The sequence below is a fragment of the Ischnura elegans genome, chromosome 5, assembly GCF_921293095.1.
Source record: "Ischnura elegans chromosome 5, ioIscEleg1.1, whole genome shotgun sequence".
In the NCBI taxonomy this organism is placed as follows: domain Eukaryota; kingdom Metazoa; phylum Arthropoda; class Insecta; order Odonata; family Coenagrionidae; genus Ischnura; species Ischnura elegans.
Genome location: NC_060250.1, coordinates 47,508,697 through 47,580,785, shown reverse-complemented (window position 1 = coordinate 47,580,785; position 72,089 = coordinate 47,508,697). Strand labels below are relative to the sequence as shown.

Here is a 72,089-nt window from a genome sequence, read left to right as displayed (position 1 = left end):
GAACGCTGTGGCCAGCATCGCAAGGAGGGGATGACGGAGCGAGACGTCACGGTTGGAAATGCACACGATATACCGTATACGCATGGATGGTATACGCGCTTAAGATATTTTAACGCTCATCCGCTGCAAAGTCGCTGAAAATTGAAGATATTGGGCTCGCAAAATGATTTTAGACATAAAAAATATAGTTTTGCGATGAACTAAGGCATCTTATAGCCTTGAATTGGTGCAAAAAGTTACATTAATCAAGAAAAAGCGAGAAGCGATCGTATTGAATACATTTATTAAGAATGTCATATGTAAACGAGAACATTACGTTACGTTACGTAAACGTTACGAGATATTTACCTAAGGTGACCAAATTTTAACATTCGTAGAGCGGGACACCATTGACCGAGGGGGAGGGGATCCTTGATTAAAAATCTTATCTTTATTTTAATTTATTATAGTTTATATTTATTTATAATAAGAAAAAAATTGCAACGCAAAAATAGTATTTTAACACATATTTTTTTTAAACGTCAACACAATTACAATTTACAAAAATGATGTAAAAATCAAGTCTATTATTATGTTTTTTTGGCATATTTCTTATATTTGAGTGATTTTTTTTGTTAATTTCTTTTGCGGAAAAGATCTTGAAAATTTTCACATGAGTTTGTTTAGTTACATTTCACACATTGAATTGCTTTCATAGTCTCATCACTTGATAGTGCTTTTTCTGATGCACACACTTCATGTACAGTGGAATAAAAGCGTTCAGTCGCAGCATATATTAGCTTGCAAGGGCAGCGAATATTCCTTAATTCTAGTGCATTATTACATGGAATAAGCTCTGTTTCAAAATGATGAAATATTTATAGCCATTTGTACTCCATCAAGATTTGTGCTGAAGCCCAAGATTTTACCCTTTTCTAACCAATTTCAATTTTCTATTTTTAAATAATGATACCTCATTAAAAATATCATTTTCGGAAATATTATTATATGGGAACTTTTGTGTTGGTACAATGATCGAATGATTTTCGAGCATCATTCCAATAAGTTCATGTTTTAATGTAATCCAATGAAAATGTTCGATATAATTTTAATATAGCGTCCAATCTTCTAAATAACCTATGCAGTTACTGTAGAAATGTTTAACGTGATTCATGATATCTGCGCGATTTATTGCACCCACTTCGAGATCACTTATACTCCTACAGATGGTTAACGGAAGAAAATTACTCTCTAACCGCTTTTGATACAGCAATTCTAAATTTTAAACTTCATTCGCTTCTTCGATTACCAAAATGTTATCACCTTCAGTATAAATTAAATAGCATTTTGGAAAAGAGGTGATTGATTGTGTATAAATTCTAGCTAAATTTGAGGGTTCTTTTTCAAAACTCTATTCTAAAATTCTAGGACATTAAACCTGTGATAGAAAGTAGGATTTCATAGTGTGGTATAATTTCAAATCTCTATCTACAGCTGACGAAAGAGCTTACTTGCGCGTTTTACAGTAACCAAGTATTTTCTGATATTCGACTTCCGCAGTTTCATAAAATTCTTTCAGCATTTAACTCGCACAGTAATGTAGAAATAAAAATACATATTAATAACAATATGTTCCACATCTGCGGGCAACAAATCAGCAGCTGTTTGAAATGCGTTCTGTATCATGTGCGCTGCAAAACCATTTTGATAACTTGTGATGAACAGGCCTTAGATCTGAAGGAACGATTATGAAAAATAGCATGGAAAGACATATTTCCGCTAATGCTAGTTTCTTTTCTTCGTCTCGATAAGTTGTTTTTTCTAAAAATTTCTGTATTTTGAAGGGAGATGCAGCAGTACTTGAATATCTTTTACGTTCTTGTGTCTGCAAGTGCTTCGAAATACCAATACAACTACCGTGCAAAATAGAAAATTATCCGTTACATTTCCCACATTTGACAAAGTAATCACTTCTGGATTTTTTAAATAAAATGAGATTCACTTCTTAGATGATCTTCGAATTCGCATCCTCTTTTCTTACGCATTATGACAAAAATCTGAAAAATTAAATTATGTCATTAATTGTTTAAACAATTTAATTGAAAACTCTGTAAGTACATACTTCCATAATTACATGAAAATATATAATATGTTAGTTAATAAATAAAATAAAATTGATTGTTATAAAGAAAATTTATTTTAAAAATTATTTTAATCCAATCCTTTTTTTCTTTCTTAATTATAAATGGATTAAAATGTATAATTTATTCCCAGAATTTTCCGTAGCGTACGTAAGTCGTAGGCGTCACACAGTGGTCTGAGATGCCCTTTTCGGCGGACAGAAGTCGATTTTTCGATTGCGTTCAAACTATCCAAAAATGCTAAATATGTGAAGCTAAAACATCATTCCATTGTAAATAGATCTTTATATCTTCCTTTACTGCCTATTTTTCGAATTACAGGAGTGGTTTTTAGAGAAAGTTGTTTGAGTGTAATTTCTCAAATTTTTGACGGCTTTTTAACTTTATAAATGCCATAACCAATTGCCATTTTTTGTTTTCTTTTGAGTTTATTTCAGCAAACTCACCTTTTTTATGATCCATAAACCTAATTATTAATGTTATGAAAGCGTCCGGGGTGTCAGGATAGCGCGCTTTAATATCATATGCAAATATTTTTTTTAATTATGCACAGAGGTATAAAAAAACCACGCTCTACCACTGTGTTCTCATGTAATAGGATGCAAAGAAAATACTATCCTTGAAGCAATTTAGAAAGAATAATCTGCCTTTAGTTGCCTTTTTTTTTAATTTATAAGCCGAAATGTGTTACAGAGACGCCTGGCTATCCTAACGCCATGGCGCGCTATCTCTCGGCAAGTCGCTTTCGCTGATAAAATCCTCCGTTTTGAGTCTCTCTATCAGACGCAATTGGTTCATTTATTAGCATTATCAGCAACAATTTTATCCATACCTAAACACTACATGATTCAGTGACCATATCAGCAACAATATAGCCTATTTGACACGGCTTAAACTAACAATTCGGCTGCCACTAGGCTTCTCCCAGTGTGCGGCAACTCCAGCTATTGTTGAGATTCCTCTAATTGTTCAGTGAAAATTGAATACTTATTTTCTGTGAACCAGTCTTCGGATATGGCACTCGTGAAGGAATATTTTTTCAATTTACGAGAGGAGTGGGCCGAGAAGGACAGCGTTCGTTACAAGCATCTATATGAGTACATTTTAAGGTAGGTGGAAGTGATTTAATTCCGAGGAGCAACGTACTAAAGTGGATTCATTAACCCATAGCTTGCGTAGCATATCATTTTTGTGTCTTATTCTAAAGTCACAGGGAAGGTCGGACGTGAAAGATGACAGGAAGCCAAGAATTCAAAACTGGCTGTTTTCTTTCATTACTCGGGCGACACTGAGATGGGAAAAGAGCTGTAGAACAATAAACGTGTTTTTGCAGAACAAAAATCTGTGGCTTAATTCAGATATTGATTTTTTTGGCGGAAAAAAATCGAGCCCAAGATAACGAGCTCGGAAATTTCTTAACCCTCTACCTCGAGTAAGTTCAATGTTATCGATGGGATATATTATAGCATTTACGTAAATGAGAGTATTACCTATCAAAAGATTGATTTTATTTAGGTGTGTAGTCCATTCAGTCGTCCGTGTAAGAATTTTGGGTAATTATGCATTTTCCGGGCACCAGTCTTTTTGCGATTTTTTTTCGTCCAATACATTCATAACAGTGTCCTGATTACGAAAATGATAATTTTTTGTGGCGGAAAAGCCGGAAAATTACCTAAAAAGCGAAAAAATCGGAGAAAAAAAATTCCATATAAAGTGGTCATTTGAGTACTCAAAATGTGTGTAATATTATAGCAAACACAGTCGTGCAAATGTTTTTTATATCGAATGTAAAATAAGCTCATTATTACGACTTACAAGCTGGAACTACTTTCTGGTACTGCACTGCGCGCAGCGATTCCTCGCGTACACCGCGAAATGCGAATAAGCCGAGGTGGGTTTGGGTTGGATCAGGGGGTCTATTCTCTAACTCGAAGCGCGGTAGCTTTCTGGTGGAAAGATGCTTAATTAAGCTACTTGCTCCCACTTGTATTCTCTAACGCGGAAGCTCCGGCGAAGGGAGCTTGCAGAAGCTACCGGTAGCTTATTAGGCTCCAACCCTTATTCTCTATGGGATTTGAAGCTACTTCCGTAGCTTCAAACTAGCTGCCACGGTAGCTTCGCGAAGCGCGCCCTCGAACCCCGCGCTTCAGCTAGCTACCATCAAAACACATAGGGAATTCCCATAGGGCCATGGGAATTCCTATGAACCGCCGTGAACCAAGTGGCGCGTGTCGCTAATCTTTTGTTCTATCCCATCAGTCTTTCTTGACACGGCTAGCGATTGAGTGGTAAACAAGAAAAGTGTTGACTATTTTTGTTGTTTTGCGTAATTATTTTCTTTAATGAGGTCGGGAATGCTGCGTAAATTATTTGAAGCCTTCAATTATTGTATTCTTAACAAAGTAGTGGGCATGAGTGACAAATTTCGTGACTAAACATATATGTTTCGGAGTGAACTATCGATCGCGTTAACTAGTTGAATTCATTATTTGGAGAAGAAAAATGTTACTTTCAATCATTTTATATCACGTGAAATCTTATTTTGCATGAAGTCATTACTAGTGAGAAGAAAAACCCCGAAAACAGTGATTATTATTGATGTTGCGAGAGACTGTTGTAGTGACGGTACAAATTGATGCGTTGAAATCATTACCAATGCCAATGTATCCACTGCACAGAGATGGATGTCTTATTTTTGCAAGTGTTTATTCATTTATGATTAACTTTACCGTGCATTATTAGCAACGATCTTTGTTGTGAAGTGATTGTGTGAATAGAGTTTAGTGTTACATAAATGCAGACCGGAGAGAGGTGGATATATTATTGTGTTATAATGCAATGTAAGGTGTTTCATGATAGTTATTAATAAATTTTTTGCTCTTCCAATGAATAAATGTGTTCATGATATCATTCTGCTTTCATTTGTGTGTCTTTGGCCGTATATACGCATTTAATTTCAGTGCCGGTAGTTAAGTTGGTGTATTTGTTTTGAATTTTGAGAAAGTGTAGCCATGGATATTCCAGAAGCCCACGGAGGAAGTCATCACAAAAACAATAATATAATATGGCTTTAATATTGGGAGAAGGAACTACGTTTAATAGGTTGTTTTTTCACAATGATGGTCAAGTTCTAATGAATCGCCCTCGCTTGCAATAGTGCAAGCTTGGCGGTTGGCATATAATACTTATTCATAAAACCATTTAAATATTAATTTAGCCGTCGTGAGAACGGCACGACAGTAGAGTTTTGTGTAAATATCGATTGAAGCATATTGTGAGCCTAAAATGATTGCTTAGGCCAATCTGAGTGAAATGACGTAACTTTCAAACATAATTTTCTCCACCTTCCCATTAACTTTGTTGAAGATATTCCCGAAATAATATACACTTATCGTATGCACATGTTATTGCGATATTCTCTCGCAGTGCAAGAAGGAACAATCTCTGCACAGAAACAGTTGGTCATCAAAATTTTTGCATCAAACAGGCAAAAGCATAAGGAGCGCTGAGTGTAAAGTTCTCGGGAATTAGAACGACAATGTGATAGCATTGGTTTAATGTGTTGGTAGTTTATAAACATTTTCTCTTCATTATATTTACATGGCCTACATGATTATCAATCGTGACACAAACTGCTGCATCGATCGAAACTATTGAATTGATATAAAAGCCGCTTAGCCAAATATAATTATGTCTACGTATTTCTATTATTATGAAAGCTGAAGGCACTCAGCATTTCGTAATTTACAAAGCACATTAATTTCAACTAGAAGAAAAAGTCAGCCGAGAACGACTACATTATGATTTTCCCGCAGGTTACGAAATGAAACGAACGATTTCATTGGTTCTAAGAGTAAAAACTGAGTTCGCACGAAATATTTCTCATACCCCATATCCGGTCTGAGAAAGCTACCAGAAATTCTCGGTCTGAGAAAGCTACTCCCTGTTAGAGAATAAGGTTGGTAGCCAATTCTGGTAGCTAGTTCGAAGCTACCCCGACGGGAGCTTCGAGTTAGAGAATAGACCCCCAGGGCAAGGTTTTCACGTAGAAATCACCGTATTTCGGACTTGTATCACTTTCCGGGCACATGTACGGGCTGGTCAACTAGAAAAAAATATCCTTCGAGCTGGTCCAATACATAACAAAGTGGGAGGTAGAAGTGGGTAAATCACTTTTCCCGGAAAGTGCATAAATACCCAGATTTTATATAATTAAGGAGGAATTATTACCCACTGACCTTTTTTCAAAGTTTCGGAGGATATAAATCTGCGGCCGCAACAAAAAAATTGTGTAGGCGGTCATGCGGCTCTGGGTACTTCACTTTAAACATATACTCCGCCAGATATCCAATGAAATGATACTTCTTTACACCGAATCTCGGAATAGTACTCTTGACCTCACGCCACTGCCTTTCGATGGTATTGGTATGGACACCAGTTTCTGGGTCTACAAAATTGTATGTGTGGTTAACCTGAAGGTGATTAAATCCTTCTGTTGGGAGGCAATCATAGGCCTTCCAGCAGTCACTAATAATTGTTGTGCCCGGCAGAACCCACTCCTTCACGATGCGTAGCAATGTTTCCGAATCTCGGGTTTCCACTGGCACCAAGAAGGAGTGGCGAGTGTTACGGTCGATGCCACCGAAAACCCACTGTCCGTCCACTATGTGGCCACGATTGTGTTTCCTTTTTCCAAATTTAGCTTCATCAATTTCTACGACGATGTGATGTCCACCTAATTTGGTACTGTTCCTTAAGGAGTGGTCAATAAATACCTCTCGGCAGAATGAGTACCAATCTACAACGGTATGCGGTGTGATCCCCAATTCCCGCTGCAGAAACTCTTGTCGTGGTGGCTTAAGGTGTAGAAGAACAGAAATCAATTTCATATATGCGTCCAGCGGTAGATGCGCGTTTTCAAAAAAATGAGCCTTTAAGGGCAGATTGTTTAAATGCGCACTTTTTTGGTGCCTTCTTTGAATGGGACACTTTTCTATTGCACCTAAATTTGAGGTTTTCTAAATTTAGTTGGCACTCGTGTCCGCACCGATCACAAGATATTGATGACTTAAAGACACCGTGGTCGATGCTAAAGTTGATGATTTCTTCTCTCTTCCAAGACGTGCTCTCAAAAAATGGAACTTTACATCCAGTGCAGCGCTCGGTTAAATTGGTACCCGAAGTGGAGGCCATAATTGATACTGAATCCACTTTGGCATATTCGTATTTCGCGGTGTAAGCGAGGAATCGCTGCGCGCGGTGCGTTACCAGAAAATAGTTCCGGCTTGTAATACGTGGTAATGAGGTTGTTTTACATTCAATTTAACAAATATTTCCATGAATATGTTAGCTATAATATTACACACATTTTGAGTACTCAAATGACCACTTTATATGGAATTTTTTTTTCTCCGATTTTTTCGCTTTTTAGGTAATTTTCCGGCTTTTCCGCCGCAAAAAATTATCATTTTCGTAATCAGGACAATGTTATGAATGTATGCGACAGACGCAAGTCTTCGGCCAAACAAACAAAGCGATGTAGCGTTGAAACGTTGTGCGAGCGATCAAAGCGGAGGAGAACCACGGAATTGCTCGACACAAAAACAACTGAAGAGCTGGTTTATGCCAGAGTCCTCTGGATGGCAGTTCTCTACACTACTACAAACTTTGTAGTGTATTATCAACAATCCAGAGGACTCTGGTTTATGCGACAGACGCAAGTCTTCGGCCAAACAAACAAAGCGATGTAGCTCATATGGTAGATGAGGCAATTCATATAAGCCCCAGTAGAGCCAGAAATATAAGGCAAGCTTGTAATATCCATAGATCTGACACCAAGGTAGTTCTTCCCTACAATGCAGACGAGGCATTAGGCTTAATGATTGAGGCAAAGTTGACTAAACATCAGTATACTATGTCCATCAGGAAAGGGGCCAGATCTCTAATGGCAGCAAGACTTTATCCTCCCTAAGAAGAAATTCTTTCTGTAAAAAAACCTGTGCTATCCTTTTGGTGTTACGACTGCTTTCATCCCCAAACGTAGACTCGGCACCCGTGTTCAAAGACCGTGAAGAAATTACGGATGAGGAGTAATTGTTTTACTTCCTCATATCTATTTGCTTCCCTTAATTATTGATTCATTAATTAATTATTATACGAAATAATTTAATGAAAGATATCTCCCCCCAAAGCATAATGGTCATGTAATTATATCTAAGTGAGAAAACATCCATTCATTCGTGTAAAACTGGATTTGGCGACTTATAAATGCGTAAGTGTTTTTCAGACCACCATTGCATCACACGTCGTTGTAGTATAATTATTCAGAAAAAATAACAAATGCGTATTTATTTTTTGAGAAAGTCATTATGCATGCATTAGAAGATATATTTAAGTTGTGTAACACCTTCATATACCTCTACAAATGGGACTGTCGACTTTTGTTCGGAAAAAAGCGCTCCCCAGACCACTGTGCGTCACTTACAAGGCCGGCACTAGACCTTTTTCCACCTCCACAAAATATAAATAACACGAGTGCTGTCTGCTAAATAAAATAATATGCATTTATGAAAGAACTAAATTACTTACCTACTGTCGGCGTCAAAATAATGTGCTGCTGCACTTTGCAAATTTATATCTAAGTGCATGCCATAATAATTAATTAAACGTCATTTCAATAATTCTTCTTAATTTATTTGAAAATTTTATATGATCCGAAAATGCATGATTTTTATGTATTATAGATTATATATGGATATTGAAAAAATACCCCGGGGCGAACGAATGCTGCGTTGCCGCGTCTTGCGCGCGAAACTTAGCTTCCCGGTAACCAACACCAGAGTCCTCATTGCTATATGATGAGAGAGTAGTGTTGGGAGAGCAATCTAGAGGACTCTGACCAACACTGGCCCGGCGCGGCCCCGTTTGGCAGCATGACATTAATAGAAGTTATTTACATTCACAAATATCAATATTTTGACATATTATGGATCATAGAAAATTTTCAAAGAAATTAAGAAGTGTTTCTTGTTATTTTATTTTTATTTCGGGTTAAACTGTAAGACTAGATAATGGTTAAACATTTTCGTTATTTTACTACAAAATATGCGTTACAAAAATAATAAAAAGCTATTTTATTAATATGAATGAATTTTGCAACTTATCGTGGAAGATAAATGTTGTAGACGTTGTAGTTCTCCCTAGGTTAAGTTACAAAGTTCATGAAGTTGACAAAACGGCTAATTTTACGGTGCGCGGAGTCATGTATTGCACTTGCGTGTCGAAATTTTTTAAGTTTTCATAAAAAAATAAAATACAATTGAGAACAAAATTACCTTTAAAATGACACATTACTTAATAATATGGCATACACTAAAGTCTAGATATAAATTTGCAAAGTACAGCTACACATTGACGCGGCGTTAAAAAAATCGATGTTACCAACTTTTAGAGAACTGTTGAAATATTGTTAGATCCGAGAACGCAGGAAAGTAGCCTATGGTCTATGAAGAGGCCACTCGAGTGGCTATAAAGGTGTGCGAACTTTGGATATGCGCTTCTATTCCGGTATTGCCCAGCAGCTGTGATACAAAACATTTACCCCTTAGGATGAGCCCCGTTCCGGAGCTTGAAACTTTGGCCATTATGGAAAAAATAACATGGTGGGAATCCCGAGAAGAGTTTACCCACGCTGCAATGGATGTTGGAATTACGCTTATGGCAGAGAGATGATGCATCCTTTTTGGGCGGTATTCACTTGCTACCATCGCATCAAATCCTTTTTAATTTGATCTACTTTTCACTCGGAAACGATTCGAGAATCGCAGGTTTTATAACTTTTGCTAATCCTTCGACGGGGGAGGCAAACCCCCAAAAGTGGGACCCTGTTTCTTCAACTAACACCACTCACTTGGATTGATAAGTCGCCTTGCCTTTTTTATCAGACAAGAGTATAGTCTTTCATTCCATCAAAATGGAGGCCTTTGATGACATCCTTTGATACGTTTCTTTTCGTATTCTCAGTAATTAGCATCTTTTTCTGTCTACGTAAGTAATTCTGGTACTTACACTACCTTGGATGTATCTTACGAAGTTATAATTTTTGCGTCAGCTAAAGTTGCGGGGACGATCATTGCTGTTGCGTGGTTTTTCCATATACCTCTATGAAAGTTGGCAGACGCATTTTCCCCGCAGAAGTTCCAGTTTGAGTTTAGTCCTTAATGTTTATTTCATGAGGAACGTAGAGATACAAATCGGTTGATTTCTCGTCAGTTTAATTTTCTTCGGATGAATTGATGAAGAAAATTTTGATACTATTTTCCCATACAAGAATTGAGGATGTTAACTCAACGCTCTTTTTCGATTCATTTTTTTCCTCAATTGTCAAGTATCGTTAGGATTCAATCCAGCAGCCATCATCTTTCCTGTCGTCCGTTTGTCTCTCAAAATACTTCTTCATTTGGGGGAACCTTATGCTCCTTTTTGCACACTCACGCAAAAATATCACATAATTTAAAATTTTCTTTTAAAAATGCTTGAGTTTTGTACTTCAATGAAACCCTACTTTTGGCCTAATCGCATTTTCCGTAAGTTTAAGTACTTCCTGTGGTACCGCTTTATCCATTTAGTCACACACATAATGGAAGTGAAGTGCGTCAGCATTGTTCGTTCGCCTTTGTAGAGAGGCCTCGAGAGGCCTTTTCATAGACCGTAGGCTACTTTCCTGCGTTCTCGGATCTAAAAATATTTCATCACTTCTCTAAAAGTTGGTAACATCGATTTGTTTAACGCCGACGAGGCGCCAAATAAGGGACAAGTCGTCTCCCTGCGCATCCTTTTTTACCTTGTACCATCTTCCGATTTATATTATCAAAGATGAACGCCCTCCTAGCAGCACACGCGGGATGAATTTCGCCGTATTCGAGGCGTGGGAGGGGAAGAAGCGAGCGGGGAGGGGACGGGATCCGCCTGCCGTTCTTGTATCCGCGACGCTGCGTGGGCGTTGGAATATTTTCTTCGCGGACGCGGACTAAAATTAGGCATTTTGTGGCTAAACGGTGGCAGATACGTCAAATGCACGTAATTTTTTCTGTAAAAGTAGGGCCAATTACTCGGCCCAATCTATATTGAATGACCATAAAATATTATATTTTTCGAATTTTGACCCTCCCACCTAAATTGCATTTGAGCGAGGGTCAGGGGTTCACGTAGAGGTCTCAAATTTATTTGAACCTCTGTCCCCAAAGTCAACAGGGATGCGAACAGTCAACAGAGAAAGGGATGCGAACGACTCTAGAAACAAGAAGAAATGTAAAAGATAGAGACCTCGAATTTGGATTTCATAAATTGTAAGCACAACTCTGAAGGTTGCAAAATACCAATGCGTATACTAGAGGGTAAGTAAAAAAAAACAAAGTTAACTTACCAAATGCCGTGCAGGTGTTCTCGTTCAAGTTCCCTCCAGCAATTTGGACGATGGCAAGGGAAATATATCCCACTAGTAGGCTGACTATATGACACATCAAACGCTTCCCATGTAAATTTCTTAATTCAGAAGTCGTGGAATAGATAACTAGGGAAATAATGAGAAAGACGATTGATATGGTCATTCCAAGATTATAAATAGAATAGCGAAGGGTGTCACAAATATGTTCGTAATCTATGGGAAGAGGAAAGCAAACGTAGGGAAGGTAAAGGTTATCATTCTCAACATATTCCAGACAGTAGTTCGATGTGTTCCACCCAAACTTTTTTAACAGTGGCGCTTCCAATGTTCCGTCAGTGGCATTTATATAAAACTCATCTCCTGGATAAAACTGGGGTTCGAGAAGGAAGCCCCAGCAATAATTGCCGTATAAGATGCTGAATTGGCTTAATTCGATCACATCTGATTCTGTATCGGCACTTGTTCTTGGGCGGAACCAATCCCGACTTGATGGGGAATCTCGATGGGGAACACACTGTAAAGTGTCGTTATCCATTGCATGGTCCCAGGGACAGCACTTGCGAAGGCAAGGCTTGCTCAGTTTACATGGACATGCATATAGAGTGGTCGTTCCATTTGCTGTCTCTGCCCAATGTGTGCCAGGAGGGTACAATTGGTTTGCGTCAACATCCTTGATGGTCCCATTGCTGAAGAAGATTGCATGCCGGATTTCGGACCTTTGCCACGGAGGGCAGAGCTCATGGGTGGTGAGCTCATGGGTGGTGACGGTCAGGAAAGGTGCAATGGCTATGAGCGAAGCCAAGATACAGATGACTGAAGGGCAGTGGACCATGGCGTCTGCAACTGGACATGGATGAAAAAAATTACAGCTTTTTTATGTCATGCATTCTGAAGTGAAGCTGACTATTAACCCATCATAACCCAATGTTGCTTCTAAGCAACATGAAAAATGTATACATTTTCAGCTTTACTTGGGAAATATCTAAACTACTCATTAATTTGTGGTCAAGTTTCCAACACGAAAACTCTAAAAATTTGATTTCTCCCAGAAGTGGCTCTGATTTAGAAAGAGTTGAATACATAAATTGTGCATTGGATGTGGCTTCCATGCTCAGGAATATAAGAGTTTCGTTTATTGTGTTCACAACAGCTTGAAAGTATCAACTGCTGAAAAAGAAGGTTTTGGAACTAAGGAGGTCTTCTTCGAACCAACTTATACATACATGTCTCCACTCACCCCTCTTTAATGAGTATATTTTTAAGTATTTAATTTTTAAATATTTTTTTCTACCTGTGATGACATTTTTTTTAAAATGATGACAATCTTTTTGTTTTGGCGAGTGGTATTTACAGTACCGTTAGACTTCATTAATATTACATTTATAAATATTATTATAATGTTATTCTGACTGACCTACCTACAAGGTTATAAAATCTCCTCCCACTAAGCAAACCATGAACACAAAATTAGGTAACTCTTTGTGTATTATCGGGTTATAAATTTCTCTTATCTAACCTTTCGTTCATAATTGTTATTTTTATGCATTATGCTGTGTAAAATAGAGTTTCAGAAAAAATGTTCGTAATAGTGTAATTATTATTGTATGCTATTCATTTGAATTCAAGTTTAGTTCAACCGTGATAAAAAAGTAAATTTCTAGTAAAAGTACAAGAAAAAGTACTAGAAGAAAATCCTAAATCCCTTTGGTCGTACGTGAGATAGCTTCAGGAATAACATTCAACCGTTGATTCGTTATTTGACAAAGATGGCAAACTTGTCACCAAAAATTTTGACAAAGCTGACGCATTAAACTCCCACTTCGAAAGAGTATACACTACTGACGATACTCAATTTAATTTAGACATCCCATGTACAGAGGAATCGATGGAAGAAATATCTATACAACGTGATGGGATAACTAAACAACTAAAATCGATTAAGAATAGTAAATCTCCGGGTCCGGAGGGAATACCCGCGCGTGTCCTCAAGGAGTTAGCTCCACAAATCACACCTTACTTAAGAGATAATATTCAAGAAGTCACTATCAAAAGGAAATTTAACGCTAGACTGGAATATTGCAAGCGTTACACCCATGTTTAAAAAAGGAAACAGACGTGACCCAGGCAACTACCGTCCAATTTCATTAACATCGATCATAGGCAAGATACTTGAGCATATCGTCGTTAGCAATATCATGACTTTCTTGGACAGACGTAACTTCCTCCATGACTGTCAGCACGGATTCAGAAAAGGTAGATCATGCAAAACACAGCTCGCGCTCTTTCTTAACGATGTTCTAAAATCTGGTGAATCGAAAAGACAAGTTGACGAATTATTTCTAGATTTTAAGAAATCTTTCGACTCGGTACCTCACAACAAACTTTTATACAAATTGCTGTCATGCGGATTAAACGAAACAGCTGTAAACTGGATACGTAACGTACGTTTTTCAGTGATCGTATACAAAAAGCAATTCTTGACGGAATTAGCTCTGATGTGGTAAATGTTACATCAGGTGTTCCACAAGGAAGCGTAATCGGACCCCTATTGTTCATAATATACATTAATGATCTCTGCTCCCGCATTAGCAGTAAAATGCGTTTATTTGCTGACGACGCTGTCATCTATCGCGAAATTAGTGATCACTCTGACTATGAAATTCTATCATCGGACTTAAAGAACTTTCATTTGTGGAGCCAGGAGTGGGGACTCGAACTTAATCTGAACAAATGCATGTCGGTGCATTTCTTGCGGAGTTCGACCGACTATAACAATGTTTATTCTATGGATGGTATTAACATAAAGGCAACAGACGAAGTGAAGTACCTGGGAGTTACGATAACCTCGAACCTCTCGTGGGGAACACGTATAAGGAATATCTGTGGCATGGCCCTGAAGACATTAGGATTCGTCAAGCGTATTGTGGGAATATTTTCGGATGAGCAAGTGAAAGGAAGGTGCTATTTCGCAATCGTACGTCCGCACCTTGAATATGCAGCGAGCGTATGGGATCCGGTACAGAAAGGCTTAATGCGCGAACTGAATAAAACACAAAGGAAGGCTGCGCGTTTTTTCAAAAACTGCTACGGGCGCACAGACGGTGTTACCCAGATATTAAGCGAATTAGGCTGGGAGCAGTTGGAGACTCGGAGGCTGCGTGCTAGGCTTAGGTTGCTTGAACAATTGAGAATGGATATCTTTAAGAGCGATACAGAGAACATAATATTAGAGCCACACTATATTTCCAGGTCCGATAGAAGCGATAAATTAAGAGAGATGTTTTGCCGATCGGATAGATATGGGAATTCGTTTTTCCCCCGAACCATAAAGAACTTTAATAACGCTGGGTCCCAACCTCGTTAGAGCACTTCATTTTTTTTATTTTTGGAACACCGTGGAGCTTCGGTGGAGCCGGCGCCGGTGGATAAAGTCTCTTGGCAGCCTCAATAGGAAGCCCTGATTTCTTAATTAGTGCTATCGTTTTTCTGGTGATAGAATCAGTGGGATCCCGTGATAGCCTTCGGTAAGCTGGATCCATAAGGCCAACGTACCATTAAGGCCTATCGTTAGTTCCATTGGGGCGCCCACCTACCAACTAGCCAAATACCTCGCGAGTATCCTATCCGGGCACATTGGCCATGGCGACCATCACATCCAAAACTCATCTTAGTTTGTGAAAACAATTGCTGATATGCGATTGGAGAGCACGGACATAATGGAGCTTCAGCTTCGATGTCGTATCTCTTTTTACTCGTGTGCCAATCATGGATACGATGGAGCTATTGAAGGCCAAATTTGACCATGACACAGTGCTTCTCTTTCATCACACCCTGACGACGACTTACTTCAAGTACAACGACACCTTCTACGAACAAACAGATGGAGTTGCTATGGGTTCTCCTTTATCTCCCGTAATAGCCAACTTTTTCATGGAGGCTTTCGAAGAAGAAGCAATTTCATCTGCAACCCTCAAGCCCAGATGCTTCTATCGCTATGTCGACGACACCTTCATCATTTGGCCTCATGGGAGGGAGAGTTTACAACATTTCCTGAGCCATATGAACAGTCGACATGCAAACATACAATTCACGATGGAAATCGAGAAAGACAATCGGATCCCGTTTCTGGATATCCTTATCCATAGAAGGAATGGCGGCACCCTCGGTCACAGCGTCTACCGCAAGCCGACCAACACGGACCTCTATTTGAATGAACGAAGTCACCCAACGGAGAGCAGTTTTGTCCACCCTTTTCTATCGAGCCAAAGCCATAGCGGACCAAGAAAGCCCGCCAAAAGAGATAAGACATCTGAAGACCACCTTCAAGCAAAATGGCTACAGTAATGAGGAGATACACTCGGCCCTAAAAAGGAGCATTAAAAACCTAGGCTCTTTAAATGAGGAAGAAAGACCAAAGCCCATCGCTATAGCCAAAATTCCCTATGTGTCTACGGTGTCCGGGAAAATTTCAAGGTCCTCCAAAAACACAGTATTGACACCGTTTTCCAACCATGCTCCAAACTAAGAGATCTACTTGTTCAAGCAAGGGATCCTTGTGGTTTTGAAATACCAGAGGTCTACCAAATTCCTTGCGAGTGTGGGCAGGTGTACGTTGGGAAAACGGGAAGAACTATCAATACCAGGATCAATGAACATAAAGGATAAATTTGGATTTTTTTAAACACTGATCTGGCGGCAGACGCTGGAGATCTTTAAAAAAAAGTGAAGAACGCAATTCACGGGCGAGAAGAAGCAGAAGAAATTTGTACACGATTTGTACCGTACAGTATTAAAATATTCGTGAATTGTGCATGTAATGGATAGAGTTAGTACATGGCATCCTATTGTAAGTCTAATCCCCTTCCTCTCCTTCCAATGGTAAACTATTGTCTTATGGCTGCAATAATTTGCCCCCAAAAGCCTTCGAAATCCAGCTAATGCACGAAATCTAAAGATGAAATTGAAACTTTAAGTTTCATTAATTTTATTATCAGAGGCTTATGTTTAGGTAGCTGTATAAAATTAAAACATCATCATGAGACTATCATTCTTTCCTTGATTTGTGGACGACATTTGTCCTTCACGCATCGACTTACTGAAGATTGCCTTACTGCCATAAAAAAATGTCTTGCCCTATGTTTCTTGGATATCCTCCCTCATGAATCGTAATGCTACGAGAATCTTAAAATATAAAACATTTAATAGCGGGTATTTCAAGCTACCTACAGCTTTTCGAAACAAGTAAGAAATCTGCTAGCAATTGTAGCACAGAAAGCAAATAAAAGCCCGTTCCTCCGTTCACTTTAACAGAGCATCCATTAAAAATGTATTTCTAACTTTTTAACTACAAGCGAACTTTTAGTTCATCCACTATATCTACTTAAAAAGTAAGTAACAACTTTTGACACACGGAAATATTTAGTGAAAATATCATAATCGTATGCGAACCGATTACCTACACCTATCCCGTATCCTCCTTCTCAAGGAAAACTTTTTTCCCTTGAAACAGAGCTGATTCTGGGCTGAAACTCCACTGAATGTGTGAAAACTGCCTTGAAACTACCTTGTAACTGCACTGGACTGCGTTGTCCTCAACAAGAAAAAGAGCACTCAACTGAAACTCTGATGCCATTCTCCCTTGCAAGTCCATTGCATTTGAACTGCTTCTCCCTTGCTGCATGTGTGCCCCACTGATACTGAACTGGACATTAGGCTCAGGCCAGGCCGAATTTATGACAACACTGCATCTCCCTTGCCGCATGTCATTACTGCCTTGCCACAGAGCTGCTGCAGCATTTGGGTATCCCCTCTCCCTCATTAATTTGAACTGGTTCTCCCAGGTTCTCCCTTGCTGCGCGTGTGCTACCCATCGTAAGTTTTGCCAACATGCGGAACCCATCTACCGGACATATACGCAACCCCTGTTTGCAGCGGCAACGTATTTTTTAAATGTAGCTTTTGGCAACACGTATATATTTTCCCGCGCGGCCAGCTGTCGGTTGCCGTTATTTCTCTCAAGTTGCTAGGAGCGAAAGACGAGTGGGGAGCGTGGGTTTTGGCATGAAAAGATTGATGTAATAAATATTTTCCCGGTACTTCGACGGTTGTTAACGGCAAGAATTAATCGAAATTAAGGTGAAGGGGAGAACGAGGCCGGAGGTGGTGACTGCAGTCAAAATTGGAGGTAAGCGTTTTAACTTCTCTGATGGTATGTGCATTCCTTCCATGTTTAGCCATGAGAACGTTGACATTAAATTCGTGTTTTAATCCAGGCACGTTTAAGGGTTTCAAACTCCTTTTTCGGGGGTTATACAGCCAATAACGAATTCTTCTTTCAACGCGTTGGCGTGTTATTACACGAAATTATGATCAGGATATGGTCTGCGATGGCATAAAAGAGCGTGCTCCCATCTTAGTGACTACCCTTGACATTTTCATACATTATTTTCTCGTTTATGACTTATAAAATCTCTATTTCGCGTCATTTATCGCATGCATTGCGTAAAATGAGGCGACGTGTTGCGGGTTGCCTACCAACAAAACTGCTTTCGGTGGTACGATAAAAGGTCATTTTCTCGATAATTAAAAGCAATAGAGCTGACATATTTGGTCTAAAATATCAAAGAAAGACCAATGTTATACCCCAATGGAAAAATTTAGTGCTTGCTAAAACCAAATTTAAATGTTTTATATTTTTTACGTTTTATATCATATCTGTAATACCCACCCGGGTACGCAACTGTTGCCGGGTATTACGATACACTCCTAAAAAAAGAGGCAACACGAGGCACCCTAGTGCCTACCCCGTGCCATTGGGCGCGAGAATCGCCTGACATCAATTTACTTTACCACGAAAATATCGGAAAATTGCAAGTTTGCGCAGGATTTTATTGTTCCGTTACATAGAATAAATATCACTCGAATTGCTGATGAAAATCTCTCCGCGTAGATGAGTAAGTTTATCTCTGATTTAGTTAAAATTTAACAGGAAAACATTAAATTTTTAAATAATGCACAATGGTCACTCGGAAAGTGATATTTTCCAAGAATCATTGCTTAATAGTATCCAAAAGATGTATGACAGCATTAAATATTCACCAATAGAACAATATTTACATTTTGCCTGCACACTAGGGCAACAAACATTGAGATGTTTTGCAAAAAATGTAGATTTGGACTTCCGCGATTTTTTGTCACTTTTTCAAAGATAATGTACCTATATAGAACGTACATAAATAAATAAAAATAAGGTAACGTATTTGGGTGTCATAGGCATTCTTGAACAAGAATATGCAACTTTTGGATCAATACAAAATGGTAAAAAATTGTTTTTTTTACCAGCTTTTTTCGATTTCCGCCCACTGTGCGACGTCACTCATGATATCAGCCGGTCGGGTCGGCTGTCTTTCCCACCCTAAAAATATGCATCCGATTTATGGCAGTATCCTGAATGCAGCGATAAAAATTTAACATTTGAAAATAATATTTTAGAGTAGTTGTGAACACTTACCCTCCCACATTCTCACAAGGGACATTCTCATTCAGCTTTCGGGCCTTTATTTTCGGTTAAGATAGACAGTATAAAACACCAAACATAATTGTTTTCGGAGTTTTTCACGCATCAAAAGAAAAAATAGTTAAGTGACAAGTATGCACACTTCATTTATGTGGATAGTAGAAAATATTCCAATTTTACCTCAAAATATTCTGTAAACCATGCTATGAATTGGCTAAAGGGGTAAGTGTAAACAGTGTTGCATCATCTGAGTGGTCCGAGATGCTGTGATGCTGTTCCCTTCTACGTCCGCACGTATATTAGCCCTATCGAGATAAGTAGTTGGTTCCAACGTCAACTATCTGCGGAGCATATTGATTAAGAAATGGGTGTGAGCTGGTTCCTGAGGTGGCGCATGAGCTGCACAACACGTGGGGCATACAGCGGTAATTGTCCTCACGAGAAAAGTTTTGATGTTGGGAACAATATTTTACCCTATCAACGCTTCGCATGAGCAAAGGTTGCGACCAACTGCCTCAATGGTGGAGTTTTAGAAGGGACTATTGTTTGATTACGTGACCGGATTGGGGGGTCTTACTGGAGTCTTGCCCCAGGAAATTTTTATAAACAGTGATTTATAAAGTTTTTTTTTAGCATTTCAGAAGAGTCATATTATCAACATTAAGACCCGACTCTCGATAACTTGACTCTCCGGGAAAAATCGAAAAGCCTTACACATCTTTTCCTCCCCCATATCGAATTTTCGAGGGGGCTCGGCCCCCTCAGGCCCCATGGAGTCGGCGCCTCTGCGCGTGCGTGTAGTCATGATAGCAGCGTTAATCAACGGGCGTGAAGGATATGAACTATAGTAGGAATTATCACTTGAATAAGAAAACTAACTCACCTGTACTGGCTGACTGCGAGGCTAAAGGGCGAGTAGTATTTTCATTTCAAGATGAGACCTGTTGGTTGGCTATATTGCGATGATCCCAGCGACGCGGAGCAACTGTCCTTCACCTTTTGTGACCTACTCTCAACTGACTCCTCTTACATCCCGCGAGGGACGGGACAAGGAAACCCGTCTGGTATTTGCTTGGCGAAGAAAAATTTCCAATGATTCGGGATGAAAATTCATCATTGGTGGAGATTTCAGTATCCCCTGAGTAGATTAGGGAGAATACAGCTAATTTTCATGCATGATAGGAAAAAAATAGCTGCGAGGCTCTCGTAGCTATGTTTACGTGGAATGAATTAGAACAATTCGCAAATAAAGTCAACGGAGGGGGCAATATTCTTGATTTACTGGCGAAAAATTTACCATATAGCAGCACGTGTGATGTGTCACGGGTTAGGCTTCCTCCATCATTTCACGGGAAAATTCCTCGTTAAGTTCCGCAGCGCTGAGTGGAGGCAGAATAACGAGCCGCCCCAACACAATTGTTTTCAATCGGGAAATTTTGGGCGTATGCGTTTGTATATTTTTAGAAACATTGAGCAAATGATTTAGTTAACAGAATGTTGGGCTTGGCCTTAAATTTTTCGTAAAAATGAGCATAGCTTATAATAAAAAAAAATTATCGTTATTATCATGGAACTAATGTTATTTCGAAGTCTTAAAAATAATTGACTCTTGGCGTTTTTTGCTGTTTATGTACCACATACTTTCAGATTATATAGACTTTTAAAAGTCAAAATAGGTTTAGGGACAGAATAAAGCTCAATTATGCGTGGGTATTCCGCATCGGAAACCGGTTGTAGTACAAAATCCACTTATCTGATATAGGTTTTTGTCGCTATAAGTTCAAAAGACGTATTTACGAACAAAAATGTAGCGAATAAAAAAGTGAGTTACTCATTACCTTTACCTATCGATGAAGGGATATTATTCTTGCAATTACATGACCATATATTGCGGCGTTATCTTCATTTTCCGGCTTAATTTCCAATATTCTCTATTCAATGAAATGGTATGATAGATTTTTTGTGACCATCCCAAGAATTATAGTGTTTTGTCGAATCTTGCCATTGTATTGGAAAAAAATAATAGGGAAGTGCACTAATTTTTTTATATTGCTGAATTTGAAAGTTTAGCCTAAAAAAGAAACATTAGTATAGCCACTTTTATTTCCTGCATCTGGGTTATGCACTTTAAAACGTTTTGAAAGTCGGAAAATTTCATGTTGCGCTGAAACACAGTGCCTCCATCTTGATTGAGATGTGACGTCACAAGGCAGTAGTCACCAGTGGAGTATCGCTGTATTCCGTCGCCTTCTTTAGCGCGGCGAGAGTTTCCGGGAATCGGTGGAGTTTGCTTCCTAAAAATGTCGTCTAGTACCGAAAACATGAATTCAAAATAGAATTATAAATGATTTTTTGTTCCAAATTTCATCTCGACGTCGAAACAAAAGCCTGGAAAAGATTTTCATTCCCGTGCCTTAAGCACAAGCTATACGGAATAAATGGTTCAAGGCTGCTCCTGCCTCTTACCTATCGATATTCTGTTTTGAAGATCATTTGCAGGTATTGTATGATCAAATTTATATTAATATTATAATAATTTACTTAATACGTACCTCAGTCACATCAGAAAGTGTGTTGAGTCAAAATATAGCATCTTCCGCGTAGACCTACGTAATTTATAAGCTGAAAGTAGTTTGGTTAAAGAATTATGGCGCGACTGTTATTTTACACGACCGGGCAAAATGCGTACTTTGCCCATGATATGCGCATATATGATAACAAACCATTTTTGTTAAAGTTAATCTTTATTTGTTGAAATTAGTACATTTATCGGTGATACAGATATAAAGGTACACGGCAGGTCGCGCGGCGTAATTTGTACTCCACTGGTGACGGGTTCATCTTGCTGATCTAAAAAATTAGCTACAATACCTCGAACTTTGAAAACTCGCAATATAGGCAGTCAAAGTACATTGTAGGAATACACGAGACCATTCTAGCCCATAATGTACGTACAATGTTGAAATCCTTGGTTTTCAAAGATTGACGTATTTTATACGCCAGCGCGCCCGGTCCAGGGTTATCAACTTTTATTTCATCCTATTTGTTAATTGAAATTATATTTCGGAATGGTCCTTTTAGCACTACTACTGAGGTAAACTTGTAGGCACTGAGTACAAGGTACTGAGGTAGGTACTGAGTAATTCTTGTTGCCCAAAAACTTGTAATTCACATTACTCCCTTTGGAGTAATGTGAATTACAAGTTTTTGAGATATACGGCATTTTATATTCGCTTTGTGCTCTTATTAATTATGTCTGTACGCATATTGTTGCTTTCCGCGAGCCTTTAATGGTATGTGCTCTTGCAAGAGTGGTTTTCATTTTTAATGTGGAAGTTGGTCAGTATAAGCAAAGAAAAAAATTAACATTTTAGCGCACACCAACCCTTGTAGGTATCGTATCTCTGCGTTTGTAATGACACTGCTAAAATACCTAAACGCCATTATGATGATAAAAAATGGTCTCAGGTCAATGATTGCTGCAATTACAATTAATGATAAACTTGACGCCGTATGATCACAATGAAGACAACAAAAAATAATGCCTTTAAGTAATCTTGAATCCTGGTCCTGAGGGAGGGAATCTTTCTTAGATATCGTACACGCTACCCCTACCCCAACCGACCAATTAGACAACGGAGGATATTTTAAATTTATATATTTGACTTGTGAAATGTAACGCATGAAAATTAATTAATTACTGCCTAACTAAGGCCCTAATTGAAAAAGATGGTGCAAGGTACGTGGTCTCCCCTTGTTAGCTTTAACGTCTCGCATTTCTATGGAGCGTTCAACCTGTCCTCCTTTTTCAAAAATTCAGTGACCATAAATACATCAAAGTTTGGTATACCATATATAAATCGTTGGAATTTTCCTTCTCCCAACCAAGATTGTCTTTTCTTGAACCCATCCTGGACAACGAACCATTGCAACAACCAGCCAGCACGGAAATAAGGCTAACATCCCATGATTCTAGTTGCGAAGGGCGAACGTTCCGGCCGGCGTGAATATACACACGCAACGAATAAGTCTTGCAGCAAACGTCTGAACTAGGTTTATTAGTTTGACTCGGTTCTTACAAAAAAAAAGTTTTGGCATGACAAACGGCATTGTGCCAAAATATACACAGCGAAAAATAAATACCATCATCTATTTATTAAAGATTCAATGTGCTATTCGTACTACTCTTTCCAAACTTGAAGTTGACACGTAAATGAATATTAATATATTACGCGATGATGAAGTCATTTACTCAAAAAAGAAGCAGCCACATATATATTCTGAAGATATTTTATGACAGCAAAAAACGGATACCCTCAAATTCTGTAATTTTTCTGTGCAATAATTGTGGTAGAACTAAACGGCGTAGAAGCTGCCTTCTGCTACTGCCTTGTGACGTCACGGCCAATATTCAACATGGACACCCGTTTTAGCGGCCTTTGAATTTTTCCATATTTCGGACGGCCATCCCGAATCAAGTATTCACTATTAGGATTTAAACTGTGGTTTTACGACATTGTGTTATTCTGAACTCTAATTTAAAAAATGTGTTTGGTGCTTTTGAAACACTAGTGTACTTCCCTATTCCAGTAAGCCGACGAATGTTTACTGAAGAATTTTCTTCGTATTATCATTATGGTACTCTACCGATTAAAGCAGGTTGACATGGAGTAGTTAAGAAGAATCCTGGGAGCCACCCCTTCCATCAAGCAATTCCATCTTCACTTCACAATTAAGCCTACTCCCTTTCCTTCTATCTACATATCCTATTCTTCTCCTTCCTCTCCCTCGCCTACCCAACATTCTACCCTCCAACGCTGTTTTCAACATCCCTTCCCCGTTAAGTGCTCGCGCCATCCATATGTTCTATCTCCTTCAATCTCATTTAAAGGTGCCTATCCTAACCCACCATATCCAGAACTTTGTCGTTTCTCCTCCTCGCCACCCACTTCACCTTCTCCATTCTTCACCATGCCTGTATCTCGAGCGCCTCCCATATTCTGTCGTCCTCCTTCCTTTTTGTCTACGTTTCTGCACCGTAAAGCACTACACTCCAGATCAGACTCTTCACTAACCTTTTCTTTAAACTCATACATAATGATCCTCTCATAAGCTCCTTCCTGTTCATGAACACCTCTTTCGCCAGCGGAATTCTCTTCCTGATGTCCTTACTACTGTATCCGTTTTCCTCTAACGTACTGCCTAAATAGTTGAACTGCTCAACCTGCACAAGTTTTTCACCACCCACTTTTATCTTAAGTCTCACATTCCTCGCTCGTGATGCTTTACAAAACCGCATAACCTTAGTTTTCTTGTGATTAATCCTCATCCCATACTCCTTGCAACGCTCGTATAACGCATCCACTAGAGCCTGAAGCCCTCTCGCTGACTGGCTAATCAACGCCTGATCATCCGCGAATCTCACTGATTTGAACATCATTCCTCCCACTTTTACTCCAGCTTCCAACTCATTCCACACCTCCCACTTCCCTTACCATCCTCTCAGCATACACAAGGCCGTAGCCAGGGGGGGGGGGGATCAATCCCCCTTGATCTGAATGAAATAGATTTTACCTACTTTGTGCTTGCTTGGTGCTCACACGCCGATCTTATGTAGCGGCACAGTGACATTTAGTAGTCCAATGCGACTGTAAGTCAATAACTATCAAAACGAAGTTGTACGTGCAGTGCGGGTAGTTGTAGTGAAGTGTGTGAAATAATAGTGCTGTGAATTAGTAGAGAGGTTAATGACTTATGATTTTTCTAAGGGTCCGTAGCCCTTATCCGTGTTTTAATTTTGCATTGTATTTTTAAAGCACTGTATTAAATTAAAAAAAGCCGTTTCGGAGATAAAAAAAGCTTGAAAAAAGGGTCATGAATCTTTATTGGTACATTTGAAGGTATGTACTGTACATGCGACTCAGATATTATAAAAATCAATGATCAGAAACAAATTATGGAAACTTTCGTGCTGCCCTGCCCCGTTCACATTACCATCATTCTTAACCAGCGTAGGATGACGTCAGAACCAACGCGCGTTCACACGGTTCACACTTATCATGGTTAGACTCTGGCGACATCTGATGAGTGGTAAAGTAAGTGCAAGTGAAAAATGAATATACGAGAGCGTATAACCTGTTGGAAGGAAATAGAAAATGTGCAGGGAAAAGTTCTTGTGTTAATTGCAATGATTTTCAACGTATGTGCATATTATGAGCTGCTAATGAATTAAAAATTGCATTCCAGCGTCGACAATCATTGTTCCTTGCTTCGTAGAAGGTAATATAAATGTGTTCGTCCAACTAATCATTTCATCGATAGTGTGGCTTGCATTCTCCTACTGCTCTATTCAATACGAATAAAAGCGAATATTAGTGATAATTAGGTTGATATCAACAACATATACTACTACTTTCCCTTGATTCGGATGTTTTGACAAATCATTGATGTAGGTGAAGAAAATCGAGGACCTAATCTTGAGACTTGAGCCTCAATTGAGACACACTTGTGATTTGGGATGGAGATACACTTTTCGCTGCATTAAATTCTTCGCAATTATTGTTTTCTGATTTGACAAAGGACATGATCCAATCCGATGCTTACCGTAAATTAAAACTCTTATATCTCTTCTTCAAATGTGGACGAATAACTTGCAGAAATATGACGATTATTGAAATTTAACTTATGAAATAAGAGAAAGAACGTGGTACTTTTGCGATATGTAGTATCACCCGACGTTTCTAACTTTATTTTCTATAGTTATATCAGACAAGCCATTAGCCTGATATTTTATATTGATGGTGGAAGAACTTTTGTCCAAGGATGAACAAAGGTGATCTTTTTCAAACTGGGACTAAGCACTCTTACCGAAACATGGAAATCATAGTGACTTTCGGATTTCTATTATGGTAGTTTCGCACATTTTACTTAATTCTAGCGAAATATTAATATAGATTATTCAATCTGTCCGTAACAATACAATACGAGCTAATAGCTAATTCACTACGAACTATATAGTATATCGCATAACTTAAATCAGGTTTAAAATCTCATAATATACAAAACATTACGGAATGAATCAATAACACTTTCCTTAGAATTAATTCTGACGAATATAATTCAACAATAACGGCCGTCTCCTCAACGAATGCTTTATTTTCTGTTTTCTTTCCTCCTATCCCACTTCGTTGCTGCTTCGCCTTCTTCTTTTTCTAACCAGCTTTTAACCAACTTGCGTTCACACACGCATGAACTACCGCCAACCATGGTCGGAAAACGGTGGTCAGAATCCCAACCACGGTTAGCGGGAACTTGCGTTCACACCTCGTTTTGTAACCATGGTCGGGGCTAACCGGCGTGAAAAGAACGTAAAGCCGATGTCCCACGGTCAAATTTGCGTCAAAATATTTTGATCAAAATTTTTGTCCAAAAATTTTGATGCAAATATTTTGATACAACTGGACTGGGGGTGTCCCACGATGCATCTCATTTTGATCAAAAACAAACGAAAGACGATATTTATGTAAACAACTAGGAAACTTGTGGAGGTGGAGGATTCTTTCTTTTTAAGCAGGCGAAATTGTTTGAACAGGCCTCTTGAACATTAAAGATGCGAAAAAAAGAAAACAGAAGGAATGCTGAACTTGGCCTTGGCTGGAAAAGGGGTATGAAAGCGTTGGAATAAGCATGCTAAACATGTTGGAGAAGGAGTTGGTCGCCGATTGTTCCCGTTTATTATCGATATAAATTGACGACAAGTCAGGATATTTTCATGTCCCTTATCAGCAAGGTTGAGGGCAGAATAAAACGCCAGGATACAAACGTGAGGCAGTTTATTCCCGCGAGGAAAATGTTATCAATAAATGATGGACATTGTGGTTTAGGAGATGTTATGAATAGTGCTGTAAGCGTGCATTTAAATCACATTTTTCTCTCCTAATCTAGCAGTTTCTAAAATAAGGTCCTTATCCTATATTCATAGTAATAGAAACGGGCAGCTGTAGTGTTTCACAGTAATAATCGTCATTTCATATTTGTCATTTCTCCAGCTGCTCGCTCGCTCGGATTGCATGCCCGACACAAAGATAACCTGTAGAATTCGGTCTCGATAACTTAAGCAAATCTTTTATTACCTATTTCCAAAACTTCCCTCCTGGTATTGCGATTCTAAAGATCGCTTCCTTTCTATATAAGATCAACTGAATATTACGGATTTCCTAGATAGAGCTTCCATCGCCTATCACTAAGACAAATTTTTGCTCATATTTACCTTTAGGGCCACACCAGGCGATGAAATAGACGATCACGAACGTATATATATATTTGAAATAATGTTTTGTGAATTCACTTCGTGGTATGGTGATATTATAAATTTAAAACTAAACCTTTTAGTATTCCATACAATACTAATGAAAAAACTCAACCGGTTTCGATCTTTTCAGGTCCTTATCTAGAGGTTTACGATTAAGATAACGACCTGAAAAGGTGGAAACCGGTTGGGTTTTTAATGCATACTGTGTGGAATACAACAAAGTTTATTTTGGTGTCCATAATATACATAATTATTAATTAAAATACTCATGCAGACGATAAATAAGTTTAACGTATTTGGCCTGTGTGTCAGCGCTTGGCGATGCTTTTTTGTCAAAGGCCCTGTGATTGGTTGGTTTCATCCAATTGGATGAAAATTTAGAACCTGTCCTATCCATTTGTACAAATCGGTGATTTGTACAAACGATAGGACCAAAATCCAGTTGGACAAAATTTTGACCGTGGGACAGGGTGCGCGTCAGTTGCATCAAATTTTGATCAAAATATTTTGACGCAAATTTGACCGTGGGACATCGGCTTAATGTGAACGGGGCATTACGGATGAGGAGCAGATGGGGAGACTCAAATTTGATAAAGCACATGGAAAATATAACGTTAAACACTACCTACCTAAGCCCGACCAAACAAAATGAAATTATATCAATTTGTGGAGAAATAGTACAGGAAAAATTGTGCAAGCCTTAAATTCTGCTAAGTTTATTTTACAGTCCTTATTGATGAAACTACTACTATTTCCCAACAAGAATATACGTCAATTTGAGACATACCGAGTGGAAAGACGAGTAGATTTATCCTGCGTTAAGATATCTTAACTTTTGTCACAGTTGAAAATACAACAGGAAAATATTTAGCTAATGCAATATTATCTGAATTGAAATCTTTAGGAGTACATTGTATTTGATCGGGCAAGGATATGATTGAGCTTCATCGACGAAGGGAAGTTTTAAAGGGGTGCAGGCAGTAATTCGTGAGTAACATCCAGAAGCCCTGTACGTTCACGGTAGCTTGAATTTGGCTGAATTTGTCTTTGGGTCACTCTTGCTATGTTCAGCCTATTCGAAATTGAATCGAATTGCTATTGAAATCATAAAATCGATTAGAAGTTTTATCAAGTCCTCGGCAAAACGAACTAAGTGCCTAAAACAGAATATGGAAAAAACTTCCCCGAAACGCAATGGAAAAGCCTTAAGGCAATGTGCGAGACCCGATGGGTTGTTAAGATTTAAAGAAATCTATAAAGCAATTGTTGATACACTGGACGACTGATGCACTGACATGGATTTTGAAACATCTTCAAAGGCTGATTCTTTTCTAAGAACAGTCATTGCAAGTGATTTTGTTGTAAGATTATGTTGCTTGGGAATGTTGTTCCCTTACACACTGTCACTGTGTAGAATACTTCAATCTCCCTTATGCGATTTGGCAGTGGCTTTACAACATGTCGATGTAATTATTAAGACTATTGAAGATGTTCATCAAAATGTTGATAACAAATTTGCTGAACTTTTCAAGAACGCGGAGAACTTGCTCAGAACTGTTAACGAGGAAATGAAAATTCCGTGAACAACAGCCCACCAGGAGCATGGGGCGAACTACAACACAAAAGACCCTGATATTTATTTTATAATTACTATAATGATTCCACATTTGGATGATTTCATTGATCAGTTTACGTCAAGATTTCAAAATAACAAGTCACATTATCATCTCTCAATATTTTAATACCATCTCTGTGTTGCATAATACAGAATAACCGTCGTAACTTTGAGATCTATAAAAAAATACTTGGAATGGGGCTTTGTAAATGCTTAATTAGACATGTGGCGGATGAAATAGCAGAAGAGTCTGAAATAGGTCGCCCGACCTTGACAGGTACTTATCATTGAAGCTCTCAGAAAATGCAATGAGGGGTTATTCCCAAATATGCGCAAACTTCTAAAGATCCTGGCAACACTGCCTGTTTCCACATGTACTCCTGAGAGGACTTTCTCTTCTCTAAAGCGTCTCAAAACTTATTTAAGAAACTACAGGCCAAGATAGACTAAATGGTTTGGCTTTGATGTTAATCCACCGCAGAATTGACATCGACACCAAGGAAGTAATTAATTTATTCGCTACAAAGAAAGCTAGAAGGATAAATTTAATATTATAATAATATGTTTATATTTTACTTTAAGGGTTTATAATAAATATGTATATTTAAGTGTATACGCTATTTTATGTAACTTATTAAAATAATTTTATGTGTGTCTACCATTCCATAAAATCCTCCCAAAAAAATATTTTCTGGCTACGGCCTTGGGCATACATGTTAAAAAGCAGTGGCGATAGAGGAAAGCCTTGCCTCACACCTTGGCCAATACTTGCCCCTCCAGTTTCTCCATCCACTACCATCACTTGTGCAGTCTGGGCCATGTACTGATAACGAATCAGTTGCCTATCCCTCCAATCTTCACCTATTTTCTTGAGATGTCCATTAACTTACCCAGTTCACTCTATCAAGTGCTTTTTCAAAATCTACAAAGCAGGCATACACATCCTGGTCATATTCCAATTTCCTCTAAACCAGGGGCCTCATTATCGCTACTGCATCACGAGTTGACTTCCCCTTTCTAAAACCAAACTGATATTCGCCCAAATACTTGTTTTCCCTCGCCTCAATCTGTCTGTTCAATTTCCTCAGTACCACTTTTTCCATGTGCGATATTAGGCTAATAGTCCTATAATCTCCGAATTCTACAGCTTTCTTCTCTTTCGGTAGTGGAAATAGAACCGTCTTCATGTTATCCTCTGGCCAACATTCGTCATCATAGATCCTGTGCGCTAGTTCGAAAAACCTATTCTTACCATCCCTCCCTAGACTCTTCAGAAGCTCACGTGGGATATTGTCCACGCACACTGCTTTCCTAGTCTTCATCAAATCACATAGGGCTCTCTCGATCTCCGCATCTAATATCCCCGGCCCAAGATTATCCTTCTCCACTGCACTTTCATCCTCTAAAGTCAGTCTTCCCTTCCATCTACTCTGTACCTCTTCTCCCTTGGTCAGCATCCTTCCATCTTTAGCCTTAGTTTTAGGTATTGCTTGCCCTCTTTTGCCACTCAATAGCAACCTAACTTTCGTGTACAATGTGCCTACCTCTCCTTCTTTTTGAAACTTAACCATTTCATAAAACTGTATTTTCAACCAAGCCTACCTTGTCCCCTTAGTTACACGTCGTAATCAATTATTTAGTTCCCTATACATTCTTTTTCTCTGCTCTGTGTCCACGTTCTTCCAATTTCTCCTCTCCTCCATTTCTTTTATCACTTCCTACGTTATCTATGGCTATATCCTTTTAATGCCAACGTAGCCAATTGACTCCTCGGTCGCTTTGCCTATGACAGTTTTAATTTTATCCCATCTTTCCCCTACAGTCTGTGTACTTTCAATCTCCAGAATACTGTTTCCCACAAGTTCCTGATATTCTCTCCTCATACTCCCCTTCAGAGCTTCTACATGTCATTTCTTTGCCTTCCTAACTTTCATAAGTGTTTTAAATCTTACGTTGCATTTCATGAACATTAGGTTGTGGTCTCAATCCGCATCCGCTGCAGGAAAGCCGCACAAGTTTTTCACACTATTCCTAAACCTCCGTCTTACCATGATATAGTCTATCTGATATCTCCCCATCTCACCTGCACTTTTCCATGTGTGCCTCCGCCCTTCATGATTATTGAACCGAGTGTTTGTGACGAGTAACTTGTTTCTCCTGAAAAATTCTCCAGGCAAACAGCTGTTTTCTTTAACTTTCTGTCCCTTCTTATTTCCTCGAGCTGTTCATACACCTCATCTACTTCTTCTTCCCTATGATTACCAGTGAGCATGTAAACTTGAACCACCATGAGGGTGGTAGGACATGCTTCAATTTCTGCCACAATTTCTATGGCTTACCTGATCTATACCTACCATATGCCTATACCCATCTTCCCATTTCATACTACAGCTACTCCACGTTAACTTTCCTCACCACCACTATATATGACTCTGTACCCATCACTACAATATTCCCCCATCCTCACATAATCCTAAGATATCTATCCTTCCTTTCTCCACTTCTACACCATCATCATTGCCCTCACATTCCAAGTCCCTACATTAACTATATTAAAATATAAGAATAGATTCTTACACGACACTAATGGTACATACTTGTTATTTTCCTGATTAAAATTTAGGCAAGCATTTAAAAATATGCCTTCTCTTGCATGTAATATGACAAAATTAAGAAGTGTTTTCCAATTTGTCCATGAAAAATTTGAATTTTTTAGATTTTTTTAGGTTTCATTAGTTGATTGCATTAGTTGATGTAGACTAGAAAGCATAAGGTAGATGTCTGTACCTTTAATTGAGGGTGGGCTGTCGGTATTTTCAACTTTCCTGTTGCTGAGATGTTTTACTTGGGAGAAAACTTGGGTCTCAATGAAGTGCAGAAGGAGGATATACCATGGAATAGAAATTATACAAAAACAACACGCTCATTTTATTGTAGCTTTAATAATTGTGTCCATAAGAACATCTGTACAACCTGCACATAATCCTCATCCAGGCCCATAATATGCCCACATAATTATACAGCAGTGCAATGACTGCCGTTAGTCACCATTAATCTATCAATGAGCTTTCACATCCATTGTGCTGTGCTGAAAGTGGCATTTCTTGGACAAGCAGGAGACCTGTTATGCATAACATTTGCAGGCATTGAAGTGCCAATTATTGTGTACAGATGTTCTACACTACTGAAAGTTTCCATGCCTTTCTGGTATGAGAGTCCTCCTGGGTTTCCAGTTGCATGGGTTGATTTCCCGAATTGATCTAGAAGTTGAAATGAGAACCAAAGCCATAGACTAGTAGGAAACTAGGGCAGTAAGAAAAGTACACAGCTGCTCCATAATATACAGCCCAGAATTCAGCAGCCCTGAATGTCCTTTTGCCAGGAACTCATGATGTCTCTCTGAAGGTGCAGCCAAGGCAATAAAGAGATCTATTCAAATTCTAGGCTTTACATTAGGATTGCTGCCCACAACACATATCAAGCCTGAATGGAGAAGCAATGGAGGATGAAGGTGGAATGACGTGACTACTGACCATACATGAGTCACACAAGAGAGAGCAAAACTCAGAAAGTTGATGGGATGCCACAGCCTTAAGCCCGTATGACACTTTCCAATTTATTGGCCAATAAATCGGCGCGCAATATTGGTTAAAATATTGGGCTTTACGCATCGTACGACACGTACCAATATTTACACCAATATTGGCCGTTATAGTGTTCTAATATCCCGCTAGAGAACGCAACATAACACAAAATGACAAAAGAGCATCTCAAAACGCAGATTGATTGCCAATGAACTACAAAATGGGAGGTGGCATAATATGTGTAAATTTAATAACTATTTCGAGGGGCTGCAAAGATATTCTCGCATTGCTTGAAATTTCATTCGGGTGAGTTCCTTGAATGATGAGAGATAGGCAATATTGTGATCTCATAGGTGAGCCAAGATAACGTAGCGGCTCGCTTTGGCTGGAATATGTTCATCGAATAAACAGAGATTGTGTCATCAATAGGGACTTTCACCCGAAACTTTAGCGCTCAAATAATGAAAAATAGTTTAATATTGGTAAAATAAGCAAAATATAGACGCTATCAAGGAGAAACACGACGTTTTTATTCATTAAATATCCGAAATGTTATTTCCGAATTACCCACTTTAGACAGTTGATGTTTGTGAATTTATATTCTCTCAAAGTACATATTAATTATTTGAGCTATTTCATGGGTTGCTATGCTTCTAAAGTTTTTATATACGATATTAAAATTCCGAGGTGAAATGTTTTGCAAAGAGCTTCTAGTTTTGGCCACTAGGAGTCGACAAGACTGAGTTCTGATTGGAGATTGGCCTCGAGAAAATAGAACCCGTTCTAAAATCTAGATTGGCAAAGAAATTGTGCCCAATATTGTGAAACGGAGATTGGGCTAGAAATTGGTGTGTGTCAGTGGGTCCACAATCCAATATCCAATGGATTGGCCAATAAATTGGGAAGCCAGGGAAATCAACCTGTGATGTAACCAGCAACTCCCATCACTCCTCATGTTTTCTTCTCTGCAGTTTGGGTCCAACTTGGCACAAAACAATGAATGTCTCAAGGCATAATGCCTAGGAACTTAAGCCTTTTAATCTCGCCTAGACCACGGAGTGAAAAATCACTAGCTCAAAAATATTGCATTAGGAAGGATTTCGATATACTTGGGTTGTCAACTCCAATGACGGCAAACTGGATGATGCTGTCTCTACACTTCTGGAACTACCTGACTGTTCAACATCAGGCTCCAGATTGCCAGATCCATGATCACTGGGCATTCAGAAGACATTCCTGAGTTTATTTATTAGTTTCTTATATCTCTTTCTCATGATTTCTTTGACGTTTCTTTTGCAGACAAATATCAGGAAGATGAAGACACCTTGCAATGTATTCACTGTGTCTGTGAGGAGCCAAATGCATTTTGAGACTCCTGCAATGTATGAAGCGATTTCCAGAACCCAGCTAGCACCCATAACCACAGACAGTTTTATGTACAGCTTCATCCTGCAACAAACAACAATCAGTTCAGCAAGAGCAATGGAAATTATTACTTTAAAGTGAATGCTTGAAATTGGCTCAATAAAATACCTGATTTTATCTTCTCTATTTCTTGATGACGACCCTCTCTGTAAGATTGAAGTTTCTCGATTCACTTTGTAAATATTGAATGCTGTCAAAGCAAACAAAATAATGTTGCAGATGACGAGCACACCAACAGGAGCGTTGAAATATGCTATTCTGCTACTCCGAGCTGAAAGAAAAAGAGTAGGTTTAAAGTCCATTGGATCCTACAGTAAATGCGCTGTTAATTATTTTGTTCGTCAAAAGGCATAATTTGAAGGCATCCAATTGGAAATTGGGGTAATTTGAGACACTTGAGTTTGGAGTGTGTAGTGTAAGGGACTATTTTGGAAGTGGCGGTTAACGATTTGCCGCACTGGTGGAGCCACCTATCGGGAGCGTGCGGCGGGGGAGCTAAGCGTCATGGCGGGTTGTGAGGGTTGTGTCCCGAGGTGTGCGGGAATTGTACTTGTATCGAGCGTCATCTGAAAGAGCAAATAAACGTCCACTCCAACAGTACAACTGGTGTTGTCCTTTCGTCCCGAGATACTTCAGTGGCGACGAGGAAAATCGCGAAACGTGTGTACGAACAGAAAAATGATAGGTCACGTCGGTGAGTTTGTTGCCGGGAAGGAGGAATTTTCCTCGTACGTTGAACTTTTGGAACATTTTCTGATCATCAATGATGTGAAGGAGGAAAAGAACGTTCCTTTGTTTATTACGTTAATCCGGCCCGAGACGTATGGCGTGTTGAAGAATTTGTTGGATCCGGAGAAACCAGTGACTAAAACTTTCACGCAACTAGTGGCCACGCTATCGGCTCATTTTCAGCCGAAAAAACTGGTGATCGCAGAAAGGATGCGGTTCTATAAGAGGGACCAATTGCCGCATGAGAGCCTCTCGGCATACATCGTCGAGTTGCGTAAACGGGCCTCGACGTGTGATTTCAAAACCTTTTTGGGACGAGGCCCTCCGTGGCCGCCTTATATGCGGCATATCCTCTGAGTACGCCCAGCGGAGGATGATCCTGGAAACTGAGTTGTCCTTTGATACCGCTTGCATCCTGGTGCAGGAATTGGTGCTGGCTGAATCTCAGTCTATTGTGTTGCGCCCACCTAGTCATCCAAAGTCCATAGACGTTATCTCATCGCGCCAGGCTGCGGGTAGGAGTGTGGGGAGAAAGGGCTCTTCAGCTTTTTGGCGCTGCGGACGAGCCCACAGTCCTGACTCTTGCCCAGTTGGGACATGGGAGTGCTACCGATTATCGACACACACAAAGATAAAACAAGGGGTTGTGCCTATTTTGAGGAAGGCTTATCATGTCCCCTTAAAGATCAGAGACAGTAAAATCTGAGATAGACAAGCTAGTAGATATTGGGATTTTCGAGCCCTTAAGGCATTCGGAGTGAGCGAGCCCCTTAGTCGTGATGCCCAAGAAAAACGGCGATCTTCGTCTCTGTATTGACTACAAAAATACCGTCAACACAGTTATAGAGAGGGATCAATATCCACTTCCAAGGTTGGACGTAGTTCTCACAAGCTTATCGGGAGGGAAGGTGTTTGTAACCCTAGATTTGAGCCAAGCATTTATGCAACTAGAACTATCAGAGGAATCGAAGGCTCCTATGGTTGTCAACACAATTTTTGGTCTTTACAAAGTCCACAGGCTCCCATATGGGGTTGCTAGTGCACCCAGCATTTTCCAGTCCATAATGGACTCCGTCCTGCAGGGATTGGAAGGAGTGTATTGTTACATCGATGACGTGGTCATTGCAGGGAGGACACTGTCTGAGTGCCAAGAGAGAACCTTTGTAGTGCTGGAGCAGTTGAAAAACTATGGTATCCGAGTTAATGTGGGTAAATGTCAGTTTTTTAGGCCAAGCATAGATTATTTGGGCCACGTCATTGATGAGGAAGGTATCGTGAAGAACGTGCAGTTTAAATGGTCCAGGGAGCAAGAGTTAGCATTTCTTGAGAGCAAGCGCTTGTTGCAGTCAAACTGTCTTCTGACACTCTATCAACCCCATTTGCCATTAATTCTGGTAACAGATGCTTCCCCATACGGAGTGGGGGCGATATTATGTCATGAAATTGAGGGAATAGAGAAGCCTATAATGTGTGCATCAGCAATCTTAACCCCAGCAGAAAAGAATTACGCCCAAGTTGAACGAGAAGCTCTGGCAGTGATCTTCGGAGTTCGGAAGTTTCACAAATTTTTATACGGGCAAAAGTTCTCCATAGTCACAGATGCACAGGCGCTAAAGAGGATCTTGGGGCCTAAGGTGGGGATCCCTACCCTAGCAGCAGCTAGACTGCAGAGATGGGCACTCATTTTAGCAGGGAACGACTATCAGGTGCTTTATAGGAAAAGTGTGGAAAATGCAGACATGCTTTCACGGTTACCCCTGCCAAATGAAAAAACAGGGGACATGGTATGTGTTTTTCATGTGGGAGGGTCCTTGAGTAGTTAAGACGTACGGAATCACTCCGCTAAGGACTAGGTCCTACAGAAAGTTTTGCAAAACACCCAAGAAGGGTGGACAAACCACTGTGAGGAAGGGTTGCGCCCATATTTCATGCGGAAAAATGACTTATCAGTCACTGAGGGATGTCTGTGCTGGGGAAACAGAGTCATAGTACCGGCCACACTAAGGGGACAGGTCTTAGAAATGTTGCATGATCAGCATGTTGGGACAGTGCGAATGAAGCTGTTTGCCAGATCCTATGTATGGTGGCCTGAACTCGATAAGGACATAGAGCATTTAGTTTCCAGCTGTGAAACATGTCAAGCCACCCAAGCAAATGTCTCCAAAAGGAATTATCTAATACCCTGGAAAGAATCTACACAGCCCTAGGAGCGGGTACATTTGGATTTTTTTATCTTTCCAAGGGCATGACATTTTAATCCTCGTGGACAGCTTATCAAGGTGGATTGAAGCGTGGGTTATGGAGTGTACCAACGCGCAGAGTACTATCGACAAACTAAGGAGCGTCATGGCAATATTTGGGATTCCACAGGAAATAGTGACCGATAATGGGCCCCCATTACAGTCTGGAGAGTTTGTGGCATTTTGCTCAAAAAATGGAATCAAAGTTTCTAAAAGTCCCCCTTACCATCCTACCTCAAACGGGCTTGCGGAACGGGGTGAGCGTACTGTAAAGGAAAACCTAGGGAAGCAGTAATTAGATACATTGAAGGCTCACCTGAGGGGGGATATCTCAAACCAGTCTCGCTCCACGGTAGAACATCACCTGACAAACTTTTTAATGGAATACCGGGACACACCATGTTCAGTGACAGGTGTCACCCCGGCATCCCTAGTGTTGAAACGCCCCCCACGTACAATGTTGTCATTTCTCAATCCCACCTCTGTGCCCCAATCCCAGAACTATAGGGGAGAGAACAAAGCAGGCTTTCCTAGTTTTAAATTGTCCGAGGAGGTTTTAGTGCGATATCCTAAGGGGGGTGTCACCAAATTCCTAAGAGGGAAAGTCATAGCTGAGGTAAGCAAAGCTACCTTCAGGGTCCACCTACAAAATGGGGAGCGGCTAGTGCATGTGGACCAAATGCGAAAGTTTAGACCCCAGTAAAACTCCACCAAGCTCAAAGAAGGGACGAGTTGGGGAATTTCAGACAGTTATAAGCTACCAGCCTCATGGGGGAAGAAACGCCAACCATTATTTCCCAATGAATCATCAAATGGAACAAACCTTAATCAAAGTTTTGGCTCATCAGGGAGCGTACCCCTACAAGTCTCCCCTGATATACCTCAGGGACCAGTCACAATGCCCCGGAGAAGCAAAAGAGAAATTGTCCCCCCAAGGAGGCTTAACTTGTAAATAAATCTTACCTATTGCAAGCAATAGGCCATGCCAGTTAGTTTGTTATTATCGTTATAGTTATGAGTGAAATCCATGCTATTTTACTGGTAAATTGTTTATAACCTTTTATAATTACTGTGTGCGCTGTGGCTAATTAAGAAAAGAAAAATTAAATACTCAATACTATGTGGCAGGTACCAGTGGCTACTTTGAAGACATGTGAGCCACCAAATATCCTGATGCCAGCGACCCTCGAAGATGGTAGATGTGTGTGTTAACGGTGGATCAGGAAATGTTCTTTTTATGTGTTGTATTTGTGTACTGGGTGTGGGGACTTTTTTTTTCTTTCTCTCTTTTTTTTATCGGAGTTGGGAAGGAGTGTTGTGTAAGGGACTATTTTGGAAGTGGCGGTTAACGGTTTGCCGCACTGGTGGAGCCACCTATCGGGAGCGTGCGGCGGGGGAGCTAAGCGTCATGGCGGGTTGTGAGGGTTGTGTCCCGAGGTGTGCGGGAATTGTACTTGTATCGAGTGTCATCTGAAAGAGCAAATAAACGTCCACTCCAACAGTACAACTGGTGTTGTCCTTTCGTCCCGAGATACTTCAGAGTGTTGTGTCTTGGGAACTTAATCATTGATCACCATGGAATAACAAAGAAATCAAAGAGAGTGCCATGTTATATCTCTTTAATATAATGAACAAAATATCATAGAAAGAACACATATTTCACTAGCTTTATGTGAAAACAAGGCAAATTTTTATTATTGAAATTACCAATAATATTTGTCAAAGAAAGGTGCCATTTATGGTATTGGAAAAACTAATCATGAGTCAAATAAATTTGCAGTTCATGATGGAGGAGCTATTAGGAAATACATATTTAAATTTGAAAATTCCCATTTATTACAAATTATTTAAGAAAATAAATTAAAAAAAAATATTTTTATTAACCATGACATTGTAGACATAAATATTGTTTTAATATTCTGGGACAATATGGTAGGCATGAATCCCATTTTTAACGTTGAGCACTACTCATTTATTCAAAATGTTTATTGATAAGTTACATGAATGTTCACTAGGCCGGCCCTTATTTTTCAGAATTGAGAAAAGTTATGTTTTCCTAGTCTCAAAATGATCCAAATGAAGTTTATATTCACATGTTAAAATTTGGTTACTTTAAAATAACGGCAATCCGTGCCCCATGGGCCCTAAGTACTGAGGACCCTCAATTGAGTTTTTTGGAGCAGAAAAAGTGCTATCCCTATGTAAAACGTGAAAGTAAGGTCCTTCAGGACCGATTTTCTGTTTGTTTTGACCTATCTCTAAGCGTTTACGAGATATCGTCCGTCGTAATGCAATCCACCCCCCAGGGCGCTACCCCGCACCGCGGCACCGCTGAGGTACGGGCCGCACCACTTACTAGACACTTCCCCTCCACCCCCTCCCCTCCCTCGACAAAGTATTTGCTTCCACTGGCAAGATCTAGCCTCTGAGTAAATGTGCTTACGTTAGAAATAATAAAATTGCAATGAAAATATTTCCAATTCAATTGATCAATTTATTTTCGCGCTGGTCATGAATTTCAGTAGATATAAACCAAAATAAAAGAAATTTTCAGAGTACTTCTAATCTTTCACTGACACGCCATATTTGGCAATTAAAGTGTCTTTGCGCACGCTAGGGGTTGTGCTACGATGAAAATTCGCACTCAGTAATAAATTTTGAAAGTTTTCTTCCTTAACTGACTTATAACCTTGAATTTGTTTCACCCCTCCCTCTGCACAATCAATTACCACTTGTGGACCGCGAATAATTTGCAAATCGTTCTTGGTTGTTCATCCCATCCTCACATGTGCGCATCAAAGAATGGAGTGCATATTTACAATGTATTAAATAGCTTTCTTGAATTAGTAGTGACAAAATTTGATTAGATACCTTAGTCATGTCTTTATGTTTATAGAAAGCCTTCTTCGGTGGATCATATTTTCCCTCACATGTCCTCATACGGAGTATCACGTTTTCCTTTTCATACCTAGAAAAGAATCCGTAAAAGAATTCAAGACCTACAACTCCTAACTCAGGTACCACAAGTGGTTTCAAAACCTCTTTTGTACTGCTTTCGCTATGTCCAGGTTAACACTTTCGCAATCAACAAATATTTTTAGGAACTGCGGGTCACTGTTGGGAGCAGATGCACCACAAAAAGCGGAGAACCACATCTTTTTCTTTCTTCTTGAGTATATTGAAATATATTCCACTAATAACTGCATTTCGTGCTCCTCTTTGATTGCGTAAGAATTTTACTTCTTCAGCCCAAGCACATTTATCCGAGAGATTAATTGCACTTTCCTCTTCGTGCGTCAAAAACTCAATGGTACCGCTCCTTGCAATGTCAAACAAATCATCAAGTTTTGTAACGAAAGATTCTCTTCATTTTTTTATTTTTTTATTTTTTTTATTTATTTTTTTTTCCACTGCATTTCGCGCTTTCTTTTTATTTCATCGCACGTTCATCCATTCTTTGCGTAATTGTTCTAGCTTTTCAATCGCTTTATTTTCTGTAATAATAGAAATTCTCGTTTTGTACCATGGATGAAACGCATTTCTTACGGTTTTTCTCGCACTCGCACAAGTCTCATGAATTACGAACCCATTAGGTGATAGAGAAAACACACAGTGCTTTACTCACTGTAGGTAACTTTCAGCCAAGTTTTTCTTCACTTTCTTTTCCAACCAGTTCAATGCCTGGATTTAGTCTTGATTTCGTGCCTTTCCTTATTGGCTTATTCTTAAAATTAACGTCACGTGTATTCATGATAAACTACTTATTTCTCCATTATTCTCCTTGCATTCTAAAAAACTTAGCACTTCCTATCCTTTGCACACTGTACGCTAGAACTATCTCTCCACTGTCCGTGAACTGACTGCCTCGTTTCTTCTTCCTTGAATAAATCTATCTACTGTTGGAGCCTTGGAAGCCCTGCTCATCTCCTTCATTCCTTTATAATTCACAGACACAATGCTTATAATATTTTGTACATAAAGAGCATTTTGGAACTTGCTGGAATGGTTCGCAGCCGTATGGCGGCAACAAATTAAGGTTTAAGGGTTCGGTACCCTGTGCATAGTATGGCACTGAAGGGTTAAAATTGACATTGTATGCTAAAATAACATAAATAATGACACAAGAGGAACAACCTGTTCAATTCTGTACCACTAGCATGTAAATATTGTCATCAGCTGGAAAGTATTTGTCGAGGGAGGGGAGGGGGTGGAGGGGAAGTGTCTAGTAAGTGGTGCGGCCCGTACCTCAGCGGCGCCTCGGTGCGGGGTAGCGCCCTGGGGGGTGGATTGCATTACGACGGACGATATATCGTAAACGCTTAGAGATAGGTCAAAACAAACAGAAAATCGGTCCTGAAGGAATTTACTTTCACGTTTTACATAGGGACAGCACTTTTTCTGCTCCAAAAAACTCAATTGAGGGTCCTCAGTACTTAGGGCCCTAGGGGGACGGATTGCCGTTATTTTAAAGTAACCAAATTTTAACATGTGAATATAAACTTCATTTGGATCATTTTGAGATTAGGAAAACATAACTTTTCTCAATTCTGAAAAATAACGGCCGGCCTAATGTTCACCTGACTCTTAATTTGTCAATCTAATGTGCAATTATTGAATGATTTATGGCGTTCATGGTGAATGACTAGGAATGAATTCTCTCGGGTATTTCACCGGGTCAGATGATCCAAGTTGGCCAACCATTTGCTGGAATTGTTTTCTGAGAATCTAAGGGCTGAGATAAGATCCCGCAGTTAAGTTTTTCCGAGTGTATGATCTCACTTGCTCGGTGCTGAGCTGGTCCCAATATCCTTTAAACACCAAACACATCGATGTCAACTCAGTAGATGCAGTTATTCCTCTAAATGCTGTGTCCTGTCATTGCCCACTTTTCCAGATCACAAAGACAAAAGTGGCATATCTAGCATCTCCCAGGAGGATATCATAGATATTGGCCAAGCACAACATCCAGGCATTCTACCTACCTTCCAGTAGAATATACCATTGTCTTGAGAGAGTGATAGACTGTAGGACTAAAGGCAGTGCTGTAATTGGGAATAAAATTTAGCACTCACCAAAAACTGCCAACATCTCAACATGTATTATAGATCCGGCCGCGATTGAAATGTCAAACTCAGAGTATTATATTAGTTCCAAGTAGTACCATGAGATAAATCTGAACAAGTGAATAATCATTTCCGATTTTTCTTTTTGAAATCCATTGGAAAATTTACAGTAGTTCTATTTTTTACATATGTAAAAATATAGTTTAACCGGTATGCTTATAGTGAGTTTGGATTTTATGGGGTATGCCGTACCGGCCCAACTACAGCACCGACTAAAGGTATTGAGAATGTAGTGCTTTCCTCGTGAATGTAGTTAGGTATGCATCAGTGAAGTTTGTCAAACGGTAGAGACATGCCAAGAGAATCATTGCATCCACTGGTGGGAGGAGATCGCTGTGATAGGTGGATATTGGGATCAGCTCAGGAGGGAGGCAATTGAGATCTATCTCCACAACAACGAACAAAGCCTTGCCTTTATTGTGATTCAGAACCCAAAGATAAAAATGGCAGCACTGATTGGATGAGACTCACCATTCAACGATGAACTAGTTAATGCAGAACTGTATTACCTCTTAGAAAGAGAGAACTGCATCTTCTCATCTCAGCACTGAGGATTTTAGGAAAGAATTCTAACAAAATGTTTGCCCAGAGTGACAATCTAATAGGGTGAAATAGCCCAGAAAAATTCATCCAATATGGAATTCTCTATATGATGATTCTGGTTTTTGGGTGTTTTTTTTTAGCTTAATGAAAAGGAATGAATTCTTTGCATACTCAGAGTGCAAGGTGTCCAAGGGAAAGAAACTGCTCATCCTACCCTGAAAGTGGACCTTTGCCTTCATCTGGGGCAAGCTCTACCCTTACACATCCAACTAAACCTCCTGGTTGATACACAAGAGTGAGTGAAGTTGTGGTCAAATCACTTTAATTTTTTTATTCATGTAATGGTTAATAACTGCTGTCCTAACCACGGGCGTACCTAGCGAGGGGCAGCTTCACCCTCTTAGAAGCAAAAATCACAAAAGTCTCTAAGTATCAGTACTGAATTGTAACGAAAGCATTCAACAAATTTTCTTTAAACTCACGAAAAATGATATGTATTAGTATAAGATATGTAACTAAAATAAAACTATTTTTTCAAGGAAATAATCTCATAAACTAATGTCACAACTTGGTTTGCCCCCCCTAGACCATGGCTGCCCCCCCTCCCTAGTTATGATCCTGGTTACGCCCTTGGTCCTAAGACATCCCGCTACACCCCTTTTATGCGACTAGCGGGGATGTGGTTGTTATTTTTAGGATGAAGTATGAATTATCTTAGAGTTGGATCCTTACTAAAAAACCAGCAGGTGGTCTTGAACTCTGGCTTGAGGAATTTTCCTGATTCCACAGCAGGATGAAACTCCATGATAGCTGTCACTATGATGATTAAAAATGGGATTCCCCAGGCATACAGGATGTATGTAAAGAATTTCTTAATTTCACTGCTATGCATTCTGGGTGGTGCGAATGAGCTGCAAATGAGGAAAATGGTTGAAATTAGTACCTTCTACATTGTGATTTAATTATTATTACTTCTTATATTATAAGTGAACTTATAATCTGATGTGGAAGGAGACACCAGAGACACCTTCAAAAATGCTGTCAGCTCTTTGAGATTCTCTCCATGCCTAATTTTGGTTCAAGGATGATAATTGCTTTTACATTAAAAAGAAGCCTCAGAACAACAGACCCTATGCTTTTTCCACCATGCTGTCAATTGTGATTATGAATGTCATAGCAAAATTATCAGTCCCGGATGGCAGTTTCCTTCAATTTTTTATAAGTGAAAAACTTTACTCTGTGTGATTATTACAGCAAGTTATTATTTTAACTTTATTACAATTTTTTTGTTTTAGTGTCGAATGTATATATTAGAGAGTTTGTGACACCAAAATATATTAAAAGTGTTATTTCCCAGTCAGCACAAAAGAGAATTTAGACGGAAAATTTTCTGGTAATTTGGGGCAAATTTACCCCAGTAAGCTTTACCCCTTCTTTACCACGTTATTACTCGCGTGCAGAATTGCCAACAGCGAAGTGTAAAAAATATAAAGTGAGTAATTTGTTTCATTGTATGAGGTTGAGAAAAGTTTAAAGAAGAAAAGTAAAGTTCAATATAACCACAGCGACGCTGTAGTGATACTTTTCAAACTATTTTTGATTTATTTTCGCAAATAGTTTCACTTTATGGCTGCTATTCTGGATAAGCGTTGCAAAAAATAGCATATGCTATTCTGCGGGTCATTATTGCAACGACCCCGTATTCTGAATGAAGCGTAGTAATAATATTGTTCGGAATATCAGCATGCTATTTCTTGCGCGAGCTATTTGGAAGCTCCGCCTCTTCCCGTATGAAAAACTTTCTGAACAGTTTTCGCAACCAATGAGGGAGAAAATATTTTATAAAATTTTCTGTATTTTACGGAATATTGACTTGCAATTATAAACAATTGCTTTATTTACATTTAAAAATTATATTAAAATCTTGGATTTATATAATACGCTTTCAAAATCTCATTTAGGAAATCAGCTGTTTGTTGTGGCTGTGATAGATTTCACAATGGCTTCAGACAGGTGGGTTGGATTATAATTTGATTATGATAATGATGATTTATCGGGCATAAATATTGAATCAATTACGTGTATCCGATCGGTTGTTTAACGTGAGATATTTTCTATGCGAGGTAATCATTGAAAGCTAAATATATTTGATTTTCTTCGCAATTGTGTTAGGCTTCGAAGTCTGTTCGTTGCATGTCAAAATAAATATGTATCAACTTTTATTGCTTTGCTCGTGACGATATAGCTTTACTGTATGAACTAGAAGCTTTCGTTTCTAATACTAGCTTTATATTATATGACTCCCTAATTTCAGTATTCATTCTCTGTTTAGGAAATGGTGGCAACGTCACCGCTGTGCTTTCATGTAATATGATGGAATGGTATCGTTATTTCAGCTGCAGATTTGGAAAAAGCAGAGGGAGGTGATGGTGAACTTGAGGATGGATGGAACAGCTGTGAAAAGGTGAATCTAGCAATAGTGAATCGTGTGGAAAGTGCTGTTGTGTCAGTTATTATTGTTTTCGTATCAGCTGCTTTTAATGTGCTCACTGAAATTTTTGATAGACCCTGAACTGTGCCGATATACTGAAACTTAATTGAGTGAATAACTTACTTGTCTCTAGAGGAAACAATTTGTATTGAATTCCACATAATATATATTGCATTAATGATGTACATGGATATTCCATTAAACGTTTGTGGCGAATCATATTTATTCGGAAACTTTATTGGTGTTCGGAGAAATCCTTTCTTTTAAGCAAGTAATTCAAGTCGACTGCCCGTGTTATAAGTTTGTAAATTTTAAGTTTTAATTGTAGAAGGGAAATTTAATAAGAAGAATTTAATTATTTAATAGTGGGGAAAATAATTTCGACTCGTTGCATGTATTTGTATATACTGTCCAATTGAGGAAATGAACGGCTGATCAAAGAATATGGTATTATTATGGTAATATATGGTTTTCATTGAAAGCTATAACTATTATTATATTTGGCGAGTTAGTGTGTTAACACAAGCTTGAAAATTTTCAAGAACCGACCTGATAGCCTACATTGAGGATATTTTTAGTAGCTAGTCAAGTGATGAAATAAAATTATGAATAAAACACGTCAAATTTGGGCTAATCGTAGTAATTCTTTGCATTAATTGTTATTGTTTTCGTACTGTCGATGAAGCAAGCTTGTGCTTCATATATTAAGCGCGAATGTTAATTTCTACCCAATTCACTTGACTAGTTAAATATTCATCACTTATGCTACTATTATTTAATTAAAATAAAGCAGATATCATTTTATTTTTGGCTATTATTCCATTTTTCAATGCTTGATTAGGTTACTTTAACCTCAGAAAAACAATTCGACATCGCAATGCGCACGTTTTCTGGGTTGCAATACCGAATAGCTCGGCCTCGAAGACCCTACCGGTTGCAATTCGCCGTTCAGAATAGTGAATAGCTACGGGCCTATGCTATTCTGAGAATTACGTCTTCCGGTGTAGTAAAAACACGAATTGCAACCGTTCTGAATACCAAATAGCATAGGCGTTGCAATACGCTATATTATAGCAACATCGGTTGCAATATCGGAGAATAGCATAATGCTATTCCATCCAGAATAGCAGCCTATATACCTACACGCTATCAATGAAAGGCTATGGTCATTAACAAAAATTCAATTACTTAAAAATTACCTGATTAATTTCGTAAATAGATAGAGGAGAGTACCTATTAATTTTCATCGGATAATTATTTTCGTTTAAATTTTATGAAAGGTCGAGTTCAAATCTTGACAGTTGGCTATTTTGGATCCTCAACTGCGATTTGCGACCAGTGGAGATTAGCCTGAGTGTTGTGTTCCTGCGCGCTTCGTATCCTTTCGTACGCGCTTCGTAGCGGACATTGACATGCTTCGTACGCGCTTCGTCCACAGGCCGTGAATGGATATTATCCATTGACAAAAAGCGACGGAGCGGCATGGTATCCCCGTAGTCAATGGATACTATCTACATACGAATTAGATACGGGGGGTTCTGTGCCGTCTGGGCGAGGAATTCAGATATCTAAGAATTATGGTTCATTATGGGTGAAAATAAATGTTTAGAGATAAATTAATTACCTGAAGGCGACGTAAATGTCAATACACATGATGTTCAGCCAGAAGAAGGAGCACAACAATGCAAAGTATATCACAAAACCTAAAAAGACAATTAAAGATTATGAAAATGTGCTATATAAAGATGTCATCAGATAACTATTGGCAGCATGGAATGAAAATTCTGTGTGAATACTTCAAAATGTAGGCACTGTGATATAGAAGCATTGATTTTTTTGACTGAGGAACAATACTATTGGCAGAATCAAATGAGTGTTTGTAAAAAATATTCTACCCTGCCAGCATGCTTTATCATAGCGCCACTTCCGATTCTCTGGAAAGCATAATTTAAGAATGCTGATAAAGAATAATCATAAACTAAGTGATAAGAACTTAATTTTCTGTTGGGTGAGCTCCAAGGTTATCCTGGGCTCATTCACCATCTTCAATGACTGCAGAGTGTTTATCCCTCAACTAGGTCTACGTAACAATGTCAAATGCATTGACTGATCAAAACTGTTGACAGAATTTCTTTGTTGTAGCTTTCGATACCATACGTTTTAAATGTATTTGCAATACAAATATCGATAAGGTATCAAGCAACTTTTAAACTCTATCTTAATGCATATTTGGAAAGGAAAATCTTACAAAATTAATCGTTTTAAATATATTATACATTTAAGTAAAAGATACAGTGTCCGGCGTGATGTGGTGAAAATCTTTGATATTCAGCTTATTAAATCAACTTGTCTGTTTCCACACTTATGAAGGTATACAATTGTGTGACGAATGATATTATATGAGTTTTGATTCAGATTCGCGAGTAATGGTGCAATTATTCTAAGCTTTTTGTGTGCGCTACGGCGATATAAGAATGATATAAGTTAGCGATAGCCTCTAAATAGGGTTGTTCACCATATTTTTTTTATTTAAGAAATCGAAAGATCGTGCTTCAGAAGGAGCAATGACAATAATATTATGCTATTTTCTTCATTGTACATGTTTAGAGAAGGCTTTAAACAGTGACAAATTTTACGTTACGCCAAAAAGCCCTACTTCCATCTTGAATTGATGTGTGACGTCACAAACCTGTAGATGCCCTACTGCCGCCTACTGCAGTGTTGTTTAAGTGGCTCAGCAGGGTTATTCCACTTTTTTTTAAAGATCTCCAGCGTCTGCCGCCAGATCAGTGTTTAAAGAAAATCCAAATTTATCCTTTAATAAGAGTAATAATAAGCAAAATTACCCTTGTACATATTTATTGCTCATCATATCATAAATAGCACTACAACGTACACATTTCACGAGCTGTCTTTTTGATACTTATAATCAGTATATTCCGAATCAACTGATTCAATGAAAAAATTGACTCACAATAAATATAAAACACTAATAAAACATGATAATCGGTTTTCCAATCACTCTGCACACACTAAAAGAATTTGCACTCCTTGAAGTTCGAAAGGATTCTCCACACCTCACTTCCCACTCATCACTAACGACTTAGAATCAGTTTACGTTATTTCACATTGACATTTCGAGGACAATGAAATGAATAGGCTGAAACAAATTGCTAAACCGGTTATTGTAACATCAAAAAACTTCGAATTTCACTATTACTCTTACCCGTGCTCTTACCGTAACCAAAATATGACCAAAACAAAAACAAACAAGAGCGCAACGAAATTCGTGAAATGTAAACACTGGTGAATGCTCAAAATGAATAGGTAATAAAATCAAACGGAACTTTGAAGCGAACAAACGATTGAAAATTAATATGCGTTCGATGTATCCCTAAAGTACAACTAGCTCAAATATGAAACATATCCCCTTGGCAATAGTTAGATACCTTAGATCGAAAGGTATAGGGTTGATTGAACTAGCATGGAAGAAATAAATAATTTCGTCGAAGGTGTTACATTCACAACTCACTTCACTCTTTACTTCATCGTCTATATGCAATCATTCACTTAGGGGTACATTACGGGCACAAATTGTGTTCACTTGCACTAGAGGCACAATGAAAGTTCACTGCACGTAGTTTCCTAGCAAATGCGACAATGCAAAACTTTCAATTACTGTCAACGCTACATACGTTGCCTGCCTAACTTGAAGAATGGATTTCATGTCGCCTTGATCCATCCGGAAGTTTCATGCACAACATAGGCCATTTCAAAATAAGGAATAACCTTGGCAAATGTCCAGTCGGCATGCAGAGTGCTCAGCGTGGCATCGAGGGTACAGGCCAGCCGTACAGGCTTGTTTCGTCATCACCTCTATTTTAAGATGGCCGACCGTTTTTGGCGGCGTTGAAATTTTTCGAATTTTGATTGCTAATAATTCCATCATTACTTTTTCAGCGCATCTGTCATTCATCCCAATCAAAATCAAATTACATCAGAAGTGATATACATTGTTTTTTTTTAGACCGTTCTGATAGGCTTGAACAACCCTATTGCTAATTAAATGAAGCTTAAGGTTGGAGGCTGGTGAATTGTTGGCGTTCCGGTATATATTCGCGTTTCTCTATTATGCCCAAGGGATGCAACGTCAACTTTTCTTTTGTTTAATTTCATTGAGAAAATATTTTTCCCTTTAGGGTCATTATTATTGATTTACTTTCGACTGATAACATATTCTACTAGCGAATGAAAATTTCCTTCCTTGTCTAATTTGAGAGTCAAATACTTATTTCTAACGATCCCTAATTCGGACACATGTCGATTGCACGTATTTTGTGATGTATTCATTATCAAATATCATTTTTAATTTCGTCATCTGAGTGGTGATTGTGCAATGTTATAGCCGTCTTTTTAGCCTTCATAACCTTCACATACTTCTCGAATTTGTTTTTATTTACTATTCGTGTGTCATATGTTTCTGGTTTCCAAGTAAATTGTTGCGAACACTTGCGAAGGTCCAAGTAATCTATCAGCGCTGATTCTTCCAGTTTGTCTGTGGGCCAAAAAAAAACAACCTGTTGATGCTGTGAGCTGTCGTTAAACCTTTTTCGTTAATTAGGCGACGAATTATTTTTTTTACATTTGAATTGTTTTCGAAAACTTCTATTTTTTTCTAATTTATATGTGACACATATTGAACTGCTTTTGATTTCCATTGGAAACTGCTATGGGAAAAAATTCAACCTTTGGAACTCATTTGGAATGATTCAACATTTATTTGCGAAATATACTTTGAAAGCATAGAAATCGATGTTTTTACTGTAATAATCTACTGGAAAACGCCAAAAATCGCGTTGTCACATTTCAAATCGGCCCCAAAAATACGATTTTAGCTACAAGGAAAATAGAATAATTATTATTTAAACTCATTCGAGGAACATTTTCGAGTTCCGTTTCCATTTACTGACTTACGATTATTTTTAAACTGCTTATACATTGTTATCGCATACGAGGATCGTTTGATGTGTCCATGACTTTTTGAATTTCCCACTTAATTAATATTAAAACAACAATATTTCACTTAGTTGTATATCTATTAATAAACAACTGTAAAATTTTGAGCAAGTTCCCTCGTTTAGCTTGCGTTTGACAGACATTGAAAGTAGACAACCTTGCGAATTTTAACAATAACAGAAAAAGGGAATTTCTCTTGCTAACTAAATATTATTTTTGCGCAAAAAAAATGTCACTGAAGCCTTGGAAATACTTTGTAAATACTAGGGAAACTCTGCGGTATTAATTTCAATGGTGAAGAAGTAGTTCACTGAATTCCGTTGTGGTCGTACCACCTCAAGTGACGTCGAACGTTCAAGACACCCGAAAGAGGTCGCTACGCTAGAAATCGTGAATAAAATCCATGGAATTATACTGGGCGATTAAATAATCAGTTTGTGAGATGACTGATAATGTAGGTATCTCAAATGTGCGGATACATCACATTTTACATGAATACTTGGACAGGAAAAAGCTATTCGCGCGATGTGATCCGCGATTTTGGGCAGAGAGTGATTAACTTAACTAGTAAACTCTTAATTCTTGATAACTAGAAGCGGAAATATACTACTGTACAGAATTTTACGGGTTCAGTTATTTTCAATGAATTTAAATTTTTTAGTTGAATCGATCGCGTTTAGTATTTTGCATCATCATCCGTAGTAACTTTCCTTGGAAATGGTGATAATTCCTAGAAAGTCGTAATTAAATGAATTTTTTGCTTGCATTTCCACTAATTAAAATGCTCGTTGACCTCTCTATTGTTTCATGTTCCGTTGCATTACAACCTGTTCTTGCTGTGCCGTTTTCTTTTTTCTTACGCCTTAACATTGTTTATCGTTTGATATCTATTCACGGCGGTACATATCTTGCGGAAGTCGTCCCCATGTATATATACTGTAGATAGTGTAAATATAAAGGCGACTGACGAAGTATATAAGAGTTGTGATAATTTAAAACTTATCGGGGGGGTCACATATGAGAAATATTAGTGGCAGGGCCCTGAAGAAGCTGGGATTCGTCCAGCATATTGTGGGAAGATTTTCGGATTATATAGTAAAAGACAGGTGCTTTTTGCACTCGTCCGGCCACGCCTTGAATATGCATCGAATATATGGGATTCGTTGCAGGAAGACTTAATCCGTGAAATCAACAAAATACAAAGAAACTTTTCCTCTGTACGATGCATGACTTTAATGTATGCCTCGCAAATTTCGTTAGAGCATTTCCTTTCTATGAGTAAACGGCTGGTGTCCTAACACCGTCCCACACACGACTTATGTTGATGCATTAAAATTATGATAAAGCACAAAGCACAAATTATTATACTCTTACGAGCAAAATAGATATCACCCATACCCTTAAACGTATTATTTACGTTCACCGGTGATTTTTCAGAGACGTTTAAGTGGGGTGAAATAGCCGTCCATCGTGCTTTCTATAGTTAAGGTAAAATCAGAAAGCGAGGCCAATAGAATTACAAATAGATTTATTTCGGCATGATTATTCAAAAGTTATTTAAAACTTGAAGAAATGGATGATACCCACTCGCTCAAATGAATTATCAGTGGCGGCGCGTGCTTATACGCATGTTAGCAACTGCACTCCCAAAGATGAATGAATTATATACTGTATGAATATAAAACTGTGTGTTCCTTTGCAAAGGAAAAGATAAAAATCCTGTCCACACAGACATGGGATATGAAGCTCCAAACGCTACAGCAATCTCCTTGGAGAATTCACCGCTCTACGAGTGTGCGATTCTATGGCATTGCACCGGCCCAGAGTGGTCCCAATCGCCAATCTAGCGGGACAAAAGTCAGTTTTGCAACTTTTAAAAATAAAGCCGCCGTAGGTGTAGAGCTATCAGCAAGTAAATTCTTCATCATGATTGTTAACTTTTACAACATTTATATAAGTTATAACAATGTTATGAATAAATTTACCACCTGTTTTTAAGGCAAAGTATAAAAAATTTGAACACTATGATTATTATCGATCCAATTACCGTAATTTTTCTTAACCTAGGGTAATGAAAATGATTTCAAATACAAATGTATCTGGTTATTCAATGAGAATTGTAGTTATTACGAATAGGAGTTTTGCTCATCGGATATTTGACAGTAATTAGCCAAAGGAGCACGAGGATACAACTACTGCCACCTTCCCTGCTTATTTTTTCTCCGTGAATGGATCTGTTCAGAAATAAATGTGTAGATAGAGACATTTTAATGACTTTAGTCTTTTAAAAATTCAATATGAACTTTTTCTTGATTCATACGCAAAGATAATATTGAGAGCAAGAATGTCTCATTTAAAAATGAGAGGGAGAGGAAGATTACTTCGGACTCGAAGCCTCCCAGATGTTCACCGCAAATACCGCGCATAGACATGCTCGGCTAAGGAGCCACGTATTTTCTTAAATATAAAGGGTGGGTCTAAATACGAATCTTCAGACGGGAAAAACATCGTCATGGAGCCCGAAAGAAAACACTCCGAATGCCCAACGTGTGCGTGGACGTGAGTTTCCTCAGTTCATTCTATTCGTAAATCTTAATTCCGATTGGGCTTATGTTCCAAAAGTTTGACTACAACTGCGGTTGCTCAATGGCGTCCGCGATAGTCTTCGTCGGCTCTTGGTGCCGTGAGGGCAAAGGATGCAGGTGGCTTCATGTGCCAACCTTCCAAGTTTTCGCATACTACTAAAACGAAAGTACCGACATAACTGCGGCGAAGAGGGATCGTGTTCATGTGGAGGCTAGGGTGTAGGCTTCCCAACATGTGGGCTCGGGTTCAAATGCTGGTTGTGTTAAAGAATTTTCAGATTCCTACACGAGTATTGCGCGGAGGACATTTCAAGCGCAACACTACGTCCGTCGGATGGGACGTTAAGCCGTGGTCCTCTTGACACATTTCGTTAAGAGCACTCTAACGCCGACGCCGGGTTTTTCGCCAACCTTCCTTCCATACTCTTCCTTCATAATTCACGTTTGAAAAACAACGTTATCAGTGCGTATGGATCGAGGAATGATACATCTACATCTACATCTACTTAATACCCTGCGAGCCACCTCTAGGGTGTTTGGCAGGGGGTGATCAATCACCAGCATGCAGCATGCATTTGGACTCCCACATGCACACCACACCGTCCAAAAAACGTCCCGTATAATAACAAACTATACTACTATATGCTGTTAGAAATAGAATATAGAATAGAAATTCAGAAACATGCATTAAGTTTTACATAGGTTAGTAGCCTACACTACAAGTCATGCAATTTATTTACGAGTTCTATTGCTGCCGTTATAATCTCTTATTGATCGTGGAAAAAATGACATTCGGAATCTGTCTGTTCTGCAATCTATCTCTCTTATTTTATTTATATAATCTGCTCTTCCGTAGTACGTTGGCGTCCGCAAGATATGGTTAACTTCGTCAGAAAAGACACTGCTCTTGAATTTATCTAAAAGGTTTAGTCTATTTTTCAATCTACGGTCCGACAGAGATTCCCATCCGAGTTTATCTAAGAGGTCAGTTACACTAACAAGACTATCGTATCGACCTTTCACATACCTGGCAGCTCTTCTTTGCACGCGTTCTAACTCTGTTATTAAGCCTTTTTCCTGAGGGTCCCAAACACTGGCAGCGTATTCCAAATGTGGTCTAACGAGGGAAAAGTAGCTAATTTCTCTCACTTTGTCGTCGCACTTTCCTAATATTCTTTTAACAAAACCCATTTTACGATTAGCTTGACCGGTTATTTCTCGAATGTGTTTATTCCACGATAGATCATTATTGAGTCTAACCCCTAGATATTTCACGGATTCAACTGCCTTTAATTGGGTGCCCCGAATGATATAGTTACGCTGTAGGGAGTTATTCTTCTTCCAGAAATTCATTACGACGCATTTTTCCAAATTTAATTCTAACTGCCAAGCATTGCACCAAGCTTGGATAGCAGCAAGGTCATTCGTTAGTTCATTTATATCTTTGCTGGAACGGATTTCTCTGTAAACTACAGCGTCGTCTGCAAATAATCGTAACTTACTCTGCACTACTTCGCCAATGTCGTTTACATAAATACTCTACACTAGTTATGTAAACTCTATGGTCGTTTATATAAAGAAGGAATAGGAGTGGGCCAATGACACTACCCTGAGGAACGCCAGAAGTGACTTTAACCCCATTGGAGACTGCACCGTCTAATACTACTCTTTGGACGCGGTCACTCAAAATTTCTCTAATCCAGGAAATGACATCTTCGTCTAGACCATAAGATTTCAGTTTTACTATTAACTTTCCGTGGGGTACTTTATCAAATGCCTTTTTGAAATCAAGAAAAATCGCGTCTACTGGAATGTTGTCTTCCCCGGAGACTAAAATATCGTGGGCGAAAAGCGCTAACTGAGTTTCGCACGATCTGCTTTTCCTGAATCCATGTTGAGTTCCCATTAATAAGTTTTGCGCGTCTAGGTGTTTCATTACCGAGCTGACTACGATGTGTTCAAGGACTTTACAAGAGATGGACGTTAAAGATATCGGCCTGTAATTAGATGGCTGTTCCTTGTCTCCACTTTTAAATATTGGCGTTGCATTAGCGATTTTCCAGTCATTAGGTACTTCGTGTTGCTTGATGGATTTACTGAATATTAACTGCAAGTAAGGGGCAATTTCTGAGGCTAGTTCTTTACATACGCGAGCAGGGATTTCGTCTGGACCAGGTGATTTATTTGGACTAAGCGATTTCAATATATTTTCTATTCCGAGCGTACTAATGTCAATAGCTGGCATCTTATGTATACAGGGATTGTCATCGGTCTCGGGTGAGTTTTCGGAAGGCTCCGTGAACTCGCTCTTGAAGTAGGAATTTAATAAATTGGCTTTATCGTGACTGCTTGTCAACACATCTCCATTGTCGTTTCTCAGGGAACATACGGTAGATCGTTTACCTTGAACTTCCCTAACATATGACCAAAATGCTTTTGGGTTATCCTGTAACTGCTCTATTAGTGTTTTTCTTTTAAAATTCGTGAACGCATTCCTGAACGCTTCCTTCGTGGCGGCTTTAGTCACCCTATATTTTTTAATTATTAGCTCGCGTTCATTAGCGGATAAATCCGTGCTGACTTTTTTCATTTTAGCATGACACGCTCTCTGTCGCCTCAATGACCTTCTCACTTCCGCGTCGTACCATCTCGGTTCGCTGCCTTCTTTTACTGTTTTACTAGGGATGTAGCTATTTATTCCCGAAGTTACGAGCGAAAGAAAAGCTTTCCAAGTTTTCTCTACATTTAACTTTAATACTGATTCTTGAAACTCAGGGAAAGCATTTTTCAGATGACTCTTAAACCCATTAAAAAATCAGCTCTTTTAAAAATGAAAACTTTACGCTCTTTTTTTAAGTTTACAGCGGTATTTAGAGAAAATTTGCAGTCACTACCCTATGGTCACTTATTCCTTCGACAGTGCCAACGTTTATTACCTGATGTGGTATATTTGTCGCTAATAAATCAAGAATATTTTCTCCTCTGTTTGGTGCGGATGCTATTTGAAACAATGAATTAGATGTAAAAGTGTCTAATAAAGCCTCGCAGATCACTTTATCCCTCCCACCAGGAATGAAGCTATAAGTCTCCCAATCTATAGAAGGTACGTTGAAATCTCCACCCACAATCAAGTTTCTTTCAGGATACTTGGATGCTACGCTGTTTATTTGATTTTGAAAATCCAACATTGACGTTATATCTGAGTTAGGTGGTCTGTAATACGAACATAATAAAATAGTTTTGAACTTTGGACATTTAATTAAACACCACACAGATTCAACGCTGGTCTCAGTTACGGTTATCGCTTGGCTGACGATTGAATTCTTTACAGCTATAAAAACTCCGCCCCCAACTCGATTAATTCTATCTTTCCAATAAACAGTGAACGATTTTGGGAAGATCTCATTGTCTGAATCATCATCTGCTAGCCAACTTTCTGTTCCAAAAATGACGTTACACTTCGTACTATGAATTAAATGGTGGAATTCGGGAATCTTATTTCTTAAACTACGGCAATTAACCACAGCCACGATTAAAAGTTCGGAAGTAGTATTATTGCGATTCGGGAATGATTCTGATTTGCTTTTGTCGAATAGACTATTCACAGGCTCTATACCGCTGATAAATGGAAATGCATGTCTTATTGTCTCACTATCAAAATGACTTGAGCCTGGACTGCCTTTGAACGTATTGCTCGACTGACGCTTCTCGTGCTTAAATGTAATACCTGAAACGCTGATTTTTCTTTCTACTTCTCTATTCTCATTTCTGGAAGAATTTTTGTTTGTGAAAAGTTTTGAACTTACCCCTTTATTTTTTAACCCACTAATATATCTACACTCTGCCCTACTCTCTACTCTAAAAAAGACCTACAGTGCTCAAATATGCACTCGCTACACGACTAGCCGACTCGGCCGTGTAATGGACTCCCGAACGGTTCAGAGGGATCCGACACGATCGGATTGCCGGCCTAAGGTCCACGCACAGTACCTCATAAGATAGCAGTAGGTGAGAAAAGGTCTTGTTGGGTGAATCCAGTATATCTGAAGAGGCGGACGATGGGCGAGTACAATCATTTCCATATAGATTTGGAAAATGAACCGCCAAAGTTTTTTGAAAATAGTGGAACACAGGGTTGAACGGGGGCCGGGGCATAAGGGGGTTTTGGTTTTTCTTGCGACTAGTAGGTGCTGTCAACTATCATAGAGTATTCAAAATAGATAAACTTGTTATTGCTCATCCTCTGCAGCCATGTCAGTTTAGTTAACTGAGCGTTAACATGTGAACTAGAGTTGTGTGAATTTCTGCCGTTTTTTTCTCCGTTGTTTTGGAGTGTATGAACTGACTTGTGACGGTTGTGAAACCAAATATATTGGCCAGAATAGGAGGAGTTTTAGAGAACATAGACAATGTTTCGTAAATAATGACGACTCATCAGGAATTGCAAGACATTTGAATGACGAACACGATTGGTGCAATTTTGATGCAAAAATTTTACATGTACATGACAAGGGGCGGAAACTGGATTTCTTAGAACAGTTTGAAATTGTGAGTTGCCCCGCTGATTTTAAATTATGTAACGACCATATGTTCCCATTCCAATCACCCCTGCTGAACATTACCCTACCTTCAACCCATCGCCCATTAACGTCATCAGTAACCTCGGAATGAACACACCCCATCCCCCCTGTTCCTCCGCCCTCCTACAAAACCTATAAAAAGGCTGTCACCCAAGGCTATAGCCATATAGACCATAGGCATATATGTATGTACCTTGACAATGGCACAAGTTGCCGAAACTATGGCCGGTGAAAATAAAAAAGTGTGGAAACAGACAAGTTGTTTTAATAAGCTGAATACATTTAAGTATATCCTAAGGATAAAATACAATAATTAGTAGAGTTTTCTGTTACTTAGGAACCACCGGTACCAGAAGAGTAGCATTTAATATTCCATTGATTTCCCACTTTCATTAATGTGTAATATTTCCACATTTTTATTTTATGAACTAATATGGAGGCCATGTGTTGAAGTCAATATTATGAAGCAAGAAATAATAGAATAGAAATGAAACAGTTTTACAACGCCATATTTAAAGTATACTTAGATATGGGAGTGAAAAATGGAGAAAAATGTCAGTGATGAAAACATAGCCTGTGAAATGGACTTTCTCAGAGTGTATGAGGAAAACATCTAGGCTCTATATAGTGAGAGGTGAGAGAATTTAAGAAATAATGAAAATGACAACAAACACCCAGGAAAAAATCAAGTCAAAACGACTGCAATGGTGAGGAATTGCTCAGAGAATGACTTAAGAAAGAAAGTCTTCTGCACCATCATAAAATTGAAATGTTATGAAAGGAGAAGAGAGCCTGACTTACAGAGATGCAGAATAGTCAAAGCCATGGCGGAGAGAAACCTGAAAATAGAAGATATGGAAAAGCGATGGGCCTCAAAATTGGATGCAATAAATTGTAAGCAAGCAAACTAAAGATGGAAATATATACCAATGTACATACTGCTTGCAGGGTAAGTAAAAAAAACAAAGGAATCTTACCAAATGCAGTGCAGGCATTGTCGTTCAAACTCCCCCCAGACCTTTGGACAATGGCGAGGAAAAGATATCCCACTAGAAGGCTGATTATATGGCACATCAAACACTTCCCATGTAAATTTCTTAATTCAGATGTGGTGGCATAGATAGCCAGGGAAATAATGAGGAAGACGATTGAGACGATTATTCCAAGAGGATAAATAGAATAGCGAATGGTGTCACAAATTTCTTCAGACTCATCTAATCCCAAAGGATCAAAGCACACGTAGGGAAGGTAAAGGTCATAATTCTCAACATATTCCAGACAGTAGTGCGATGTGTCCAACCCAAACTCTTTTGACTTTGGCATTTCCAAAGTTCCGTCCGTGGTATTTATATAAAACTCATCTCCTGGATAAAACTGGGGATTAAGAAGGTAGCCCATGCAATAATTGCCGTATATGATGCTGAATTGGCCTAATTCAATCACATCTGATTCTTTATCGGCACTTGTTCTTGGGCGGAACCAATCCCGACTTGATTGGGATTCTCGATGGGAAACACACTCTAAAGTGAGTTTATCCATTGCATGATCCCAGGGGCAGCACTTGCGCAGACAAGGCTTGATCACTTTGCATGGACATGCATATAGGCTGGTCGTTCCATTTTGGTTCTCTGCCCAATGTGTGCCGGGAGGGAACAATTGGTTTGCGTCAACATCCTTGATGGTCCCATTGCTGAAGAAGATTGCCTGCCGGATATCGGTCCTTTGCCACGGAGGGCAGAGGTCATGGGTGGTGACGGTCAGGAAAGGTGCAATGGCTATGAGCGTAGCTAAGATACAGATGACTGAAGGGCAGTGGACCATGGCGCCTGCAACTGGACATAGATGATAAAAATTATCAGACTTTGTATGCCATTTATTCTGAAGAGAAGCTCACTATCAAATACATTAACTGGGCATCGTATGGGGCACTTCCCAGATAGCACAGGAATTTAACGTATCTGGATACAAGTGTTGACCATCAAGATACTAGAAATCGTGCTTAGGAAGTTAGTGAAAAGGTTTTGTTTCTATATTTCCTTTAATGACGAAAGATATATATTAAACTGATACAAGAGGACTGGAAAATTCATATGCATCGATAAAATTGTATCATATATGGCTTAATTTCCTAAAAACTCATGAATTATCATAGGACACACTGGTATCTAGTTCGTACATGGATAATGATATGCCCTTTGTACAAGATTCATATCCAGTCTGGGATTAGCTGCCCTCCCTTCTTCCTCTCACCTCGCAACCACTCAAGATGCAGGTGCTCTTTCTTATTTCGCTCCACCTCCCCACCAATCATCAACAAATCTTCCTCTTCTCCCTGCTGCAAATCCTTTAATGTCATATACTATCCTGCAATTTCTGCCCTGCCTACTACATTGGAGAATGCATCACGCCAATCTATATCCCAATGAACAACCACTGCCACTCCATCCCGTACATGGCACCGAGTCCTATGGTAATAGATACCTCTTAGTCAAAAACTCATACAACCATAACAACACCGGATATCCTACGGATATCCATTTCAGGTCCGCTATGTCCTATCTAGGTCCGCCGGCAATCAGGATATCCGTCGGATCTCCCACGGATATCCGAAGCCTGATGATCCGATAAATGACCGAATGGGATGATCATAGGATATTCTGTTACAGAACTATAACATTAATATATAATTGTAATAATTATTGCATTCAGATTTGCACAATACTAATGCAAATACACTATATCCATTGATGAAAACTAACTGAATACAAATAGCAACTCTGAATGCAAAAATTATTCAAATTGGCAATCGTTTTTCCTGCAAGTTTTGGTTTTCGCTCATTATTACTATGGGTTTTCTTTCGAATGCAAGCACCTATAGTTTGGAATTGGTGATTATTACATTTACAAATTTCCTCTACAATGACAATTATTAACTTTTTCGTTGAAACCATTATATTACGTACTTATGTAAAAGTAACGGATTAAAAATCGTATTTCGAAACTTGCGCCATATAACGACCGGCGGCCATCTTATATAACATCTGACTTACAACGCCCACAGCAGCCCACAGCCATCGCCACTAAATTTTTGTACACATTCGTAGGTACTGTATTTTTGACTTTGTGAATTTAGCTGTGCTGTAAAATCTTATTTTACAAGCAAATTTACGTTGACGTACGCCATGGAAGAGGAAAATTATCCCTTTTTCGCAGTGGAGACTGGCAAAAAGGGATTGGAAGAATACCGTTTCACGCACCATGAAATCAACGCCGGATAAAGTTTTTGTATACCGATTTCCGGAAGAAGTACGAAGAGATTTGAAGAAGATGCCTTTGTCAGCATTGTCCCATCTACTGTTTACTGGCCATTTAAATGTAAGTAAACGGAAAATGTTTCTCTATTCTATAGTAAACCACCGAACTTGTTTGTATTTAGCCTTTCAGGACTAATTTATTTCTCTGTGTAATTAATATTTTGTATGATCTTTGCGTGATAAAGATACGATCCATTCAGACCGATTAAGTTTAAATATCAGTTCTCGCAGTAGAATAAATTTTTTAGCTGTTCTTTATGGCATTAAAGTATTATTCTCTATCTCAATGAACTCGTATATGAAGGGTTTTTCTTCCAAATAAATAACTATTGAGAATATGTCGAAGAATTATGGTAATAAATGAGCAGTTCAGGACATAGCCATCAATTAAGTCTCTCCGATCATTATCATTTAGGTATTGATTTGCGTTTTTAGTAAAATATTCACTAATGCCTTACAGTTGGAAGAGGATGCAAAAAAATACATGTACTGGAAAATGACGTGAGGCCCTTCGAGGATAAAAACAACAGTATGAATGCCAGAATCAGAACATTCCTGTCTCTCCAGACCGCCCCTAGGAAGAGAAAACTTCTAGAGCTCCTGCAGGAGCATGAAGAGCTCAAGGATGTGTACCATGTACCATGTACCATGTAATTCCATGGTACAAGGATATGTACCATGTAATTCCCGGAAATGGTAACGAGGAGGTTGATGAAGATAATTCGAATCTATTGATCCACATTCTTCCTGAAGGCATGTTTACATTGTACATTAACTCGTAGGAGTCATTGTCTAAATGTATGAATGCATCAATTTACACGAAAATGCACCATGTTATAGGCACCTAACTTGTGTGAATGCATGAGTAGAAATATAATCTCTTCTAATTTGGTTCAGGCATTTGTACATGTTCTGTTCTAGTCCATTCACGCAAACAGACATTCACTTATACGGGTTAATGTACTTTGTAAACAGGCCTTAATACAAGTGAGGTTCCCACTTCTGTAGAAAAGGAGGTACAAACTTGAATGAAGTATGGGAGCAAACATGAGCAAAAAAGTGGCTTTTCTTGAACAATTACAACTTCTCCAATCAAAGTGGAAAATAAGTCTTTTGCTTTGCCCACCCTTGGTAATAATGTTGAATGTGACGTTTGTGACGGTACCTCAGGTGAAAACTTGCATGTATCATTTTGAGAGAGTGCCTGCAGTTATTCCTCAGACTATTCAGAGCATTAGGAAAGAGAAAGGCCGTAAATCAGTGTCAAACGCGTAATATTGTACATTGATAGAAATTCTACTCTCTGTTGGAGTATTCCATGTTTACGTTACATTACAATTTTCTCATTATCTGATCATATTATTATATCTACTCGACATCTATTGGTGTGCCTAAAATTAATAAAATTAAATGATTCCCTGGCGGTTCTGGCCCATTAATTTTGGCAGTCATTATGCCCCTTTTAGTCTTATTTTAAGGTCTGTGTTGCCTCTCATGTAAAAAAGCTTGAGAGATTGAATGTTAAGGGAAATAAACTGTCAAGGAAGTCAGTGATAGCATTATACTTCTATTAGATATTTGTCCATTGTTCTTTGTGATATTTCCAATGAAAATTGTAGAAAGAATGTTTATATGCACAAAAATTTGGCTTTACGCATTATGTGTAGGTTGCACTCTTTTTATGCAATACATGAAACAGTGCAAATTACGTACAATCTACACAAGTTGTTTGATGCCAAATTTTTTGTGCAATGTACACATTATTTATGCAATTTGTACTCAATTGTGCGCGGGAAATCCTGTGTACATTGTGTACAAATCATATGCAAAATTTTAATTGGGGCCATCACATCCGCATGATAGTGAAATTTTAAATTAGCTGGAAAGATAACTCCCTAGTATAGAATTTTGGTGGTTCTCTCAAGGTATCCATTGTTTATGTTGCAATTAAATATAATCGGACTTTTAAAATGATGATATGTGACTGGTACACATTTCTTTAAATCAATTCTCATAGTACTTGAACACCGGCAATATAGATTATTTAAACTGCTCTGTAAACATAAACAGTCATCTAAATATTTAATCCTGCAATATAATTTTTAATCATCAGCATTTAATAGACCCGCATTCGGTTTTTTCTTCTCCTTAACATCATTAATAAATAAATATAATAACAATCCAGGCGGGACACTTGGGGAACACCAGGTGTCACATTCATTACACTAGAGAGGAAGGATTTAATCTTGACCACCTGGGTTCTACCATTAAGACAATTAATAATAATTTTAAAAGATTACCATCAATGCCATAACATGTCAACTTACAAAGCAAGTTGTAAGTAATGACAGTATCAAATGTTTTCTGAGAATGAGTATATATAACATCACCTTGATGCCCTTCACTGAAGGGTTTTAGAATGTATTATTGCATGACGATAAAATTCGTAGTTGAAGACCTTTCTTCATGAAAACCATGGTGCTCTGGTATAACTAAATGTTTGTAGGAGAGGATATTAGGCTCAAGTGCAAGACTCTCTCAAGATCTTAACAACAAATGACTGGATTTAAATAGGTCTGTCACCTGATTTATGGGTTGGGACTACATAACTACTACTTAGGTTGGATGGATAGACTAGGATATGCTAAAATCTCTTGACAATATTTAAGCACAAAAGGCGGAATACCACCTGGGCCTGGTCTCTTTGTTATGCATGCTGAATTCAGTTTCTAAAGTATTCATGTGATTGTGTGATGTTGTTGTAAATAAGTATGTAATATTTAGTTAAATATAATTGTTTTATCATTACGGCAAACTGTATCTGGTATTCATTTCCTTTGTAGACCCTGTAAGACCTGAATCTCACTGATTTATTCTTTATTAAATTTATTCACTGCAAGAGTTCATAAACGCTCCGGCAAGTGTTCCCATAGCATTAAAGAACTATGCAAAACACATTATCATGTTACATTATGTTCATGAACACTCTATAGCCTAGACAGGGTGTTCTCAAATGTACGCAAACGCTCCAAAACGATGAAGATGGTCACTCACATGAACGTTCATGAACGTTTGGAAACATTGACAAACAGTCGCAAACATAGCTAAACGCTCGGTGAAACGCTCTGTAGAGTGTTTGAGAACACTCCAAGGCGTTCACATTTCCGCTAGAGAACACACTAGGATATTGTTCATTGAGTGTTCTTCGCTGTTCATGATCACCTCCATGGTGCATTCTTAAACAATCTGAAAACGCTCTGTAATGGTTCAGACCCCATTACGAAGTGCATTTTACTCGGCGCATTTATTCCCTACCATTTACCCGCTCCATTCCACAGAACTTTCCCATATGAATACTTGCCTCTCTCCCACCCTCCGCCTCACCGCTAGAATTGAAAACTCTTGAGCAGCCTTCCATTTGGCTATACCAAGCTTTCAACCCGCCTGGTCTTAACAGGGCCCACTAATCTCTATCTCTATAGCCTTCTCCTCTTTCCCATCCCCCATTCCCCACCCTCTCCCTTCCCCTATCTTATCCTAATCCCCTCAGCCTTTGGGCATCCTCTGTCCTCCTCCTCAGTATCTCCTTGTCTCCTTCCCGACGAAGACCCTAAGAGGTCGAAAATTTGAAACTAACGTGTGAGTTCTCTTTTATTTGTGTCTATGTTTTTGTGGCCTATCATGGCATTTATTTATATTTATATCACCTGTGGTGTCCTTCAAAAGTAACATATATACGTTGCTATATGCAATCAATCTGTGTGAACTTCTGTCCCCGAGCGGCTCAACGACTGCAGTGATTACCATCGAGTTCCTGAGTCTTCAGCTGCTAGCAACTGTTCGTCGTCCTATCCCTCCTTTCACCACTGTTTCTCCATTCTAAAATTTCCTTTTTCTCACCTTTTGCCCTGTTCTGACCCAACTTTCCCGACATGCCTGCCCTTGATCATGTAGCCATTTGGATCCGTAACATTAGAAAGTACTCGCTTAAGCTTGCTCAATATACTTGTCACGTGGAATTTTTATCCTCCTGTCTTTCCTTAGGGATTGTGCCCAATGGACTCACCATTAGGCTACCCCTTTCAGGGCTACCTCCTAGTCTTCACTCCTTCCATTCTCTTAAATTCCAACTATCATTCAACATGTGCTACTGTGTCCTTTTCCAATACAAAACCCTGGTTTCTCAATACACATCTTACATTGAATCTCTAATTAATATAATCAATCTCTGCAGCCCACAGTCACTCTCAATTATCCACAAAATTCTTACTTCTGCTCATGATTCCCTCACTATGAGGCGTCAAAAAGCCCTGAAGAAACTGTCTTCCCTCTGCCATTCCTTTTTTCAAAACGGGCTATCTTTACCACTAATCACTGCAAATCCCCCATCTGCCAGTCCACCTCTACACCTCTATAAACCTGACCTTGCACTTCTTCTCAATCTCCCTGCTCCCCCTCCTGCCCCAGCCTCCCGGCCTCCTCCACAGAGGATCCCGCAGCGCGTTTTCTCTCCTCCCCCCCACTCCTCCTCTCCCCTTTCTGGTGATAATCAGTCTCCGGAGCATACGGTGGTCAACTTATCTTCCTACTCCCTCACTCCAGACGAAATATCCGTGCTAGATAAGGGATTATCTTTCTCACCCACACCCAAAGTCGATCCTGTGATGCTCGTAAGCGACACTATCAAGTTTTGCCGACGGTTGAAATGGAAATTCTTCTGGGACGCTCAGTCCTCTCCAACGGCTCCGGCCGCTGTTCAAACTCCCAGCTCTCATCCCTCTCTAGCTAAATTCAAACCTCCTTCGCCTCACGAACCGAAACCTCTTCCCGCCAATCACCCTGTAAAAATATTCACCAATCTTCTTCTTTCCAAAGTTTCGGACCCCGCTTTTCTTAACTCTCTTCATCCTCCAACAAACCTCTCCACTACCGAAAAAAGAGCACTAAGCAATCTGAGAAAAAATTCTGATATTGTCGTTACTTCCTCAGATAAAGGATCTACTATTGTTGTGCTCAACTCCACCGACTATCTAACCGAAGCCCAAAGACAACTCTCTGACACCTCTTCCTACACACCTACCTCGCATGATCTCAACCCTGCCTTTCACCGAAACATCCAATCCTTTTTAAAAAGGAAAGCACCAAAAGAGGGCCTTTCTAGTGGTGACATTTCCTTACTATCTCCACCCCATCCGCGAACCCCTCACTTCTACATTCTACCGAAAATTCACAAGGCAAACAATCCTGGTCGCCCAATCGTCTCCTCTTTAAATTCCCCCACAGAACGAATCTCTTCCTTTGTTGACTATTATCTTCAGCCTCTTGTACACTCCCTTCCTTCCTACATTAAAGATACGTACGATTTCCTCAATCGCCTCCATTCTACCCCTCTCCCGGTTGATAAAGACATTATGGTCACTATCGACGTGACCTCACTATACACCTCTATACCTCATGTAGAAGGCCTTACCTCCCTTCGACACTTTCTTCACAAACGACCTACACCTCAGATACCCAGCACTGACTTTTTAGTCGATCTCTCTCACATAATCCTCACCAAAAACGCCTTCTCCTTCAACGATAAACATTATCTGCAGATCAAAGGTTGCGCCATGGGAAGCAGATTCAGCCCTTCATACGCAAATTTATTTCTTGGTTTCCTTGAAGAATCCTTCCTATCATCCTACCCACTTCAACCCTCACTTTGGCTTCGCTATATAGACGATATTTTCCTTCTCTGGCCTCATGGAGAAGACTCATTGGGCTCTTTCATTTCAGCACTCAATGAATTCTCCGAACTATCCTTTACCTCTAACCACTCCCCCTCCCGAATAACATTTCTCGATGTTACTATTTCCCTAGAAAATAAAAGTTTCATCACTTCAGTCCACATTAAACCTACTAACAAACAACAATATCTTCACTTCAACAGCTGTCACCCCTCACATACTAAACAATCCCTTCCTTACTCTCTCTCAGTAAGAGGCCACAGAATTTGCAACAATCCCGAATCCTTGGACATTTTTCTTAATAATCTTCACCACTCCCTTCTTCGTAGAGGATATCCTGAGAACCTTCTGCGTAAGAAAATCCTACACAATACTTACAAACCCAAAATTCATACCAAGAAAAAACCCACACACCTCTCCCTTTCCACCACATACTTCCCGGGCGTGCAGGCTTTGAACAGAATCATCAAAAGCCTTTTTCCGATTCTTTCTAACAATGTCACTACTGGAAAAATCTTCTCTAGCTGTCCATCCTTATCCTTCCGTCGACCGCCAAATCTATCTTCCATTCTCAAAACGACTAAACCACTCTCAAGGTTCACCACCAGTACTAGCTCTTTACCTATCCCTTGCCAACGACCCCGGTGCAAAACGTGTGCTATCCTCATTACCCAGTCACTTCCTGACAAATTTCTCACTTTTCCGCTTCCTTCCACTCCATCCCCCACCTGTACAACTAGCAATGTAATTTATATCCTTTTATGCAATTCCTGCCCCGCCTTCTACATTGGTTTAACCACCACCTCACTCAACCTACGGATTAACAACCATCGAGCTTCTTGCAAACCCACTTCCCAATCTGCTTCGCTTCCTGTCCCTACCCACGCCTTTTCCCACAATTTAGAATTTGATGATTGCTTTCACATAGGAATACTTGCCTCTCTCCCACCCTCCGCCTCACCGCTAGAATTGAAAACTCTTGAGCAGTCTTCCATTTGGCTATACCAAGCTTTCAACCCGCCTGGTCTTAACAGGGCCCACTGATCTCTATCTCTATAACCTTCTCCTCTTCCCCATCCCCCATTCCCCACCCTCTCCCTTCCCCTATCTTATCCTAATCCCCTCAGCCTTTGGGCATCCTCTGTCCTCCTCCTCAGTATCTCCTTGTCTCCTTCCCGACGAAGACCCTAAGAGGTCGAAAATTTGAAACTAACGTGTGAGTTTTCTTTTATTTGTGTCTATGTTTTTGTGGCCTATAATGGCATTTATTTATATTTATATATATATATATATATAATATATATATATATATATATATATATTATATATATATATATATGTTACTTATGAAAGACACCACAGGTGATATGAATATAAATAAATGCCATGATAGGCCACAAAAAACACAGACACAAATAAAAGAGGACTCACACGTTAGTTTCTTTCAAATTTTCGACCTCTTAGGGTCTTCGTCGGGAGGGAGGCAAGAAGAGACTGAGGACGAGGACAGAGGATGCCTAAAGGCTGAGGAGATTAGGATAAGATAGGGGAAGGGAGAGGATGGGGAATGGGGGATAGGAGAAGGCTATGGAGATCAGTGGGCCCTGTTAAGGCCAGGCGGGTTGAATGCTTGGTGTAGCCAAATGGAAGACAATTCAAGCGTTTTTAATTCTAGCGGTGAGGCGGATAAAAACGCTTGAATTGTCTTCCATTTGGCTACACCAAGCATTCAACCCGCCTGGCCTTAACAGGGCCCACTGATCTCCATAGCCTTCTCCTATCCCCCATTCCCCATCCTCTCCCTTCCCCTATCTTATCCTAATCTCCTCAGCCTTTAGGCATCCTCTGTCCTCGTCCTCAGTCTCTTCTTGCCTCCCTCCCGACGAAGACCCTAAGAGGTCGAAAATTTAATCAGAGGGTAAAAATGCGGCCTGACTGGGATTCGAACCCAGAACCTCCTGGTTGCCGGCCAGGTGCTCTACCAGTTGCGCTACCAGGACGCTTAGATTTACCATGATTTCGGCGGGGGTTTATATACAGTAAACTCCCTTTGCTTTGGCCCACAAGAGTAACCAATAGATGGCACTGGGGCAGCTCACCACTCACCAACAGAAGGAATGGACGAGGACACAAGGATGAAAGGAAAGATACACACTCACACGATAGCAGGAAAGAGACAGGAACATGCGTTTCGGGGCACGCTGAGCCCAAGTGAAATAAGCCAATATGGCCGATACACTACTTCATTCATTCACACGGCGCCTTAAGCGCAAACATACATATAAATTCAGTGGTAAGGAAAGAAAGGGATAGGAACATGGAACAGAAAAAGGACGAGGACAATGGTTCTGTGGTAGATGGAAAAGGCCAGAAATCAGAGGGTAAAAATGCGGCCTGACTGGGATTCGAACCCAGAACCTCCTCCGTTGTTGGAAAAAAGCCAGAAATCAGAGGGTAAAAATGCGGCCTGACTGGGACTCGAACCCAGAACCCACCAGAATCCACCTACCACAGCACCGTTGTCCTTGTCCTTTTTCTATTCCATGTTCCTATCCCTTTCTTTCCTTACCTGTGAATTTATTTGTATGTTTACGCTTAAGGCGTCGTGTGAATGAATGAAGTAGTGTATCAGCCATATTGGCTTATTTCACTTGGGCTCCGCGTGCCCCGAAACGCATGTTCCTGTCTCTTTCCTACTATCGTGTGAGTGTGTACCTTTCCTTTCTTCCTTGTGTCCTCGTCCATTCCTTCCGTTGGTGAGTGGTGAGCTGCCCCAGTGCCATCTATTGGTTACTCTTGTAGGCCAAAGCAAAGGGAGTTTTCTGTGTATAAACCCCCGCCGAAATCATGGTAAATCTAAGCGTCCTGATAGCGCAACTGGTAGAGCACCTGGCCGGCAACCAGGAGGTTCTGGGTTCGAGTCCCAGTCAGGCCGCATTTTTACCCTCTGATTTCTGGCTTTTTTCCACCTACCACAGCACCGTTGTCCTTGTCCTTTTTCTATTCCATGTACCTATCCCTTTCTTTCCTTACCTGTGAATTTATTTGTATGTTTACGCTTAAGGCGTCGTGTGACGGAATGAAGTAGTGTATCGGCCATATTGGCTTATTTCACTTGGGCTCTGCGTGCCCCGAAACGCATGTTCCTGTCTCTTTCCTGCTATCGTGTGAGTGTGTACCCTTCCTTTCATCCTTGTGTCCTCGTCCATTCCTTCCGTTGGTGAGTGGTGAGCTGCCCCAGTGCCATCTATTCACGATTCGCACCTAAAAAAAAGAGGCAAAACGACGCACCCTAAGTGCCTACCCCGTGTATTGCGGGTCATTGGGCGCGAGAATCGCCTGACATCAATTTTCTTTACCACGAAAATATCGGAAAATTGCAAGTTTGCGCAGGATTTTATCGTTCCGTTACATAGAATAAATATCACTCGAATTGCAGATGAAAATCTCTCCGCGTAGATGAGTAAGTTTATCTCTGATTTAGTTAAAATTTAACCGAAAACCATTTAATTATTAAATAATGCATAGTGGTCTTTCGGAAAGTTATATTTTTCAAGAATCATAGCTTAATAGTATCCAAAAGATGTATAGAAGCATTAAATATTCGCCAATAGAACAATATTTACATTTTGTCTGCACACTAGGGCAACAAACATTGAGATGTTTTGCAAAAAATGTAGGTTTGGACTTCCGCTATTTTTTGTCACTTTTTCAAAGATAATATAATTAACATAATGTACATATAATATACATAAATAAATAAAAATAAGTTAACGTATTTGGGTATCATAGGCATTCTTGAACAATATTATGGAACTTTTGGATGAATACAAAATGGTAAAAAATAATGTTTTTTACCAGCTTTTTTCGATTTCCGCCCAGTGTGCGACGTCACTCATGATATCAGCCGATCGGGTCGGCTATCTTTCCCACCCTAAAAATATGCATTCAATTTATGGCAGTATCCTGAATGCAGCGATAAAAATTTAGCATTTAAAGATAATATTTTAAAGCAGTTGCGAACACTTACCCTCCCACATTCTCACATGGGTCATTCTCATTCAGCCTTCGGGCCTTTATTTTCAGTTATGATAGACAATGTAAAACCCCAAACGTAACTGTTTTCGGAGTTTTTCACGCATCAAAAGAAAAAATAGTTAAGTGACAAGTATGCACACTTCATTTATGTGGATAGTAGAAAATATTCCAATTTTACCTCAAAATATTCTGTAAACCATGCTATGAATTGGCTAAAGGGGTAAGTGTAAACAGTGTTGCATTATCTGAGTGGTCCGGGATGTTGTGATGCTCTTCCCTTCGACGTCTGCACGTATATTAGCCCTATCGAGATAAGTAGTTGGTTCCAAAGTCAACTATCTGCGGAGCATATTGATTAAGAAATGGGTGTGAGCTGGTTCCTGAGGTGGCGCATGAGCTTCACAACACGTGAGGCATACAGCGGTAATTGTCCTCACGAGAAAAGTTTTGATGTTGGGAACAATATTTTACCCTATCAACGCTTCGCATGAGCAAAGGTTGCGACCAACTGCCTCAATGGTGGAGTTTTAGAAGGGACTATTGTTTGATTACGCGACCGGATTGGGGGGCCTTACTGGGGTCTTGCTCCAGGAAATATTTATAAACAGTGATTTATAAAGTTTTTTTTTAGCATTTCAGAAGAGTCATATTACTAAAATTAATACGCGACTCTCGATAATTTGACTCTCCGGGAATAATCTAAAAACCTTACACATCTTTTCCTCCGCCATATCGAATTTTCGAGGGGGCTCGGCCCCCCTCAGGCTTCATGGAGTCGGCGCCACTGCGCGTACGTGTAGTCATGATAGCTGCGTTAATCAACGGGCGTGAAGGATATGAATTATAGTAGGAATTATCACTTGAATAAGAAAACGAACTCACCTGTACTGGCTGACTGCGAGGCTAAAGGGCGAGTAGTATTTTCATTTCAAGATGAGACCTGTTGGTTGGCTATTTTGCGATGATCTCAGCGACGCCGGGGCAACTGTCCTTCACCTTGTGTGACCTACTCTCAACTGACGCCTCTTACATCCCGCGAGGGACGGGACAAGGAAACCCGTCTGGTATTGCTTGGCGAAGAAAAAATTCCAATGATTCGGGATGAAAATTCATCATTGGCGGAGATTTCAGTATACCCTAAGTAGATAAGGGAGAATACAGCTAATTTTCATGCGTGATAGTAAAAAAAATAGCTGCGAGGTTCTCGTAGCTATGTTTACGTGGAGTGAATTAGAACAATTCGCAAATAAAGTCAACGGAGGGGGCAATATTCTTGATTTATTGGCGAAAAATGTACCAAGTAGCTGTACGTGTGATGTGTCACGGGCTAGGCTTCCTCCACCATTTCACGGGAAAATTCCTCGGAAGTTCCGCAGAGCTGAGTGGAGGCGGAATAACGAGCCGCCCCAACACAATAGTTTTCAATCGCGAAATTTTGGACGTCTGCGTTTGTATATTATCAGAAACATTGAGCAAATGATTTAGCTAACAGAATGTCGGGGTTGGCCTTAAATTTTTCGTAAAAATAAGCATAGCTTATAATTAAAAAAAAATCGTTATTATCATGGAATTATATCTTTCGAAGTCTTAAAAATAATTGACTCTTGGCGTTTTTTGCTGTTTATGTACCACATACTTTCAGATTATATAGACTTTTAAAGGTCAAAATAGGTTTAGAGACAGAA

At 39.3% G+C, this 72,089-nt stretch overlaps 2 protein-coding genes across 2 annotated transcripts in view; both read right to left on the bottom strand.

The window, feature by feature from the left end:
* Window positions 1-20,210, bottom strand: part of LOC124158821 (G-protein coupled receptor Mth2-like) — a 37,014-nt gene extending 16,804 nt beyond the window's left edge. The window contains exons 1-2 of the mRNA XM_046534165.1: window positions 19,965-20,210; window positions 11,545-12,408 (exon numbers count right to left, since the gene is read on the bottom strand). Coding sequence (XP_046390121.1) covers window positions 11,545-12,397 — 853 coding nt within the window. The 5' untranslated portion in view covers window positions 12,398-12,408; window positions 19,965-20,210. The remainder of the gene's footprint in view (window positions 1-11,544; window positions 12,409-19,964) is intronic.
* A 13,304-nt stretch (window positions 20,211-33,514) lies between these two features.
* Window positions 33,515-71,419, bottom strand: LOC124158823 (probable G-protein coupled receptor Mth-like 3). The gene is made up of 6 exons (XM_046534168.1): window positions 71,287-71,419; window positions 58,301-59,155; window positions 46,767-46,845; window positions 43,384-43,562; window positions 34,125-34,287; window positions 33,515-34,040 (listed from the first exon to the last, which is right to left on the bottom strand). Exons 2-6 carry the CDS (start codon window positions 59,142-59,144, stop codon window positions 33,815-33,817), a joined length of 1,491 nt encoding a protein of 496 aa, XP_046390124.1. The 5' UTR covers window positions 59,145-59,155; window positions 71,287-71,419; the 3' UTR covers window positions 33,515-33,814.
* Between the last annotated feature and the right edge of the window lie 670 nt (window positions 71,420-72,089).

What these genes read in the sequence shown, in the direction of transcription:
- LOC124158823 (XM_046534168.1), bottom strand. Translation starts at nt 59,144, where the DNA reads ATGGTCCACTGCCCTTCAGTCATCTGTATCTTAGCTACGCTCATAGCC. An exon ending in CAATGCCTGCACTGCATTTG is followed by an intron (nt 46,846 to 58,300) that starts GTAAGATTCCTT and finishes TTGTCTTTTTAG; the next exon opens with GTTTTGTGATATACTTTGCA. An exon ending in AATAGAGAAGATAAAATCAG is followed by an intron (nt 34,041 to 34,124) that starts GTATTTTATTGA and finishes TGTTTGTTGCAG; the next exon opens with GATGAAGCTGTACATAAAAC.